The sequence below is a fragment of the Trematomus bernacchii genome, unplaced genomic scaffold, assembly GCF_902827165.1.
Source record: "Trematomus bernacchii unplaced genomic scaffold, fTreBer1.1, whole genome shotgun sequence".
NCBI lineage: Eukaryota > Metazoa > Chordata > Actinopteri > Perciformes > Nototheniidae > Trematomus > Trematomus bernacchii.
The window spans coordinates 4,968,028-5,040,116 of NW_022987869.1; the positions used below are offsets into that span (position 1 = coordinate 4,968,028).

At 41.2% G+C, this 72,089-nt stretch overlaps 3 protein-coding genes and 1 non-coding gene across 6 annotated transcripts; 2 read left to right on the forward strand and 2 right to left on the reverse strand.

Annotated features, from left to right (window-relative positions):
- Positions 1-2,878: 2,878 nt before the first annotated feature.
- nfe2l1a (nuclear factor, erythroid 2-like 1a) lies at positions 2,879-30,816 on the reverse strand. 2 transcript variants are annotated; one of them, XM_034113707.1, is made up of 10 exons: positions 30,746-30,773; positions 29,596-29,682; positions 28,677-29,256; positions 27,811-27,984; positions 9,425-9,589; positions 7,762-7,830; positions 7,526-7,672; positions 7,252-7,405; positions 6,363-7,025; positions 2,879-6,223 (listed from the first exon to the last, which is right to left on the reverse strand). In XM_034113707.1, the coding sequence occupies exons 3-10, from the start codon at positions 28,956-28,958 to the stop codon at positions 5,235-5,237; spliced, it is 2,643 nt and encodes an 880-aa protein (XP_033969598.1). In that variant the 5' UTR covers positions 28,959-29,256; positions 29,596-29,682; positions 30,746-30,773; the 3' UTR covers positions 2,879-5,234. The 2 variants fall into 2 exon arrangements, with proteins under 2 accessions (XP_033969598.1, XP_033969597.1); XM_034113706.1 differs by lacking the exon at positions 29,596-29,682 and having other exon boundaries at positions 30,746-30,816.
- A 3,084-nt stretch (positions 30,817-33,900) lies between these two features.
- On the reverse strand, positions 33,901-39,006 carry praf2 (PRA1 domain family, member 2). The gene is given in 4 exon segments (XM_034113557.1): positions 33,901-35,464; positions 35,653-35,842; positions 35,844-35,871; positions 38,823-39,006. Coding segments are annotated over 4 exon segments (537 nt in total). The 5' UTR covers positions 39,002-39,006; the 3' UTR covers positions 33,901-35,324.
- Positions 39,007-49,597: 10,591 nt separating this feature from the next.
- copz2 (COPI coat complex subunit zeta 2) lies at positions 49,598-63,549 on the forward strand. Of its 2 annotated transcripts, XM_034113714.1 has the most exons (10): positions 49,598-49,699; positions 54,332-54,400; positions 55,135-55,219; positions 55,932-56,023; positions 56,702-56,757; positions 57,561-57,638; positions 57,771-57,822; positions 58,870-58,908; positions 59,661-59,693; positions 62,629-63,549. In XM_034113714.1, the coding sequence occupies exons 1-10, from the start codon at positions 49,682-49,684 to the stop codon at positions 62,674-62,676; spliced, it is 570 nt and encodes a 189-aa protein (XP_033969605.1). In that variant the 5' UTR covers positions 49,598-49,681; the 3' UTR covers positions 62,677-63,549. The 2 variants fall into 2 exon arrangements, with proteins under 2 accessions (XP_033969605.1, XP_033969606.1); XM_034113715.1 differs by lacking the exon at positions 59,661-59,693.
- Positions 63,550-64,747: 1,198 nt separating this feature from the next.
- On the forward strand, positions 64,748-64,820 carry trnak-cuu. Its single transcript has one exon. It is a non-coding gene; the product is annotated as a tRNA-Lys (tRNA).
- Positions 64,821-72,089: the final 7,269 nt, after the last annotated feature.

Consider the following 72,089-nt stretch of genomic DNA (forward strand, 5'->3'; position numbering starts at 1 on the left):
CTAGTCTTCGTATTCTTGTTTTTGGCGTGAGAATAGTTTGGGCAGCGTGAGAGCGTGAGATTGAGAGTGAAAGCGTGTGTCACACGCCAGATGCGTGAGAGTTGGCAACCCTGGTTATAATATACTATCAGTTCCGGGTGCTTCCCTTTGGTCTCTCCCTCTCTCCAAGGGTGTTCACCAGGGTCGTGGCGGCAGCTCTCACACCCCTGCAGGCGCAGGGCGTGAAGGTCCTGCCGTATCTAGACATTACATTACATTACATTACATTGCATTTAGCTGACGCTCCGCGCTGCAGTGGAAACGCGCCATTACATCCAGTTCCTCCGGCTCTTGGGCAGACTGACGGCTGCCTCAGCTGTTGTGCCCTTAGGCCTGCTGTTGCTACGCCCCATGCAGATGTGGCTGAACGGCCTTCACCTGGATGCCAAGTGGCACAGGCACAGGAGAGTCAGGGTGTTTCAACGGTACCTCCACTCTCTGTCCCGCTGGAGGGATAGGACCTTTCTTCTGATGGGTGTGCCCATGGGCGTCATCCCATCCCGCAGGGAGACTGTCACTGTGGATGCATGTCTCTCAGGGTGGGGTGCAGTGTGGCAGGGCAGGACTGTCAGTGGTCTGCCCAGGAAGGTGCACGCCATATCAATGTGCTAGAGCTTCGGGCTGTGCTGCTGGCACTCATGCACTTTTTACCCCAACTGGCGGGCAAGCATGTGCTCGTTCGGTCAGACAACATGTCCGCTGTTTCCCAAATCAACCACCAGGGGGGCACCAGGTCTGCACAACTGCTCCGGGTTTCATAGAGCCTCTTGTCTTGGACGTTCCCCCGCCTGGCCAGTCTGCGGGCAGTCTTTCTGCCAGGGGTCCAGAATCAGGTCGCAGATTTCCTCTCTCGGCACAAGCCTCCACCAGGGGAGTGGAGGCTTCATCCAGTGGTGGTGGAGACAATTTGGAGCCTTTTCGGCAGGGCCGAGGTGGACCTCTTTGCCTCGGAAGAGTCGAGGCACTGCCCCCTCTGGTTCTCCTGGACAGAGGTGACCAGCCCGATGGGTCAGGCCGCTCTGGCGCACGACTGGCCAGACAGTCTCCTGTATGCCTTCCCGCCACTGCCTCTGATACTACAGACGCTTCAGAGGGTCCTTACTCAGGGGCACAGGCTCCTTCTGGTCGCCCCCCGCTGGCCGGGGAGAGTTTGGTTCCCACTGCTGCGCAGTCTCTGCTGCAGCCCACCGTGGCGTCTCCCCGACAGGAAGGACCTTCTGTCACAGCTCAGGGGTCAGATCTGGCATCCCAACCCTCACCGCCTTCAGCTCTGGGCTTGGCCTCTGCGCGGCCCAACCCGCTGTTGAGCGTTTTCACGGCATCTGTCAGGGAAACTATCCTGAATGCCAGAGCACCATCTACTCGAGCGCAGTATGAGTGCAAATGGAAGCTCTTCTCCCACTGGTGTTTGGGTAAGGCTGAGAATCCGGGGCATTGCTCTGTGGCCACCATTTTAGTGTTCCTGCAGTCCCTTCTGGATAGTGGACGTTCTCACTACACTTTGAAGGTTTATATGGCTGCTATCTCTGCCCGACTTGTTGGAGTCGACGGCGCCACGGCGGGACGCCACAGGTTGGTGTCCCTCTTCCTGAGAGGGGCTTTACGGCAGCGTCCCCCTAGCACCCCGAGGGCTCCGGCTTGGGACCTGCCCCTAGTGCTGGATGCCCTATCATCTCCTCCCTTTGAGCCCCTGGCCCAGGTAGGGCTTAAGTGGCTGTCCCTGCTTGCCATAACCTCAGGGAAGCGAGTTGGAGAGCTACATGCCCTCTCCGTGAGCGGGACATGCCTGAAGTGGAACTCCGATGGCTCGGGTGTTGCCCTCTGGCCGAATGTGGCGTTCCTGCCCAAGGTGCTTCCACTAGCCCACTCCAATTGGCCTATTCAGCTGGCACGCTTTAACATTCCACAGGAGACCGGCACGCCTGAGTTGCTGTGCCCTGTGCGTGCCCTAAGGGCGTATATTGATGCTACGGCCTGTATACGGCAATCAGAGCAGCTCTTCGTTTGCCATGGCGGCACTAGGAAGGGTCGTGCTCTCTCTAAGCAGCGGCTGTCCCACTGGGTTGTCGATGCCATCTCGCATGCCTATGGGGCCAGTGGCCACCCCCCGCCATCAGGGGTGAGATGCCACTTTACCAGGAGCATCTCATCATCTTGGGCTGCCCTGAGAGGGGTGCCCTTGGAGACCATCTGCGCAGCAGCGTTGTGGGCGTCTTCTGGCACATTCTCCAGGTTTTACCGGGTCAATGTCGCCACTCCCCACCCTTTGGGCGTGGTCCTGTGGCCGAGCTCCGCTGCTTCCAGCTAGGTAAGTAAGTGCTTGGATTCTTCATGACATTGTTGATATAAGTCATCCAGTGCTAAAGCACCGCCTCCCGTCAGTAGGGACAAAATAGAACGATAGTTACGTCTGTAACTACGGTTCTATGAGTCCCAGATGACCGCCAGAGTTTCCTGTCACTCAGAATTCTTGTGTGCTCACGAGAAGATTCTGGGAACAGATCCTCTGATGAAACCGGCTGATATAGCCGGTGTCACGTGGGTCACAGGTGACTTTGTTGTTATTAGTACTCGAGCTGCGCATGCGCGTGATGGACATATCCAGTGCTAAAGCACCGCCTCTGGCGGTCATCCGGGACTCATAGAACCGTAGTTACAGACGTAACTATCGATTTATTGCCAAAAAGCATTGTTACAACAAAGAAATAATCTACCAAACACAAATGTCCTTACTTTTTGTGTTAAGTATATATAAATGGTCCAGGGCATGTTAAGTTAATTGATGAGCACCCAATCACAAGAGAACTCGACTGACTCCAAAAAAGTAGGCTACACCATGTTTTTAGTTTTTTTTGCCTTTTTTAATATTGCAAAAGACAACAATCCAACATTCTTGAATACAATAAAATAAATGAAAAAAACAATTGTGTTCCATCAGTGCTAGTGATAGACATGCAGCTTATTATTGGTTTTTATACATTTTTAAAAAGACATCAGACAGGTTTAGTTGGTTTCCTTTCCATATCTGCAAGACACGGGTAAAACAGAATCCAGCAACGTTAAATATTGGACATTTGTTAGCTGCTACAAAGTTATGTTCTGCCAGCCATGCTTGTCCCTGAGGCATTATACGTTTGCTTTTCAATAACACAATCATTTATCACTTGCATGACTTTTATCCAAACTACTACTTTTGAACAGAAGACTCGCTACAACCTAGAATACTGTATGTTCAGGTATTCTTTTTCTTTTTTTTTGCATCAAGTGTTGACATGTTTATTTCCTTTCACAGATTGTTCCGTTAAGGAGTTTGTCAGCTGTGTGCACAACCACTAGATGGGGACATCCTATTTTACAAATAAGCCTCGAGTTTGGAGCAGGAAAATGTTGGAATCTAGAGGTACTATCATTTTTACAGCATCAATTAAAGGCACGTTATTTGTAATTTGATTATTTGACATTCATTTGGATCGACCGATCTTATCTATTAACAGCTTAACAAGTTGTACTGTTGTACCCCTGTCCTATATATCTACCAAGAGCTATCACAGTTTCTGATCCTGTGTTTTGAAATTAGGTAATGTGAGGTGGGCCTGCTCTTGAGCAACATTTGGAGCCCCCCCCCCCCCCCCCCTTAGTTGGAAGCAGGCAATAAGATTTCCACAGGTTCATAGTCAGATAGGTGTTGAATTACATACAAAAATAATGTGGTGTCAATAGATTTAACATTTGAATCATTATAATCTGTCATTAATAATCACACATTTACAATACTAGTATAGGGTAGATTAAAAAAAGACATAAAAATGATGTTTAAAAAAAAAGACATGACAAACTTGTAAAATACATCAGAGGGTTTTTCACTCTATAACAACATCTCAGTTTAGTTTTGATAATGAACTTTGACGATTTTCCGACACGAAGCTAAAGCACGGACCGCTTTGATCGCCCTCTGTATGATGTTTGCTCCACAGGGCATTATCTCTGCTGCGAGCTCCATCTGTTCCTACAGTGGTGAACGCGTCCGCTCCCTCACGTCTCCTGTGCAACTTTTTAAAACTGACTTGCGCTCGCTTCAGTAAAATCAGCCTTTCCTCAGTTTTCACCACACTTATAGCAAACGAGTGCTTCATCTAAAACATGTAGCTTGGGCCGATTGCATTGCATTGTAATGTTTGTGTTTTTCTTAACGTTTGAAGTTTTCCAGAATTTTCCTGAGCATTAATGTTGACAGCCCTAATACAAACGTGTTAAAGGCACAGGTAAATCCATCTAAACAATAGAAGCAAAACAGTGCGTCCCTTTGGGTCACGCCCCAGTCAGTTTCTTATATTCAGAACATCCTGGTGGATAGGATGACTGGTGTTTTTCAGGCCAGGTGCCATATTCACAACATTTGAGCTTGAATATATGAATTGTCTTGATATTCTCAGTCAGGCAAGTCCTAGTATTGGCACTCTTAAAACAAAGGCTAATTTCCAGAATTTGAGTCTTAACGTACGTCATTGCAAGAAATCCAGAAAAGGTGGCAGATTTCTTCTCAGTAGAATTTGAAATGCTTCTGCAGGTGATGGCACTTCAAGTCTTTAAGTTGTACCTTTTTGGCAGCAGGATGGCCTTTGGTTATGTTACCATCCTTACACTCGACATGTTCGATCCCCATGACTCTACAACCTGCTAAAGTGTCTTTGTGTGACATGTGGCCCCTATCAGCCCAAGATGGCATGACCACAACTTCCCTTCCTGTATACTAGTCCCCCCCTTCCTTGGTGGGCCAGGGTCATTGTTGTGTCATGGTTACTGGCTATATTAGCTGACAGCCGGGATCCTGCCTGGATATCAGCCTTGTTCAACTCAGTATCTTCCAGCAGGATTGTGCCTAGGTTTTGAGCTAGCGTTTTAAAGGACTGGTCCCAGATCATCTATTATCGCTTGTTTCCACTATGCAGAAGCCTAGACTCTCCTCAGAGTCGTTGACAATAGTTGAACTCCTATTCCAGTGTATAAAATGTTGGAGAATGGAGATCAACATATTTTCAAGTAAAGGTTTTCTTATCACCGTAAACATCACTCTGAAACAACCTCCTTCAAATAACTCTGACTTCCTCTTTCTACCAATCCACCATTGTTCCTGCTTTTTTTGTGGTTATATCACACTCCCGTTAATGTCCAGAATGTCTTGATTTTCCACCTCCTCACTTCTTCTTGTCCCTCTGTTTCTTGCTGGGTTTTGTCCGTGGTAGCGCTGCCCCTTGTTGGCGTGAAGCTATGGTGACACTACCGTTGGACTCGAACTGAAGCAGGTACTCCATAGAGTTCAACGGCATCCCCTCATCGTCCCTCAGCGTGGAAAAGACATCCTGGTACAACGTGCTCAGCCGGCGTTTCATTTCCTGCAGGTTCCTCATGGCTTCCTGTTTCTCTCGGAGCAGCCGTGAACGGTAGCGCCTCAAACCTGACACGTTGTCTTTTAGTTCCAGCAGCACATCCAGTCTCCTCTTCCTACAGTTCTGGGCAGCGATCTTGTTCTTCCCGCGGCGTCGGATGTCCCGGACAAGTATGAGCTGCTCCTCGCTGAGTTGGTAATTGGCCAGGAGGTCATTGAACTCCTCCACAGGCAGATTAACAATCAGTTCGTTGGAGAAGGGTAGCTTTCCGACTCGTGCTCGCCGTTCATCCCGGCTCCACATTCTGCTCTCGGTAATGTGTCTGGAAGAGGAGCGATGGTAAGGCTTGGCGTTGTCGTGTCGCGAGGAGGACTTGGTGTGCTTGGTGGGCATCTTTCCAAGGGACGGAGAAGAGTCGGAAGACAATGGCTGGTTGTACGTGTGATCATGGCCGATATTCTCCAGAAAAAAGCCATTGTAAAGCTTGTGATCCCCAAAGGTGGAAAGAAAGGGATTCTTAAAATCTTCAGGGTAACCTCCTCCTACTGCCCCCATCTCTTCCTCTTCTAGATCCTCCTGCTTTATGGTGACCTCCATTTCCATTTCTGAACCAACTGAATCTTCTTCACCCTCTTCGTCTTCCTCTTCAGAGAAGGGACTTTCCACAGCCGACACACAAGAGGAAGACGAGGTTGAGGAAGAGGAATAAGAGGAGGCTTCAGAAGCACATTGAGAAGCAGGGCTGTGGCTAAAGTCCAGAGAAAGACCAGAGTCTGTGCCTTCCTCCTCTTCTTCATCTAGGAGGAGAAAACAAGGAAAGATCAAGGTAAGTTCTACAGTTTTATTCAGCTTTATTTTGCTCTTATAAAAAGATACATACTTGCATATTCAGTCAGAAGTAGTTACTTTAGAAAAAGGTTTATTGACTTTATTTACCTTGCAGATGTATTGTTGATTGACCCTGATCTTCTGTAGCCGGTGTTACAGAGTTTGAGTCTTCATCCTTTCCGACCGTTTCCTGTTCAGCCATTCTACTGTCAAGGAAACCCTCCTCTTCCAGTCTGGTTGCCATCTCAGGACTGAATCCATCCTCCAGAGCCAGGTCCAGCAGTCTCATCTCATCCATGATGGCCGCATCCTCTAAGAAGTCACTGAGTGGGCTAAGGAGACCATCTTCATTGGCAATATTCTCCTCTTCGTCAACCAGAAAGACACTGGAGGGAGAGGTCAGCAGGTCTTCAGTCATACCATTTCCCTCAGAAGACGGGGTCAACCTGGAAAGTGGCAAGTCACGTGAATGAAAAGTGGCATCAAAGCTAGGCCGGCTCTCAGAGGAGGGGCATGGACCGCCTCCTATGGTATCGTCAAGACCTTGTGTTAGCAGATTCATGTTGAAGGTAGTTGTGCCATCTTCTGTATGTAGGCCCATACCGAAGTCTTCTGAAGGATCTTTAGCAAGCAGGTGTGTGTGGTTTGGAAGACCTTGTGAGGGATTCACGTTAGAGCTTGTCAAAGTTCCCCTTGTGTTGACGGCTGAACTATGGTCATCCAACTCCGCACTGGGAGTGAGGGCAAGCAAGGCTGGAGACCGCAACAAACCTACAGACAAAGAACGGGCATTTTTACTGAATGTTGAAGAATTGTAGGATATGCAACAAAGCCTTTTGTGGTTTTATGACTTTTTTGGACCTTATTTAAAAATGTTAAAGTCTAAGATGTCTACATTGTTATTTATATCATTAGAGGAACATGTAGTCAACGGGACTGTACAACATGTCGAGTTGTTGATACATTCCATAAATTCTTATAATAAAGGTCAACTTACCATGCTGCCGGGGAGTATCCATTAAAAGGACCTCCTGATCAGCCTCTGTAACTCTTCTGCCATGGTTGTTACAGTTTTGGTTTAGATCCTCACACCCAACACCTTGAAGGGTCCCAGTTGCTCTTGAATGCTGGGTCATGTCAGCCTCTGTGTTCTAGAGAGGAGACATTAACCAATATAGATCTTAAGTTTATTGTGTCTTGGCTTACTTATCTTCACATTTCTTCTTATACTATATTGCCAAATGTAATCTGCTTTTCATTCTCCCAGTCACCTCAGGCTCCATGATAGCCAAAAGGTCCTGCCAGTCGAGCTCCATTTCCAAGAGAGGGTTACCATGGTGGTTAATTTGGGACAACAAGGGCTCTCTGCCTGGTGACTGATGCTCCAGGTCTTCCCTTCTACCCTCAACATCATGTAACTAAGGGGAAACAAGTAAGAACAATGATGAGTACTGTTTAAGGTCATGGAGGACATACAATGGACTGAAGAGTAGAGAAGAGGCTGTACCTGTTGTTCTTCTGTCAAGGGAAACGTTTCTTCTAACAGCCTCAAACACTCTTGGATTGAGGAAGAAGTCTGAAAATAGAGGAGAATAAATACAGATTTAGATTTAAATAAAAAATAAACAAGGAAGATGAGTTGCATTTGACTTAATGGCCGCTTTGACCAGCTGGGAGACTCTAACAATGATTTTAGGCAGTAAGGCTCAAGGGGTGGCTATGACCGTAAATGGGTTGATCGGAGACTGGTTTTGACTCTCATTTTGCAACAACGATCATAAGAATTGGGAGTGCATGCAGCAGAATGCAAACGTTTGGGACACAAGTTATCCCCACTGAAGTCCATTATCAGTATGAATGCACCACAGGTTTCACGTTTCCACATCACATTTGTGTAAGTTGTGTAATATAAGCCGAGCAAAGAGAAAAGTTCCCTCCCCAGCTGATAAATCAGAAAACAAACTCTGCACTTATATCATTCTGCAGGGAAGTAACAATAGGTAAAACCTTTCTGACAGTATGTGTTCTGTTAAGATATATTAAATGCTGGCACCAATCCAGCATTAAAGGATGAAGCATCCAACTCAGATTCCAAGCATGACAAGCACTTATCACCTTACCTAACACCTAAGAGTATATATGTCAGGCACGCTCCACTGATACAGGATAATTAAGGTCACAACTTACTGCTTAGCTGAATTCAACTATACAGATTTTTTTCTGACTTTGCAGTGCTAATGGTGTTTAGTTGCTTAGAACTGTTGTTTTATGAGAAGATATGACTATTAAAGGAGACATATTGTGCTCATTTGCAGGTGCATACTTTCCACAATTCAATTCAAATGTTCTCTGTATAACTTATTCCCCCTCTGTCCGAAACACTCACTTTGAGCACCCGTCTCGTTTAGACTCTGCTCTAATTGGTTTGTGAGAAAAGTATGGTACACCCTTGCAAAGGTAGTTCTCAAGCCAAGGGTGTAGAGACTCTTTATATTGTAACAGCTGATTAAACATTATCTAACTTTGTCATAATCTGGTGACAACACTGCATGGCAGTTGTTCATTGAGGAGGAACATACAGTCATTATTTTCTCAAATTGTTTTTTTAATTTATGCCGCATTAGGGCAGGTGTACGAAGATGTGAACTTCTATCAGTAGCTTTATTTCTTTATTCTTCACAATCCACTGTTGTCATCTTCAGTGTGTATACCCCAGTGAACCAGCATTAATACCTTAAGGCAGTAGCTGTCAGAAAAGGTTCTATACAATTCATAGGTTCAACACTACAAGGACTGAAGGAACTTTGACGAAAACATTTCCAGCATTCCTTTCGAGAGCTTCAGGGGTGCTGGATGGATCTTTTAATTTAATTGCGATAAAAACAGCTTGCCATCTTCATCTATAGATTTACCATACACATATTGAATATTTTCTAATTCATCAAAGTATTTATTTTCATGATGCCCTTTGGGATTTTGTTAACAATAGAAAAGGTGCTATAGCCAAAAAAACAGCCTTCCTTTAACACTGAGGCCCAGTTTGTGGCATTCTATCCCAACAGGATGGTGTTTCCCCCAATTGTATTATCTTTAAAGGAGCAAACACCTGAAATACTGGAGCATTTTATTATTATGTGAAAGTTATAATGAATCAGATTAAGATTCCATACCTGGTCTACTTCATTTTGAGTTGGCTCTCTGTTAGCATGGCTGTAGAGACCTCCTGGTCTTCCTCTTCCTTCTGTCCTCCTCAGGTGTCCCTCATCATCATCATCCTCCTCCTCCTCCTCCTCCACAGCACCACTGTGATGAATGGGTACATGATGGGTTCCTTCCTGGTTGCAGGGATAAAAAGGTATTTATGAATATTATGTACATCATGTTAGGTAGATGTCCTAACCACGACACGGTCCATCATATATGACTTTAACACTAGAACCGACAGGGGTCGCTGTATACCTTAAACCGCCAACAGGTAAAATGTACCCATTATTAGAATGCATTGATTTTCAAGGTACAATGTTCTTTTATTTATCATACTAGAACACAGGGTTAACTGTGAGTTTTGATCGCACAGTGATGAAACTTATACCAATAGAGTGGCGAAGTCCCTCCCCTTCCGGTGGACCTCCATGGGACCTTATTTCGGAAAAATTATGTATTGAAGTCAATGGAGAGAGAAAGATTATCTTTCGATCCCGTTTGAATTGTGCCACGAATTACACATATGATGTTTGTCAATTTAAAAGATAATTTTGCAAGTCAAAAAAAAAAAATGTGTCGTAAAACTGTGAAGTAACACATTTGTTTATGTGAAACGCTCAATGAACTACATCTCTGGTCAACAACACACGTCACCAAGATGGCCGTCACTACTGTCTTGTCAACAAAACGATTGACTACCCTCACTATCACCACAATGAAACACGTCCTGAAGAATGTCATGCAAAGCTGCCTGCCTGCCTTCCTTTGATTCTCTCTGAACTGCCTGGTCGTTTTAATGTTTAATGTCAACCATTTGTGCAGATAGCATGAAGTAGAGAAGATCGCCGATGCTAACGTTAGCATTAGCATTTCTCCCCCGGGCTTAAATGGTGTATTATAGAATGATCACACCGGTGACAGTACTATTCAAAGGGTTCACGAAATATGACTACTACTCTTACTGTTTAACATTTTGGGTTACTTAATGTTACTTCATGTTAAGGCTAATAAAAATGACAAGGCTGTAATGCTAACTAACGTGCTAGCTACTAGCTAGGTAGCTAACTTGATCAAGCCACTCCTGGTCCTTTCATCAGACGGGAAGCAAAAGAACGAGCAAGACCCATTGCTGATATAATAACAACCTGGTACTAAGCACACAGGCATCTTGTTAAAGTTATCTTATCTTAGCCAGCGCCATATAGATAGATTATATCTATATTGCGCTGATCTTAGGTATCTGAATGGTGGAGGAAAACAATTGTGACATCACTTACGCGACTCTGGGATTTGTAGTCTTTCTAGTTACGTATTTTTCATAGTCTTATATTTCAACAGTTTTACGACAAACTGTGACTTTTTTGACATGGAAATTATTTTTTAAGATTGACAAACATCATATGTGTAATTCATGGCACAATTCAAACGGGATCGAAAGATAAGTTTTCTCTCCCCATTGACTTCAATGCATAATTTTTCCGAAATAAGGTCCCATTACCCGGAAGTAGGTGGGCGTGACTTCGCCACTCTATAGAATCTGTGGACTCTCAGCTTTTCATATTTATATACTTCATGCAGATTGCATGAAGTATAAAATATCGCTACCGTGAGTTATGTGCAAAGTGTCTCCCTATCTCTTTCTATCTATCTATCTATCTATAAGGAACCGCAGTAAACAACAGGCGTTGCTATAGCAACACGTCATGTTTATGTTTTCGCGCGAGAAACACTGCATTTTCTATAAGGTAAATATTACCCGCTGGTGCTAATGGGTATAAATGGCAATCTTTTGGGCCATTTTTTTTTATCTGACTTCATATTGACAATTTTTAACAACAGAGGGTGCTACATAACACATTTTCAGGAAAGTTCACGGACTGACATGAATATTTTATTGAAAAAAAGTTACATACAATCAAGAAACAGCTGCGGGTAAAATGTACCCGTTGGCGGTTCTAGTGTTAAATAAGCAATACATTATTTTTTAGGAAACTTATAACCATTGGAACCAAATTCACAAATGATCACCAGTCGGATCCTAAAGTGCCTACTGGTTGCCTGGCAACTGCATTCGCCAGTAACTAGTCCAGTACATAACCCAACTGTAAAATGTTTCCAAAACCATCAATCTTTCCAACTAGCTCCCATCAGCATTCTTCCAAAGCTGTCATCACTACATTGTTGGAATAAGATCTGCACCCAGCAGACACAAAGGACTGGTAGGACCTTGGCCTACATACAATAACGTATTTTAAAAGGTCACATTAGAGTGGCTGGAGTATTTTATATAAACAACTGATTTTAGACAAGCACTTGCTGGATATTTATAAAATAATATATATCGACAGCATGAGAGCTTCAAATGAAGTTGATATCTTTTACCAAAAATGGGGAAAATTGGTGAGGTACACAACGGAAAGCTGTACAATTCATTTTTGTATAAGAACTAATGATGCATCTTTTATCTGTTAACTACAGTTTACCCTAGTACCCCATTACCCCATTATTTTCTTAAACATTTTCTTCTTGTCTGACAAAAAAATATCTCCATGGAGAAAGGCCATGACCGTGAAAACAGAAAAAAGAGAATGTCGAAAAGCTGAACGTAGGTGGCGAAAAACAAATCTCCAGGTTCACTTTGAAATCTATAAAGAGAGACTTGGCCTTTATAATTTAGAATTGAAAAACGCACGACAGTCTTTCTTCTCTGACATCATTACCAAAAACAAAAACAACGCACGTGCCTTGTTTGCTACCGTCGACAGACTAACTAACACCCCAGTGTCAGTAGCCTCTGAATTTCTATCCACCAGGGCGTGCAATGATTTTGCCTCCTTCTTCACTGACAACATTCAGAAAATCAGACAAGCAGTCAGTGCCTCTGTATCAAGTACAGCAAATGTGTTGTCCCTATGTCCACCTAATATCAATTCAGACATCATGACACAATTCCATCAGATTAATGATAAAAACCTAAAGGACATTATTCAACTTCTGAAATCCTCCTCCTGCTGCCTTGATATTATTCCAACAGGATTTTTCAAAGATGTTTTTCCTTGCATGGCCTCAGATCTACTTCATATAGTAAACAAGTCTCTCCACTCAGGTGTTTTTCCACAGGCCCTGAAAACTGCAGTCATTAAACCGCTCTTAAAAAAGAATAATCTAGATGCTTCAGTAATGAACAATTACAGGCCCATATCAAACCTGCCATTTCTAGGTAAAATCATTGAAAAAGTTGTTTTTCAACAGTTGAGTAACTTCTTGCATTTAAATAACTGTTTCGATGTGTTCCAGTCAGGCTTTCGTCCAAACCACAGCACTGAGACTGCTCTTGTAAAGGTCTTCAATAACATCCACTTAAACACAGACAGTGGCAGAACTTCAGTGTTAGTATTATTAGATCTCAGTGCTGCGTTTGACACTGTTGACCACAACATATTACTAGACCGACTGGAAAACTGGGTGGGACTTTCGGAAACAGTTCTAAATTGGTTTGAATCCTACTTGAAGGACAGAAACAACTTTGTTTCTATAGGTAAATACACATCTGAGTTGACAAATATGACATGTGGGGTACCTCAAGGCTCCATCTTGGGGCCTCTTCTCTTTAACGTCTATATGCTACCACTGGCTCAGATAATGAAGAACAACAAAATAAGTTACCATAGCTATGCGGATGACACACAAATTTACGTAACAATTTCACCAGGAGACTATGCTCCAATTCAAACACTGAGTAAGTGCATTGAACAAATCAATGACTGGATGGGTCAGAACTTTCTCCAATTAAACAAAGATAAAACTGAGGTAATGGTTTTTGGAGCCAAGGCAGAACGTATAAAAGTTAGCGCTGAGCTTCAGTCTGCAATGTTCAAAACAACAGATAAAGCCAGAAATCTAGGTGTAGTCATGGACTCTGACCTGAGTTTCAACAGTCACATTAAAACAGTTACTACATCTGCCTACTATCACCTAAAGAACATATCTAGGATTAAACGACTAATGTCACAGCAGGATTTGGAAAAACTTGTCCATGCTTTTATCTTCAGTAGACTCGACTACTGCAATGGTGTCTTCACAGGTCTCACTAAAAAATCTATTAGAAAGCTTCGGCTGATTCAGAACGCCGCTGCTCGAGTCCTTACTAACACTAAGAAAGTGGATCACATCACTCCTGTTCTGAAGTCTTTACACTGGCTTCCTGTGTGTCAAAGAATAGATTTCAAAATACTGCTGCTGGTTTATAAAGCACTGAATGGTTTAGGTCCAAAATACATTTCTGACCTACTGCTAAATTATGAACCATCCAGAACTCTCAGGTCTTCAGGGACTGGTCAGCTTTCTGTCCCCAGAGTCAGAACTACACATGGAGAAGCAGCATTCAGTTATTATGCTCCAAATATCTGGAACAAACTCCCAGAAACCTGCAGGTCCGCTGCAACTCTTACTACTTTTAAATCCAGGCTGAAGACTTTTCTTTTTGTCGCCGCTTTTAATTGAACTATTCACATCTTAAACTGCACTGTAACTTTTATCCATGTATTTTTTCTTTTAATGTTTATTTTATTATCTTTTCTTTTTAATTACTGATTTTAAATGCCATTTTCTTAATGTCTTTCATTTTTGTAAAGCACTTTGAATTGCCTTGTGTTGAAAGGTGCTATATAAATAAACTTGCCTTGCCTTGCCTTGCCTTTTTCTTATTAAGAGGTTGTTATTTTACAGACGTAACTGTATTTCATTATTTTTTGCATACCTTGTAAAGATATATGTTCTTAAAATGCATATGCAAAAGAAGAAATGCAACTTTTAACATGTATTTGGAATATTATATATTAGTAAGTTAGGTTACAACATGGAAAAGGCATTTTTCACTCTTATTTGGACCTTGTTTCACAGTTATGGCCACAATAAGACTGGTACAGAGACTGAACAGAAACAAACAAGGGTCATCCTGAAGGCACCCCCATGCCAACCACTGGAGCAATATAATGCAGCTCCACTTTGTTCTATACTGCCAGCCGTATGTACAGAAAGTGACAGACAGCCAGGCTCAGAATAGCTGTAACATTCTCCTGTCCTGACTGGAGCTTACAGACAAACCCAGTGACCCTCAGCAGCTGATCAACAAGGACACGTCTGGAGCTCCAACAACAATTGGTCAGGCCGGTTCCCTCACTGGGGCTAATCGTCTCAACAAGCTACTCATTTATCTGCAGCAAAGAAATAGTTAACATTGTATTTAAACATCTACAGCACAATCCTAGAACGTCTGCTCAATATTTATATTTGAAACTCTGTCTTGCTAGCAGAACCATTGTTCTTCTATGGGTGCGGTGCCGTATAGAAGATTATATATATTCATAACAAGGAGTGGAGTCACATGGCTAATCTATTTAAACTTGCAGCAAGCAAAAGACAGGCTTGAGCAAAGACCATGCATACAAATACATTAATCCCAAAAAGAAAAGGGATGCTATTATAGCCTAAAGATAATTTCCATCTGCAAGTTAAGAAAGATCCGGCAGGGCTATCTAGAGAGAGTCCCACTCCATGGCGCTACACAGGCTGCTATGTAATGGTTAACACAAATTCCATGTTATTAAAGAAACCATGGGGCAGTGATGATATATTTTTGTAGGCAGATCCGGAAGTTAGCATCACAAGGTCTCCCTCAACAAAAAGCTAATGGGATTTCGGAATTTGTCCAAAAAAAAGATCTTTGACAAATACATTTCTGATACTCAAATGTTTTGTTCAGCTGAATAATTTCCACATATTAACGCCTCTTTAGATAATTTATTTTTACTTTAAACTGAATTCAAGCTCTTAAGAAGTAAAAATGTAAAGATCTAATGTTAGGCTTAAACAAACATTACTTCACGTCACCACCGCTAAGCTAAAGGCGGCTAAGGTTTGTAGTGATGAAGTTTAGTAATCTCATTTAGACATTTGTTAGCAACCGCCGTTTTTATGCCACAAAGAAGCTTCAGACATTCGGCAGTGGGGTATTTACTGTCTTATTTTAGACGTGAAATCTCTTGAAACATATTTATTTCAGGCATCTTACCAAAAACAGATCAAAGAACATTGGTTTGAGACAGGGGAACTGTCAGGTTTAAAATGCTACCTAATAGAGAACCGCAGTGACGCGTCCTAAAACCCGGAAGTAAACTTCTTCCGGTTCCTTCGACAAAAATGCAATGCAATTTCTCCATAGGATTTTGGAAAATAGCTTGAAATAAGGTCTGTGGTTGGCACACATTTAAGAGACGGATCACGTTTTGTTTAGTCGGATAATCTCCACATGTCTACCCTACTTTTATAATTTTCTAGACATAAATCTAATCGATAGATTTATGATCAATAGATTGCATTTTTGTCGAAGGAACCGGAAGAAGTTTGCTTCCGGGTTTTAGGACGCGTCACTGCGGTTCTCTATTAAATTATATCATATATATAAATCCATTATTGCAGAACATAAGATTTGTTGCAAAGACATGTTTATGATACTTACACGTTTTGTTCAGCAGGATAATCACCACACATCAAAACCACTTTATGATCGCTGAAGCATTAGTGCAATCACCAAGTAAGAAGCTAACGTTAGACTATAATAAACGACATCACTGTCACATCAACACCGCTAAGCTAAAGGCGGCTAATGTTTGTCGTGCTGAGGTTTGGTAGTCTAATTTAGCCACTTGTTGGTAACCGCTGTTTTGAAGACACATAGAAGTCTCAGACACCAGTGGGGTATTTACTGATACATTTTGTGTTATAGAACAAAACATGAAAAATCTCTAAATCTTGTATTCACCACAGACCTTTTTCAAGCGTCTAACCTAATATGAAAAATTGTTGATATAGTGACGACGAGGGAACCGGAAGTTGGTACATGCTAATTCCACGGTTTTAGGACTCATTCCTGCACCCACTCTACTCTAGTGTGTGTGTGTGTGTGTGTGTGTGTGTGTGTGTGTGTGTGTGTGTGTGTGTGTGTGTGTGTGTGTGTGTGTGTGTGTGTGTGTGTGTGTGTGTGTGTGTGTGTGTGTGTGTGTGTGTGTGTGTGTGTGTGTGTGTGTGTGTGTCAGTTACTGGACCCTACACTCTTCCATAAGTGGGTCTAAAACAGGGGTTTTCAAAGTGTGGGAAGGTGAGCCTCCCCTCAGAGTACATAAGAACAGCCGTGCCCCCCCTCCCAATTATTATTGCTATTATTATTATTATTGTTGTTGTTGCTATAATGCAGGGGTATTCAATTGCATTTCAAAGAGGTCCAGTAAGAGAAAATGTAATTAAATGCTCTGTTGTCGCTGTCTACCTTTCTCTTTTTTGAGCACGCCATTTGAAATTACTCACTACTGTTTCTCTCTTCTTGTCTCGTCTCTGTGTGTGTGTTTGAGTTTAAATCTATCGTGCTGACTCACGGACTGCACCGATTTGATTGGCTGAGTAGCGTCACCTCCTTAAAACATGAAACAATAACCTTTTAAAACATTTTTATCTTTATGTTTTAAAAAAAAAAAAAATGTCACTTTTTACATTTTCAACATTGTGGATAAATCCTTATATGCTCCCGGCAACACACTGAACGTCAACTTTGCCTCCTTATTACACTCACCCCTACTTTAGTGGGAACAATGAGTCTGCGTCTTTGATGCGCACAGGCGGATGATGCGGGATGCAATGTAAGGTAAGGCAAGGCAAGGCAAGTTTATTTATATAGCACCTTTCAACACAAGGCAATTCAAGGTGCTTTACAAAAATGAAAGACATTAAGAAAATGGCATTTAAAAACAGTCATTAAAAAGAAAAGATAATAAAAGAAACATTAAAAGAAAAAATACATTAATAAAAAGTACATGAATAAAAAAAGTATATGAATAGTTCACACAGAAGTTCCATTTTACTTATGCCTTTCTTTAAGGTTACACAACCGCTCAGTTTCAATTAAAAGCAGCGGCAAAAATAAAAGTCTTCAGCCTGGATTTAAAAGTAGTAAGAGTTGCTGCAGACCTGCAGGTTTCTGGGAGTTTGTTCCAGATATTTGGAGCATAATAACTGAACGCTGCTTCTCCATGTTTAGTTCTGACTCTGGGGACAGAAAGCTGACCAGTCCCTGAAGACCTGAGAGATCTGGATGGTTCATAATTTAGCAGTAGGTCAGAAATGTATTTTGGGCCTAAACCATTCAGTGCTTCATAAACAAGCAGCAGTATTTTGAAATATATTCTTTGACACACAGGAAGCCAGTGTAAAGACTTCAGAACAGGAGTGATGTGATCCACTTTCTTATGGCGCATTTCCATTGCAGCGCGTAGCTCGCTTTAAGCGTGCCGTGTCGTGCCGTCCCCTTTTTTGGTTGTGCTTCCACTAGGCCTCGTTCCGGCGCGGCACAGCGCGGGGCCACTTTTTCCCCTCTTTTCTGGCCCTAGAAAATTGTGGTTCTATCGGGGCCAACAAACAGGGCTGAGTCGGGCTGAGTATGCTAAACTAGAGAGAGGAGCGCTGGCAAGAGGGCTAGAACTACAACAAGATGGACATATTTGACCGTGATTTAATTGTAATACACGTTTCAAAATGATGCCGAAGTAACAACATACTGATACCGGTTAGTAAAAACCATGAATTAATGCTTTGTCAAGTCTGCAGACAGACGGCAGGCGAAAAACCTTTTAAAATTCGTGTTTTTCTAGATGGAGATTGGCTAAGCTAACGCAGTATATGCCCCGACCGTCCACACTCACAACAACGGCCTATACAGACATAAATACAGCAGCGACTGTATTCACCATGACACAGGCAGTCTGTGGTGTGTACTTGTTTAACTTTTGTCGAGTTTCTGAACATATATAAGGAGCTGTGAGCTCTGAGTGCTCACAGCTAACGGCTGTGTTGTGTTTCTGGATTTCTCATTGAAGATGACGTCACGGCTCCGCCTACACTGCGTTACTATAGTAACTACTCCAGTTCCTAAACTGTAATGGAAGCGCAGCATGAAGTGAGTCGGCCCTGTTAAGGCCCAACGCGGCCAAGCCGTACCGAGCCGTACCGAGCCGTACCGAGTGTGGCCGAGGCCGACCGTGTAGTGGAAATGCGCCATTAGTGTCAGTGAGGACTCGAGCAGCAGCGTTCTGAATCAGCTGCAGCTTTCTAATAGATTTTTTAGTGAGACCTGTAAAGACACCATTACAGTAGTCCAGTCTACTGAAGATAAAAGCATGGACAAGTTTTTCCAAATCCTGCTGTGACATTAGTCCTTTAATCCTAGATATGTTCTTTAGGTGATAGTAGGCTGATTTAGCAACTGTTTTAATGTGACTGTTGAAACTCAGGTCAGAGTCCATGACTACACCTAGATTTCTGGCTTTATCTGTTGTTTTGAACATTGCAGACTGAAGCTCAGCGCTAACTTTTATACGTTCTGCCTTGGCTCCAAAAACCATTACCTCAGTTTTGTCTTTGTTCAATTGGAGAAAGTTCTGACACATCCAGTCATTGATTTGTTCAATGCACTTACTCAATGTTTTAACTGGAGAATAGTCTCCTGGTGAAATGGTTATGTAAATGTGTGTGTCATCCGCATAACTATGGTAACTTATTTAGTTGTTTTTCATTATCTGAGCCAGTGGTAGCATGTAGACGTTAAAGAGAAGAGGCCCCAAGATGGAGCCTTGAGGAACCCCACATGTGATATTTGTCAACTCAGATGTGTATTTACCTATAGAAACAAAGTTGTTTCTGTCCTTTAACCCTTGTGCCCTCCTCGAATTTTCAACCTTTCGACCCCTTCGTGGCAAAAATGTACACGCCCATAATAACTGCTATTAAATCATCATACATCAACATTTCTTTCTACTTTTTTTTTCATGAATCACTTAAACAACTTATAACGTACTCAAAACTACCAAACATTCAATAATTTTCAGGATTTTAACCCTTTAAATGCCTGTTTAATTAACTGAATTATTTCATTATTTATGACAAAAAACACAAAAAATGAATTTTTTTCAATATAATAATTAGTAGAGGGATGGAACTTTGGTGGTTATTAGAGTCTTGGATGTGTCAAAGATTAGCAACAAAATTGATTCGACTGCATTATTATTTTTTACGTAGTGTCAGATACTACCTCTGGACCCCTTCGTGGCAAAAATGTACACGCCCATAATAACTGCTATTAAATCATCATACATCAATATTTCTTTCTACTTTTTGTTTCATGAATCACATATACAACTTCTAACGTACTCAAAACTACCAAACATTCAATCATTGTCAGGATTTTAACCCTTTAAACGCCTGTTTCATTATTTTAATTATTTCATTTTTTCTTACGAAAAAACACAAAACATAATTATTTTTCAATATAATAATTAGTAGAGGGACGGAACTTTGGTGGTTATTAGAGTCTTGGATGTGTCAAAGATTAGCAACAAAATTGATTTGACTGCATTATTATTTTTTACGTAGTGTCAGATACTACCTCTGGACCCCTTCGTGGCAAAAATGTACACGCCCATAATAACTTCTATTAAATCATCATATATCAATATTTCTTTCTACTTTTTTTTTCATGAATCACATAAACAACTTCTAACGTACTCAGAACTAGCAAACATTCAATCATTGTCAGGATTTTAATCCTTTAAATGCCTGTTTAATTATTTTAATTATTTCATTTCTCTCAAAAATGCCTCATTGACTTCCATTCAGACCACATTTGTTGATCTCACTGCCATTGCAGTATAAAACCATGCATTTTGTAATGTCAGCATTTCATTTAGAAGAAAAGTAGTGATATTTGATATTTCTACTCTATTCCAACAGATTAAACCATTTTCCCACTGTAGGCCGATGCATGAAATTCTTACATTTTTGCCAGTTATATTATGGAGCCGTGTGACTACCAGGGGGCCCCGAGAGTGGTGTATGTATGTATGTGTGTGCGTATGCGTGTGCGTGTGTTTGTGCGTGTGCGTGTGTGTGTGTGTGTGTGTGTCATTTCCAGCAGCAGACCAGCAGGTCCTGCAGCATGTGACCTGGTGCTCTCTCAGGTGATAGAACAACCATTTTTTAGGCCTGTGCACAACCAGCACACACCTCTCCTCCCTCTCCGTGTGTGTGTGTGTGAGAATCTGTAAGCATGCACAGATCATTTCATGGGAACAAAAGGCCATCTTTTGAGGGATGTGTTTGATGTGTCTTTGAAGAGCTGCTTGATTACTCAAAAACAAAAAACAACTGTTAGTGTGTTTATGCACCTGGCTGCGAAAGATAAACATGCAGTTTGACCAAGGGCTTATTTCATTAGTGAGCAGAGAAGGAGAAAGACCTGGAGCAAAGAGAAGGAACTCAAATGAAGAAGCTTTTCAGTGCAGAAGAGACTTCAGAAATAATCTTGTAGCCTTCTTCTGCCAGCTGCAGGACTCATCTGAAGAAGACACAAGGTTCGAGGGGGGGTCTGACACTGAATGCTTTCTGGAGTCCAGCATTTCTTTGAGTTCCTCTGACCCTTCATCTGAAAGTGGAGAGGACACTGAGGGTCCCGTCCACAGTGAGGGGACAGAGAAGAACGGAGGTCGTTCTCCCAGGAGCTGGGGAAAACCAGGGTGTCCTCACAGATTGTGAGAAGAAAGCCCCCTGTGATGGTGGATGGTGGGCCGGACCCTCAGTGTCCTCTCCACTTTCAGATGAAGGGTCAGAGGAACTCAAAGAAATGCTGGACTCCAGAAAGCATTCAGTGTCAGACCCCCCCTCGAACCTTGTGTCTTCTTCAGATGAGTCCTGCAGCTCGCTGGCAGAAGAAGGCTACAAGATTATTTCTGAAGTCTCCTCTGCACTGACATGCTTCTTCATTTGAGTTCCTTCTCTTTGCTCCAGGTCTTTCTCCTTCTCTGCTCACTAATGAAATAAGCCCTTGGTCAAACTGCATGTTTATCTTTCGCAGCCAGGTGCATAAACACACCAACAGTTGTTTTTTGTTTTTGAGTAATCAAGCAGCTCTTCAAAGACACATCAAACGCATCCCTCAAAAGATGGCCTTTTTTTACCCATGAAATGATCCGTGCATGCTTACAGATTCTCACACACACACACACACACACACACACACACACGGAGAGGGAGGAGAGGTGTGTGCTGGTTGTGCACAGGCCTAAAATATTGTTGTTCTATCACCTGAGAGAGCACCAGGTCACATGCTGCAGGACCTGCTGGTCTGCTGCTGGAAATGACACACACACACACACACACACACACACACACACACACACACACACACACAGCACCACACACAACACACACCACACACACACACACACACACACACACACACACACACACACACACACACACACACACACACACACACACACACACACACACACACACACACACACACACACACACACACACACACACACACACACACACCACACACACACACACACACACACACACACACACACACACACACACACACACACACACACACACACACACACACCACACACACACCACACACACACACACACACCACACACACACACACACCACTCTCTTGGCCCCCTGGTAGTCACACGGCTCCATAATATAACTGGCAAAAATGTAAGAATTTCATGCATCGGCCTACAGTGGGAAATGGTTTAATCTGTTGGAATAGAGTAGAAATATCAAATATCACTACTTTTCTTCTAAATGAAATGCTGACATTACAAAATGCATGGTTTTATACTGCAATGGCAGTGAGATCAACAAATGTGGTCTGAATGGAAGTCAATGAGGCATTTTTGAGATAAATGAAATAATTAAAATAATGAAACAGGCATTTAAAGGATTAAAATCCTGCCAATGATTGAATGTTTGGTAGTTTGGAGTACGTGAGAAGTTGTTTATGTGATTCATGAAAAAAAAAGTAGAAAAATATATTGATATATGATGATTTAATAGCAGTTGTTTGGGGCGTGTACATTTTTGCCACGAAGGTGTCCAGAGGTAGTATCTGACACTACGTGAAAATTAATAATGCAGTCAAATCAATTTTGTTGCTAATCTTTGACACATCCAAGACTCTAATAACCACCAAAGTTCCATCCCTCTACTAATTATTATATTGAAAAAGATTCATTTTTTGTGTTTTTTTTTAAGAGAAATTAAATTATTCAAATAATGAAACAGGCATTTAAAGGGTTAAAATCCTGAAAACTATTAAATGTTTGGTAGTTTTGAGCACGTTAGAAGTTGTTCAAGTGATTAATGGAAAAAAAAGTTTAATAAAATATTGATGTATGATGATTTAATAGCAGTTTTTATGAGCGTGTACATTTTTGCCACGAAGGGGTCCAGAGGGTGCAAAATGCATCACGAGAGTATACAAAACATGTAAGAGTAAACGACATTGGATTTCAAAAATGTGACTCAAAAGAAGACTTCTTGCAAAAATCCATGCCAAAAGCTGTAACACAGCTGAAATGATCACCAAATCAAAAAAAAAAGTCAGGAAAAATGTACAAAAATGCCCGAGGAGGGCACAAGGGTTAAGTAGGATTCAAACCAATTTAGAACTGTTGATGAAAGTCCCACCCGGTTTCTTTTTGTAGACAGGAATAAACGCAGATCATCCTCTGGCTGCAGCCTTGACCAGTACTTGCTCCGGTAAAATCAGCCCTGGAATCTCACCCAGCCCAGCCCACACAAATTGGTAGAGCATGCTAGTGAACTGTCAACGGGGGGAGGGGGGGGGGGGGGGGGGGGGGGGGGGGGGGGGGGGGCTCGCTGAACGGACCTCTGTCGCCTTTCAGCGCAACTTAAATGATGCCGTTTAGACATAAAAACTAAAGGGCGGTGCCGGCCAAAGGTGTGCAAGTGACACTTTACTCATCTTGTTATTTTTTTCTCATGCTGTGCCTCCCCTGAAGCTCTCTGACGGCCCCCCAGGGAGGCGTGCCTCGCACTTTGAAAACCGCTGGTCTAAAAGGACCCGTATTAGAATAGTATGTGTTTTTATGCCATTTTTGTCATTTTGGTTAAGAAAAATCACTTGTATAATATTTAGTATTATATTTTGGTTCACATTAGAAATATTTTATATTTAATTTTTCACAATTTATAATTTTAGAAAAAAAATTTACATTTTGAAAAAAAACGTTTTGAACATATTGTCCCAAAGATCTCCGCTATTCTGAGACCCTCACAGTATTCCAGTCCCTTTTCAAAACTCATCTCTTCTCCTCTTGTCTACTCATAGCCCCCCCCCATCAATCCATGCCGGTTGAACAAGGTTGATAGTCCTATACCCCCCACCCTAACCTTCCCTTATATTGTAAAGCGATTTTGAGTCCTTGAAAAGCCCTATACAAATATAATGTATTATTATTATTATCATTATTATTATTATACTGACAGGTATCAGATCTTGCTGTGTAAAATAATCTTCCTGAGAGGTGTCACTTGTGATGTAGTCTGTGAATGTATTCCTGACAGCCACAGGTGATAAGAATCAAAGGTTCCCATAGGATTCCATAGAAAATGCATGCGGGTAATTTTTGACCCACTTATGGAAGCTTGGGGTAGTAATACAAAAACCACAATTTCTTAAAATGTAAATTTAAAATGTGAATGGCAGGATATCCAAAACATGTTTTTTGAGGAATAGCTGGAATATGAAATGATACAAAAATGTAATTACAAAGATACTTCAAGAAAACCACCTCACCGGGTCCAAAAAGACCCACTTATGCATCTAAGGGTTAAGAGGAGGGATTGCAAAACTGGGGGGTTTTAAATGTGCGTTGGTTTGAAATGTGTGTCAGGCTGACCTGAACAGGCTTCAAAACAAGCCAGTTGGGCCCAGGCTAATAAAGTGCTGTGTGTGACTGTATGTGAGTTAGTGTGTATGAGTGCTACTTGATACATGAGTAGACTTCAAAAACACTGGGAGGTGGGGGGGGGGGGGGGGGCTATTTATATATTGTACACTGTGTGTTGTGCATGGTGTGTTCTGCAGATTATTTTCAGTTTCAACATGAAGGATGTGGCAGTCAGGTAGTGCATGTGTTACGGGCCAAAGCTTGACCAGGCATGTCTGAGGTGTTGCTCTTAATAAATGTTCCTGCAGGCCACAACAAGAAGTGAACGCTGCCACCCAGATCACATGACCATCAGCTGATTGCCCTGACTCTACCTGCTGTATGTGACCTGACTTAAGGAAATAGAAAATACACATATTCACTTATGTAATCAAGCATAAAAGTACAAGGTATTATTAAATGGAAATATTTATAGTAATATTATACATTTTATATTTTAAGTAAACTACTTTGAAATTGTACTACAGTACAGTACTTGAGTAAATGTATTTAATTACTTTCCAACACTGAAGGATGGATTGATCAGTCGAACAGATATGTTGCAACGTTAGCAACTTAGCATTAAATTAAAGTTGTGTTTCTGCCCATTTGACAAATGCAAGTTAAATATTCGCTCTCTTGTAGCTCCGTTTTGTATAAAAATGTCTGTCTTTTTAGCAGCTAAAAGCTCTTTGCTTTTTCACTGAATCCAGCTGACTGCTGCAACCAGAAACCCACAGGAGGCAAGCAGTGAGGGTGAACCTAAACGACATCTTTCACAATATTACACACATTATGCTGATTAATGCTTTTGTTATGGTACAAAAAGAGAGCACATGGTTTTTAACACTGTATGAATGTGTTCCAGTGGCGAGCCGTGACTTTTATACCTATGCCCTCTGACCCCCACCCCTTCCCTCGAAAAAGAAAAAGGAAGAGTTATTACGTCACAGCGTATACTTCAGCGGAATATCAAAACAACGGCCCGGGGTGCAAAACGCAGCAATGACAGCGACCCTCTACCACACAAAACAACACCTGTAAATAACCCAATTTGTGTTCTTTGAAATTGAAAAGGATATTGCATTGTGTTTGTTACTTTCGTTGCAGTTGTATGTCTTAAGTGTAATTTGGCTTGGCTTCCTATTTTGTGGACTTGCTTTTATTTTGAGGGCGAGTTTACGCTGTTGACAGGAAGTTGTTGTTGCTATGGAAACAAGAAAAGCTTCACAGCGGGCGGAACTTGTCATAAAGTCTGCGATAATAAAACCCACCCATTTAAAGGGAAGATATGATTGGTCAATTGTACTGTCATTTGACATTACTCTCTCGTTCAGTTACTATAGCTGGCCCTCTGTGAATTTACAGCAGGACCACCAATCAGCTCCTGTCTTCACAGTAACTCGCAGGGACGAGCTTCTTTCATTTAACCCTTCACATTCCAACAGAAACTGAATAGGCAGATTCGAAGGATTTATTTCTTTGGAAATGTTATTTTAAATACAATTAAATCAAGTTATTTCGGTAAAACTAATGAAGTGTGTGTGTGTGTGTGTGTGTGTGTGTGTGTGTGTGTGTGTGTGTGTGTGTGTGTGTGTGTGTGTGTGTGTGTGTGTGTGTGTGTGTGTGTGTGTGTGTGTGTGTGTGTGTGTGTGTGTGTGTGGCCAGCGTTCAGGTTTCAAAACAAGCCAGTTGGGCCCAGGCTATGTGAGTTAGTGTGTATGAGTGCTACTTGATACATGAGTAGACTTCAAAAACACTGGGAGGTGGGGGGGGGGCTATTTATATATTGTACACTGTGTGTTGTGCATGGTGTGTTCTGCAGATTATTTTCAGTTTCAACATGAAGGATGTGGCAGTCAGGTAGTGCATGTGTTACGGGCCAAAGCTTGACCAGGCATGTCTGAGGTGTTGCTCTTAATAAATGTTCCTGCAGGCCACAACAAGAAGTGAACGCTGCCACCCAGATCACATGACCATCAGCTGATTGCCCTGACTCTACCTGCTGTATGTGACCTGACTTAAGGAAATAGAAAATACACATATTCACTTATGTAATCAAGCATAAAAGTACAAAGTATTACGGCTTGCCACTGATGTGTTCACATTTTAAATGAGTCTTTCAATCAGCTGTGGAAAACTTTTTTCAAGCTGGTTGATTTTATTTCCTCCTCACATCAGGTCAGTGTGTGTGTGTGTGTGTGTGTGTGTGTGTGTGTGTGTGTGTGTGTGTGTGTGTGTGTGTGTGTGTGTGTGTGTGTGTGTGTGTGTGTGTGTGTGTGTGTGTGTGTGTGTCTACTGTACTTCATGTTCCTGCTGAGGTCATCCGTGGTGAGGTGACTCACGTAACTCTGACTCATTAGCTCACATTACAGTTGGTTTTCTGTTAAGAGCTAAAAATAAACTGCACTTTTTTCCATACCACTAAATTATAAAGTTAAAGTATAAATAAATATCTTCATATGTTTACTTCTGTGACACAAGTAGACTTCTAACAAACTCAGAGACTGTCTTCATTCCACAGGCTGCTGTTTGGCTGTGGAAACAAATGTATTTTGACTTGTAGAAACAACTATTTTACATATTATTATCAGTTCTAGTTGGAATCAGAGAGCATGTGAGCTCTTTTAAACTAATAGTAAAAACGTAGAATTGGAATTAAAACAGGTTAGTACAACTTCTTTCAAGCGTACACCGCCCTTTAGACCAGACTGGCTGGAAACACTTGTGAGCAGAATAGAAAACACCCTTGCTTCAAATTTCTCACAACAAAAGTGAAACTCCTCACGAGTGCTAAAAATAGTTTTGTCTCCCAACACCCAACAGTGTTATGGCGTGGACAAAGATCAACGCTGATCTGAACCTGTTGGAGCCACTTATTATATAGAGCTTTTGCATTTTTATCATTTGTATTATTAAGGAATGTTAAGCTATTTATGTAATTATGTTTTGATAATGGGCACATTTTTAGTGAATGAGTGTGAGACGTGTGTGGGCGTGGATGAAAGTCTTTAAATAGACAAGATAAATGTTTGTTCAAGGGCGAAAAAGGGGAAAGCCAACATTTTTCCAACCAGATAATTGTGCATTATTTTACACATTACTCCACACAGTAAAATACCTTAGCAGATAGCATTCTATTTGTTTGACACCTTCACCTAACCCCAAAAAGCTTCAGAAGATTAAAAGTCTAGGAAAGCAATTTCAGAACCAAACAGAAGCACGTCAACCCTTTTGCTTTGACTGGATTTGCCTCTTGTGACTTCATAACATGACCATTTCTGCATAAAAAATACATTTCCTCTCATGGGAAACTATTGAGCAATTAGCCTTGTTCCCACAGAACCCACAGCAACCTTCTAAATGTTGTTGGTTAGACTTCAGCCAAAAATAAATGTTATGCTAATCTTAGTTCTTAAGTGGTCTGGTTCTGAAAACACTCCAGAACAAGCTGAAGCACAAATCCTGACTGCTGTTAAAGAGAGAACCAGCTGTACCTCTTTATCCTCCTCCTCTTCATGCAGGACAACAGCTCTGGATTCCACAGGTAGGGCCGTTGGTTCTCTCTCCCCCCCAGCAGCTGCTCTCTCCAGGGACAGGTCTGGACATCCTATGGGGAGAGGATCCGTGTCCCTCTGGACCAGCCATGTTTCCACTTCTGAATGAGGAACCTGTGGAGAAAAGGTAAGAGGTTGGTTAAATCAAAAAATGTGCCTAGTCAAAGGAAAGCTAAAAAGTTATAACCCTAATTTCCATATTATTGTTATTCTAGCCCAGAAGAGTGGTGCAGTGATAACATATTTTGGTAACCCAACCCAAAAGTTAGCAACACAAGGGTTCGAACGACAAAAGGCAATGGGATTTTTCCATTGGATTTTGGAATATTGCAGAAATTAAGATCTATGGCAAACAAATGTTCTTGATACTTAAACATTTGTTAATAATTCTCCACACATTAACGCCACTTTTATAAAAGTTGAAGTGTAAATGCAATTTCCAGAGGTAAAAAGCTAACGTTAGTCTATAAAGGAACTATATCACGATCGCATGACTGCTCATCACCACAGCTAAGCTAAGTGTAGCTAATGTTTGCAGTGATGAAGTTTAGTTCACATTAAGCCATTTGTTAGCAACCGATGTTTTGGGACACGAAAAAGCTTCATACGTTCACCAGTGGGGTATTTACTGACCAATTTTATGTCGTAGAACAAAATGTAAGAATCCCTTCAATTTGTGTTAGCCACAGACCTTATTTCAAGTATCTAATCAAAAGAAATTAAAAAAAAACGTAGACTTTGAAACAAGGGAATCAAAAGTGGTACAATTCTAACTATTTCTGAGTTGCAGGACTAATTCCTCCCACCTGTAGTCTGTCCAGGGAGCGGACCAAGCCCAGCAGCCTCCGGGTCGTGAAGAAGCCGTCCAGGTCCACGCTCTTGGGGTGCAGTGCCTGGCCGTCCTCCATGCGGTTGCGGAGGTTGTGGAACTGCGTCTGGGTTAGCAGCGAGGTGGGGCCCAGGATCATGTCGTGCCAGGGGGGGGGCAGGTACGGCTCCAGCCCCACGTCCACCCGCACGCCACACAGGCTGAGCAGGATGGCCATCTGGATGAGGCCCTCCGTGAAGTACTTCTTCAGGTACAGCATGGTGCCGGACTCAGGGCTCAGCTCAGAGTCCAAAAAGAGGACTGTCTCTTCTGTCTTTGTGTCTTAAGTCTCTAGAAGGGAAAGAATCTAAAAAAAAAAACCTTGATTCTGAGATTCTTTCCCCGTAAATATTGGTTGGTAAGGAAATGTTATTATTGTAGTCCAGAACAAGACATTTTTTTGTTAGGTGTCCAATCAAAAATAAATAATTATTGGGATAAAAACATCTAGAAAGATCCGCAATTAAACTTTCCCAAGTTTATCTTAAACCTGTTGCTCTTCGTGGAAACTTCTCTGCCTGTGAATTCAAAAGAAAGAAAAGAATAGATCAATTATTACAAAAGTTGTGGCAAATATCATTTGTAAAGCTTTAAAAAAACTGTGATTTTTACCACAATAACATTAAAACTTCAGCTATTGCTTCAACTGCCTCAGCTGTTATAGAGGGACTACTTCTACTACAGTCCAGTATCATTGCACCCTGTTCTAGAGATAATAATAACGTAACAACACTTATCAGAGCTAATCTCCATTCAGAGTGCAGTCTGACCGGCTTTCACAGTGCATGTGATGAGATAAGGCAGACACACAGTAACTTCTAGAAGGAGTTTGGTAACCTCCCGCCTGTGTTACTCACTGCTGCCGCATGATGAAACTGCCAGTGTTCGCCTGGAAAGAGCCTCTCCCTGTCTCCTCCCTCCCTCTCTCCATGCTAACCTGTTTACTGAAGCAGCAGAGGAACACACCCAGGGATATAATAACTTTTATAGTTCAGTGTGATGCAGTACTCATATATCCCTTTAGGTATGGTTGGCTTGTTCAATTCATATAGACTTCATGTGTACTTTATTTTTGTTGGCTTACATTTTAGGGTTGTTTTCTTTTATTCTGTCAATAATTTATTGAAATGTCAGAAAGACAAAGACCAATTTACATCTTTGTGGACAATAACGTTTTACACTTAAGCCATATAACCTAGCAGGTTACCTATTGGCAGTACAACAGTTTCATAGGCTGTCAATGCATGTGGTTAATAGTGATGCTTGATCATGCTAATCAAATTATTGGTTGCTGATGTACTTCCTCCTAAAAGAATACTTACCATGCTAAAAATGGGCCATGTGTGTTGTTCTATTGTCAATAATTATTATAACCCTGTTATAGGTGCATTAATGTATGTAGCATGTTATGGTCGAGGTATAAAACTATTTTAATTATTTTAATATTGTGCAATCTGTAGCAATGCATCACGTTTTATAAACGGTGCTATGTGTGTCAAATCCTGATGTGTGGCAGAGTAAAAGTAACACATTAAAATACTTAAGTAAAGTAGCCTACACAGCAGCACAGTATCACAAATGTGTGTTTTATACTTGTTTCTGTGTAACTAGACGACCATACATTGCATCAATATTAAGCTCCTAAATGTCTTGTATGGTGAGCATGTTCTCTGTGGTAACACGTTACACAATGTTTTCATCCCTCGCGCCAACACAGTAATATCACGAGACGTTTGACAACAGAAATGTGACCGAAAACACTGCGGAGCACTGCCGACAGTCAACACATCACACACTACTTCAGGAACATTAAACGCACCATGACATCACTTCTAGCATGTTCTTTGATAGCCTACATTCAAAACAACGCACTTTCAAGTAGTAGGAGTAAAGTTGTTAAGAGTACTAATACAATATTACAGCGTATAACAGTTAATAATGTCATTACAGTATGTCAGCGTACAGTTGTTAACAATATGTTTGGAATATCATATAAATGTGTCTCACCAGTTCACAGTGTCTCTCTGTCCCGCCGTCAGTGTCTGCTCTGCTCACCGAGAGTGCGCGAGCGATTTAAAGGGGCACCGAGTGGTGACGTATGACATCTAGTCCCTCCCACCAACTGTGTGTGTGTGTGTGTGTGTGTGTGTGTGTGTGTGTGTGTGTGTGTGTGTGTGTTTAGTAGGCTACTTTGAGAAAGTAGGAAAACTTAATCCTGCTCCACCACATCACAATATAAAGATACTAAATGTTTAATTCATTTTAAAGTCTTACATTAAAAATCTTGCTATTTTTGAAAATGTTTTTCAGTCGATACCTGAATTAAATTCTGTAGTTAACCCAAACTGAAGAGATTTTAACGTAAAATACATCACGCAATGGTGAATGTCTGAAGCTTCTAGGTGTTTTCAAAACAGAGGTTGCTAACAAGTGGCTAAATGAGACTACTAAATGTAATCATGCTGAACATTAGCCGCCTTTAGCTTAGCGGTGCTGATGTGCAGCGATGCGACTGTGATGTAGCCTAGCTTGTTTATAACCTAACTTTAGCTTTTTACTTCTGGCGAATGCATTTACGCTCAACTATTATAAAAGTGGTTTTAATATGTGAAGATTATCCTGCTAAACAAAACGTGTAAGTATCATACATGTTTGTTTACAACAGATATTATTGTTTGCAATATTCCAAATTCCAAAAATCTTGCTTTTGGTCTAGGTGGCCCGTGCGTGCTAACATCCGGGCCGGCTTTCAATAATACGTCATCACTGCACCACTCTTTATAATAGATTTGTATATTTCTTGCTAGTCCCTGATAGTCTCTTGCTGTTGCACAGTGCTGCTCTTTCCCTGCCCCTGAAATCATGTTGCGCAATAATGTTATGATTTGTTTTCCACTGCATGAGGGAATTCAGTGGACTTGTTTTGGTGGCAAAATTGTATTTATGTCTTGTATGTGAATACTTTAAAAAAAAAATCACATTTCATCAGTTGTAATAAATACTAATCTTTACTTCATTCCCTTGTCTCTCCTGATTGAAATACACATTGAAGGCTATACACACGTTTCTTCCTTGCAGAGCAGCTTAACACAGTTCCTGTTTCAACTGAGCAAGGTTTCCCAACATATGGAAGCCCATTGCTGTCAGAGAAATACAAAAATAGACTTAATGTTAGGAGAGATTTAAAATAATAACATTATAAAAAGTAAGAATTATATCAATCAGAATTTTGACTTCCAAGTTAAATAAAGAGATAAATCATCATTCATATCAAAACATTTCACTTGTTTCAAAGCTTATATAACTCATTAAATGATTAAACGTACTCCGTCACACTTTTGACTGTATTGTTTTTACATGCTATCTAAAAATGGTTAAAAAAGTGAAAAATACAATGTCAACATATTATTATTTTGACAGAGCAAATGTGTACATGTGAGTCGGTGATGAGTGACTGACAGAGAGCTCCACCTGCTGTTAGTAACAGTCACTCACATATTTGGTGTTGAAGAAGCAGGTTGCTCCTTTAAATGATAATAGACACACTGCAATACAGCATTCATGTTTTATTTGGAAAGAAAACATGAAATAAATACCAGCTTTTGGCAAAACATGGTGTCGGTGAGTCATAATGCATGTATTCATCTGAATGCTAGGCAACACGGAACATTCAGAATCATCGCCCGTAAAATTGGTTAAATGTGCGCTGTCATAAACAAGAATATATCATTGCGTTGACAAGATAGACCAACAAGCATTTATTTCCGCTTAGATAAAAGTATTTTTATTGACTTGTTTCTAGTGATGCAGGGCCAAGACCACATTGGTCAGGTTTGTGGTCTACCATTTTGAAGTTTGGAGTACTGCGTCTCTTTCGGTCATCATCTTGTTTTATTGTAACCAGAAGTAACAAAAAAGGGTGGAGGTTAAAACAACCAAACTCTGAACAAGGCGATGTTACAAATAACTTTGAGTCAACACATACTGTGAAAGGGTTAAAGATGTAAGACCAGGGGCCTCATTCATAACGCCTTGCGTAGGATTGACGTGAGAAGGTTGCTTACGTAGTACAAAGCAAAAAAATAGGTACAGAAATGTTCCGACATTTTCCGATTCACAAAACATTGCGTACCGGCGAGGGAAGTGCGTACCGGCACTTCCTACGCCTGTTTCCCTTTATAAATCACAATCGACTCGAAATGCGGCGCAGCTTTTGCAGGCTTCACGTAACGCCCATATTTGCCTATAAATAGTCAAAGAAACGCCCATTCATTCATTCATTTTGACTGACTGCATGAAGAAGATCGCAGGAAATTACGACCGAACAGCTAAAAAAGACATCTCACACCGTGTCAGATTTTGGTTATTTTGGGGAGGTCGAGATAAATCATATTGTTTGGTGGATGCAGTTTGAACCAGAGTAGCAGCATGGAGGTCGGATCGTCACCAAAATAAATAAATAAGTGGTCCGAAAAAAGTTAATGACAAAAAAAATACACATAACCTTCCTCAGGCAGTGTGTTTGTCCCGGGGACAGGAGACACCCCCTTGATGAGAAACTCTAAGAAATGATCGGGGAATCCCTCCGGAGTGGAGTCATGACGACTGGATCTGAATTATTTTGTTGTATTTGGTGGTTTGTGTTCCAGCTGTCGATCAGCAACTATATATATATATCCATAATCCACCAGTTAAAGGAAATACAACTAATGTGTTGTGTTATATTAGCTGTACAATTTACCACATATGGTGTTCTTAGTTTCCATACCTCCTGTGTTTTACGAGCGACTTATCAAGTCTTGGCAAACGGCATAAAACACGATTAAACGTGATAGTATATAAAACCATGCTCGTATCTACAACCTATAGAAATGCAAAACGGCGTCAGTTTAGACGTAATTCTGTCCTCCTGCTATACGCATAATTTATGAGAAAACATTTCATAACATTAACACAACATATTCGAGGTGGTTTTAAATAACATATCCGTATTTATTTATTTCTCCAAGTTATGTTTTTGTGTGCACTGAGGAGTCTCAAACAGGCGTTTGTTTATCATTTTAAGATTGGCTTTAATCAATGTTTGAAAATGAATTCTTCATATGATAAATGAGAGGTAACATTTTATTTATTTCCACATATTTCTCTCCATTCTTCTTTCTGCCAACGGTGTCGCAGTTTCTCGTCCCTCCCGTTGTTGTGCTTAGTGCGTACGCATGGGTTAGAGTTTGCGTGGAGGACCGCACATTTTCCCGTCAAGTTAGTATTTTATAAATCGCAAACATTGCGTAGAAACTGGCGTACGCCATTTTTTGAGCGTATATCCCTTTATAAATGAGGCCCCAGAATATTTTAAACATCTAAACCGGACAACACTGTTAGCGATCTGTCACAAGGTAGCCCTGCCCAAATGCATACTCTGCTTTATCTTTTATTTTACTTTTACGCTCTTGATGTATTGAATAAGACTTGAAGGCAGAGATTGAGACCATAAACTCATCAGGAAAATGTTAACTGAGGCAATAAATTAAGTAAAAAGTAGGGCTCATTTCTTCATAGACTTCAATACAAGCGGACTTCATTTTACAAGTGGAGTCGCCCCCTGATGGATATCAGATAGAATGCAGGTTTAAGGCACTTTTCAGAATGGGAGGTTGCCGCTTAACGAACATGAACGACTGATGGAGAGCCATGTAACAGAATAGTCACGTGTTCAAACCCCAAAACAGTCATAAACATAATAATATCAATACTACAATGGCACATACGCATATGCAGGGCGCTGATGCTGACAAAACTTACAAATGTCAAAAATGCTTAATACTTAAAAGCAAAAGCTGGAATTGAGTAGACAAAAACATGTAATAGTGGTCATAAAGGCAATACAAAATATAATACGCTTGACAATTAAGAAAAAAGCAATTAATAAATACCAAGTCATGCTATTGGTGCTGTGATCTTAATGCTAATGTCAGAATGCTAACTTACTGATGATTACACTAGCAGATATTGTTCAGCATGTGAGCTAATGGTGCCGCTATAGGACAGGTCAGCTTAGTCTTATGGATAAAAACAGGCTTTGAAATGTGGTAAATGAAATTATTCATTTGTTTCTTTCACTTATATATGCTCCTGTTAGTCCTGTATCAAGTCTTTTTGCTCATCTTGGAGCTTTGTTCTTCATATAAAACCTCCTATTCTCTTATAACTTCACCTTATTTAAGCATTTATGTTTCAAGGGAACAAAAAACGATGTAAACTCTAAATAAAAAGGGGAAATCATTCGAAGTCAGGATCTATATGTCCATCTTATGTCATCATTGAATAACTGATCTATTGCTCTAAATCACTTTTGCACTGTGTTTACAGTAGGGACACACTGTGGATCCACATTAATAATTTCCTGTTTCTTTTTCTTAACACTAAACACTTTTGGAGATTACATTCATATATACTTGCAGGAATGTTCTCCTTCTCCTACATTGTTCTTCTTGTCCTATTTTACACTTACTTCATATCTATTTCTCTCTTCATTTACCTTAGATGTTACATCACACACACCCCCCTCACAGATCCCCTCCCCTCTCTAGGATCCAGCCTCCTGTTCCTGTCCCAGGGCCTCCAACAGGATTCCCATGGGTGTCCTCTTCAGGCCGATGCTCTCCAGCTTGTTCTCCAGCTTGTTCTTCAGGCTGCGCAGCCTCACCGACGCATGGACAAGAACCACTGAGAGGAGACACAGAGGGAGACATCAGGTGTTGTCTTGATACATTCAGTGAAATGCACTGTATTTTCACAGCAGTGTCCTTCAGTCACAAGGCCTCTAAAAAAATTACAGTTTTTACTTCCAAAAGCTTCTACTTTGCTGTGGAAATGGAAGTGTGTGTGTGTGTGTGTGTGTGTTTCCATCTTACTCAGTATAGGGAAGGCTATCCCAAACAGGAACACGGCCACTCCTCCCAGCACCGATATGAATAGATAACTGACCAAAAGAATGGCAAACACAGAGATTGATGGGTGGTTTCTACGGAAACGGCGAATGGGAGCCTGGTTCTCGGCAGCCCAGACAAAGCCCAGGAATAACACGGTGACCACCACCCCCCCCGACAAGCAACTGGAAGGGCCGCATGTACCTGAGAGAAAAGCAGAGGAGGAAGAAGTACTCAGATATTATGGTAAAAGTAGCAATGCGCGCGCGCGCGCGCACACACACACACACACACACACACACACACACACACACACACACACACACACACACACACACACACACACACACACACACACACACACACACACACACACACACACACACACACACACACACACACACACATCACACACACACACACACACACTACACACACACACACACACACACACACACACACACACACACACACACACACACACATCACACACACACACACACACACACACACACACACACACACACACACACCACACACACACACAACACACACACACACACACACACACACACACACACACACACACACACACACACACACACACACCACACACACACACACACACACACACACACACACACACACACACACACACACACACACACACACACACACACACACACACACACACACACACACACACACACACACACACACACACACACACCAGGATGTCAGGTGAAACGGTTAATCTGTTTTCGATATCCAGTGGTTAGGGTTAGCTTATTTTCTTGATTTTACATCACATTATATTATTACATTTCAGGAGGTGGAAGAAGTACTCAGACCTTGTACTAGATTAAAAGTAGAAGTACCAGACTGTAGGAATACTCTGTTACAGTAAAAGTCCTGCATTAAAAATGTTACTCAAGTAAAAGTAGAAAAAGTATTAGCATCTAAATATACTTAAAGTACCAAAAGTAAAAGTAGTCATTGTGCAGATTGGTCCATTTCAGAATAATATATATGATATGTTTTATAATGATTGATCATTAAAGTGTTCACAAAGCTGGTAAAGGTGCAGCTAGTTTGAATGACTTTGTATACTGCAGCAGGGATGCAAACTCATCAGGTATGAAAAAGGTGACAAGGATCCGAGCCCCCCGACCCCACGGAATATCGGCTTTAAAATGCGGAATAACAGAGGATTTTAGCAGTCAGAACAACTAAAGCAGTTAATAATAACAGAAACGCCAAAGAGTCACATCTAATAGAAATATATTTAAGCATTTATTTTAATTGTGTAGCAGTCAGTTTATAATTTTGGCAGGACTGTTGAGCATTTTGAAAATGTATTTTCATGCCTCTGTGCAAGGCTGTCTTTCTATCTTTATAGCCACTGGTGTAAAGTAACTAAGTTCATAAACTCAAGTACTATACTTGGGTACAATTTTGAGATACTTGTACTTTATTTAAGTATTTCAATGTTTTGCTACTTTGTTCTTCTTCTCCTCTACAGTTCAGAGGTAAATGGTGTACTTTTACTCCACTACATGTATTTAATACCTTTAGTTACTTCACAGATGTGGATGAATGATGTGAAATATAATCAAGTGTTAAATCAGACTTTAGTTCCACCTGGAGTAAATTCACAAGCTACCCTGCAGTATACAAAGTCATTCAAACTAGCTGCACCTTTACCAGCTTTGAGAACACTTTCATGATCAATCATTATAAAACATATCATATATATTATTCTGAAATGGACCAATCTGCACAATGACTACTTTTGCTGTCGCTACTTTAACTATATTTTAATGATAATACTTTTCTACTTTTACTTGAGGAACATTTTGAATGCAGGACTTTTACTGTAACAGAGTATTCCTACACTCTGGTACTTCTACTTTTACTCAAGTACAAGATCTGAGTACTTCTACTTTTACTCAAGAACAAGATCTGAGTACTTCTATTTGTACTCAAGAACAAGACCTGAGTGCTTCTACTTTTACTCAAGTACAAGATCTGAATGCATGTATGCTAGTTAGCTAGCTCAACGATTCATTAAATAATATTGGGACAGAAACACTTTTCAGTGCACATCACGCTCTGCCGCTCCGACAGGGAGCTCTGCTCTGAACACCCCGTTCTGTTCTAACCAGCGGTCCAGTCTATGCCACAGTGACTCCGGACCGCACAGTTAATATTAACGAACGCACCGTAGGCAATGTAGCTCCTGAAGCTAGACCCTCATCCCGGAGCAGCAGAGCCTTATTATACATCCATGAGCAGAGCTGACAGGCAGGAAGACTTGTGCTCGCGCTTCATTATAATATATAAAAAAAGAACACCATGCGTGTCATGATGGCACATAACAGCTCGCGGCCGCAGATTACTCCGGGTCCCAGACCCCCCCCATACCCCAAAAATATTTTTATTGCAGATCTACATGAATCACACAAACGACCTATTTTGGAATCAAAACGGCGAATTTCGCCGAAAGGTGACAAGTTTGCATCCCTGCTGCAGGGTAGCTTGTGAATTTACTCCAGGTGGAACTACAGTCTGATTTAAGAGTTGATTATATTTCACATCATTAATCCAAATCCAAGGTAGCTAAAGGTATTAAATACATGTAGTTGAGTAAAAGTACACACTTTATGTCTGAATACTTGAGCATATCTACTTAGTTACTATACCCCTGCACTGCTAACATGGTTGATTACGGTCTTTATCAGAATCAGGTTTATTGCCAAGTAGGTTTACACATTCGAGGAATTTGCCTTGGTGTAAATGGTGCATACATAAACACAGTCAAAGAAGATAAATTGTAAGAAAATCACAATAAAATAAAACAAGGATAAAAAACTATTTTAAGAAAACTATTATAACATTACAATATAGCAAAAATAGATGAAATATAGATATACCCGTAAAATAAAATAAAATATGTGCAGTATTTGTGTTACATGTGGAAAGCCATGAAGATATTGTTGATATTGTTGACATTTTAAAGATTATACAGCTTGGCCAATTCTGTGTTTTCATTTGGTCATGCCAATAAAACCTCTCTGAATTTGAGAGAAAGGAGTGAAAGACACATGAAGAGAGAGAGAGAGAGAGGGAGAGAGAGGTCAGCAGCAGCAGCGTACCCCACGGTGAGCAGCAGGATCAGCGCGGACAGGAAGTAGTTGCTCTGGTAGTACAGCAGGTTGTTGATGATGCGGTGGTTCCAGCGGTCCAGGTCGCGTACATCGGGCACGGCGAACCGGGCCGAGGTCAGGAGGAAATCATCCAGGCTGCGGAGGGGTGGCGGCTGCACGCCTGCCATCTTTCCTGCACGGTAATAAACGCTGAATCCCAGAGTGCAATGCGGGGGGAAAGGGGGCGGTGCAAGGGGTGTGATTAGCTCTGGCGAAGCGCGGGCAGGAGCATCGGGAGTGCGCTTTTCGGCCCCGCAGTAATGGAGGAGTATGGGCTTAGATATGTCTCATAATTATTTGTGTGAACATAAAAATAATTTGTCTGTAAATATGTGATTTGTAAATGTAAAACACCATCCACAAATGCATTTAAAAGATTTGCAAACTCACAAATAAATGTTCTTATATTCAAAGATCTTTTTTTTATTTGTAAAAATATTTTGCGTATAGAGTGGCGAAGTCCCTCCCCTTCCGGTTGAGCCCCATGGGACCTTATTTCGGAAAAGTTATGCATTGAAGTCAATGGAGAGAGAAAGATTATCTTTCGATCCCGTTTGAATTGTGCCACGAATTACACATATGATGTTTGTCAATTTAAAAGATAATTTTGCAAGTCAAAAAAAAAAAAATGTGTCGTAAAACTGTGAAGTAACACATTTGTTTGTGTGAAACGCTAAATGAACTACATCTCTGGTCAACCACACACGTCACCAAGATGGCCGTCACTACTGTCTTGTCAACAAACGATTGACTATCACCACAATGAAACACGTCCTGAAGAATGTCATGCAAAGCTGCCTGCCTGCCTTCCTTTGATTCTCTCTGAACTGCCTGGTCGTTTTAATGTTTAATGTCAACCATTTGTGCAGATAGCATGAAGTAGAAAAGATCACCGATGCTAACGTTAGCGTTAGCATTTCTCCCCCGGAATTAAATGGTGTATTATAGAATGATCACACCGGTGACAGTACTATTCAAAGGGTTCACGAAATATGACTACTACTCTTACTGTTTAACATTTTGGGTTACTTAATGTTACTTCATGTTAAGGCTAATAAAAATGACAAGGCTGTAATGCTAACTAACGTGCTAGCTACTAGCTAGGTAGCTAACTTGATCAAGCCACTCCTGGTCGTTTCATCAGACGGGAAGCAAAAGAACGAGCAAGACCCATTGCTGGTATAATAACAACCTGGTACTAAGCACACAGGCATCTTGTTAAAGTTATCTTATCTTAGCCAGCGCCATATAGATAGATTATATCTATATTGCGCTGATCTTAGGTATCTGAATGGTGGAGGTAAACAATTGTGACATCACTTACGCGACTCTGGGATTTGTAGTCTTTCTAGTTACGTATTTTTCATAGTCTTATATTTCAACAGTTTTACGACAAACTGTGACTTTTTTGACATGGAAATGATTTTTTAAGATTGACAAACATCATATGTGTAATTCATGACACAATTCAAACGGGATCGAAAGATAAGTTTTCTCTCCCCATTGACTTCAATGCATAATTTTTCCGAAATAAGGTCCCATACCCCGGAAGTAAGTGGGAGGGACTTCGCCACTCTATTTGCAGATCCGTACGGTGTCCGGCAGATGCAAACGCGGAACAACGGCCAAAAACGCATACATAAGCAGGAAATAGCTGCAAATAATGAAATGAAAAACAAACAAATCCTGAAAACAAATACAACAAAAAAACGCTGCATTTACAGAAATGATGCAAACTAAATACAACACACAAACCCCGAAAACAAACGCAACAAAAAAACGCTGCAAATACAAAAACACATACAAACCCCAAAACACATACAAACCCCAAAACACACAGTGCTCCAGGCCTCTAGGGGGCGCGCTACGTGGAACAGATTGGTGTCTGACCAGACATAGAGAGAACGAACGAGAGTGATGGCAATTGAAGCCGGAGGAAATAAAGTTGATTGAAGTGGACAAAGTCGATATATAAGAAGGTAAGTTTTGTTTTTATACAAAGAGCGTCATATTTACTCAGCTAGCGTTAGCGTCCCTACAGTAACTACTACACCAGCTGAGGAGAGGAGAGCTTCACCTGAAGAGAAGATAAAGTGAGGGAAGAATATTGTTAAAAGAGGTGACAAATGGAGTGCAGGTAAATAACACGGGCCATAGTGAGTACCGCGGAAACATTTGAAGAGAGAGAGAGAGACATTCTTAGCAGTTTGTTTATATGTATGTATTTGTGTATATATGTTGCAACTATACAGAGCTTTAACAATACTATATGTAACTATGGTCGGTGGAGAAGTGATAAAATGTGAAGATGGACAAAGTAATGACAGGAGAGGAGTTTGCATTAGACATGCTCAAGAACAAATATAGAGAAGACATTCAAGGAGAGAGAGACAAAACACAGATTCAACGGTAAACATGATGTATCTTTCTATTTATTTAGCTAACCACTATTTAGCCTATGTGTTTTCGATTGACTTGATTAAATGGATTTACTACATCAATGTATGTCTTTTCAGGCTGCCATGTTTTGTCCTTTCTGTGGCAAACATCTGATTGATTGATTGATTGAAAAGTTTATTAACAGCTTGTATATTGGGTACAGTACAGTACAGCTCAAAACATACAATTGTTAAGGGGATGCAGACCAGAGAAAGACTTTCGTCTTGTTTACATCAGGGTCCCCCATTTCCAATTCATCATATCATTTAAGACATATAAGACATATATGACATACAGATGGCTTATTTACAATTTACATACAGGTGGTTTTTTACATACAGATGGATTATTTACAATTTTCATTTTAGATTTCGTTCTAATACATCCTAACCGGACATTTAAGACATACCAAGTCTACAGATATACAGTTAGTAACAGAGTCTAAAATGCGAGTATATACATAGATGGGGGGGGGGAAGCTGTCCATTGTACGACAGGTTGAGATTTGTACCATTACCGGGGCCAGTTTTGCAATGCTTTCCCCCGAAGGTGCTCTTTAAGAGAGGTTTTGAAGGTAAGTATAGTTTTACTTTCCTTTACAGTTGTGGGAAGAGCGTTCCACCTTGATGTGGCATAATTGCGAAACGTGTATTCCCCCTTTTTTTGTGCCAAATCTGGGTTTTACATGATTTGTGGAGCTCCCTCTGGTGTTATGATCATGGTATTCCTTGACCTTTGGGAAGAATTTTGACATGTACATGGGTACCATAGAGGTGTAGTGGATCTTGTAGACCAGGCCCATTGCAAGTAGCTGTACTCTGTCGTCTACTCTAAGCCATCCTAGGTTGTCAAAGTGGGCAGAGGTGAGGTGGGTTCTAGATGAAAGGTCAAGCAGTAGTCTGACCAGTTTATTTTGCGATGTTTGAAGTTTTGTTTTTAGCGCCTTGGAGGTGCTATGGTACCATGACGTGCAAGCATAGTCATAGTACCCTTGAATGAGTGCTCCTGCCAGAGTTTTCAGGGTGTTTTTGTTTACCAGAGAGGAGATCCGGTATAGGAATCTAGTTCTTTGATTGACTTTTTTTATTACATTGGATGCCATTTTGTCACAGGAGAGGTTTGCCTCAAGAATAGATCCTAGGTATGTAATTTCCTTCTTACTTGTGACAATAATGTCACCCACTGCAACTGAGAAGTCGTCGGATTTGCTGAGATTATGTTTCGAACCGAAGAGAATGGACTCTGTTTTACCCAGGTGTAATGATAATTTATTATCGGCGAGCCAGGTGCAGATTCTGCCGAGCTCGGAGCTGAGGGTTTTTTCAACCTGCAATCTGCTCCTGTCAGAGACCAGCAGGGCTGAGTCGTCCGCGAACAGGAACAAGTTGCAGTCACATGCTGATGACATGTCATTTGCATAAATTAGGAACAGTAACGGACCTAATATGCTTCCTTGTGGAACACCACAGCTCACTGGGAGGGGGGGGGACAGAGTACCGTTTACCTCCACCATCTGTTCTCTCCCCTCCAGGTAGGATTGCATCCAGCTCACCGATAGTTTATCAAAACCAATTGCTTTTAGCTTGTCAATCAGAATGGGGTGATTGACAGTGTCGAAAGCCTTTTGTAGGTCCAGCATCACCATGCCGCAGTATTTACCCTCGTCCACCTCTTGTTTGATGTGGTCGGTCAAATAAAGAAGGCATGTGTCAGTGGAGTGGGATGTTCTAAAGCCAGATTGAAATTCATAGATTAGTTTCTTTTCTGCGAGGTACTTTTCGACCTGTTCATATACTATTTTTTCCATGACTTTCGAGATGGAGGTAAGTATAGAAACAGGGCGGTAGTTGCCTGGGTCCAATTTGCTGCCCTTTTTGTGCAGGGGGGTTACTCTTGCAATTTTGAAGTCTTTGGGTACTTTTCCCTGTTTTATGGAGAGGTTAATTATGTGAGCTATGACTGGTGAGATGGCGGTTGCTGTGTCTCTGAGGAATTTGGAGGGGATATTGTCGTGGCCAGTGGCCTTGTTAGGTTTGAGGGCGCTCAGTTTAATGAGTACCTCTGCTGTTGTTACCCTTGCTAGACTGAAATCATCTTTGCGTACCCCTAGGTTTTTGTAGTAGGTCATGATGTGATCTACTCCAAAAAGCCCTGAGTGGGAGGGTAATTTATTTACAAGAGTTGTGGCTATGTTTGTGAAAAAAATGTTCAAGTACTTGGCCACATCCAGTTTGTCTGTGATGAGCCTGTTATCTGTCTTTATGTTTACGTTTGAAAATCTCGTTTTGAGTTTTTTACTGCAGCCAAGCTGGTTATTGAGTAATTTCCAAAGTTCACGGGGTTTATTTTTGTTTTCCTCAGTTTTGTCATTGATGAAATTCTTTTTGGCAGTTTTGATCATGGAGCTTACGTCATTTCTTAGTCTGTTTCATCTGGGGACAGTTCAAGTGTTCTGTGGCTCCTGTGGCCAACATTTACAGTTTTTGGCAGAAGTTGAACAGAACAGTAAGTTCACTTTTTTTATTGTATCTGTTTCAAATGCAACAAATAAGGATTCAACACACTACTCTGGTTAGAATACTAATTGGCAGATGCATACACTAGTTATCAGCATGAAGGACACATTTTTTCATTGTCTGTTTATGTAAAATATGTAGAAGCCATCATTAAATTGTAGACCAATGCATGATTAAATACACAAAACAGCTTATATTATACATTAATAATTGTGTATTAGTTTTATCTTTATAGAGAAAATTATACATTTAGAATCAGATGTTGAGACAGTGAGCGGCTGGGAAAGTCACATCGCCATGGGGCACAAACAGTTGCTATGACATGTTTTCTTCGCATTCTCAGGCATTCCATAAGGAGGGTCAGGAACTCACGCTTGGGACCACCAGTGTCCACTCCATCCTCAGTTTGTCCCTCATCATCAGTGAACTTAACTGACGTCGAATGAGAGGGGTCGAATGAGGCACCTTTGAAGCCGCGGATTGCTCCATCCCATACATTGGCTCTATTAATATTAAACATGCTGCAAGATGTATTTGTTATTTTTGCAGAGTTCTGCAACAATGTCCTCCGCAGTTAGGTATTCTGTGCTGGGAAAGACAAAGTGATGTATTGTAATATTAAATGATGAAGCTAGTAATAAGATTTACAGTATAGAATAGAAAAATTAAGTGGTAATAGTAACAATTAATACCTTTCCTCTGCAGTTTGCTCCATTTTGTCTTCTGGCTCAGACTGGGTATCAATAATGATAGGTGCATACACATTTGTGTAGTTGCTGCAGTGAGAAGACAGTTGAATAATTACTTTCAAATACATAATATATGCATGACCTTACCCGGGGCAGATTGGACCTCTTCCTGGAATGGGATTGGTGCTCCATCCTATTTTTACCCAGGAAATAAGTGCAGTTGATCTAATGACAGTGTCATTAGCACACAAAGGTATTTATTGATTTCATGTTCACAAATTCAAACCTACATGGTATAATTACATTTTTTATTAGTCTTTCCTGATCAGACGCTGGTTGTGGGTGCCTGAGAGGTCTGATAAAGGTAAACAAAAAATATATTCAAACTACTGTACTGTTAAAACATTCTGCTTCTTGTGGCACAAAATAATATGTTGACAATGTTTTATTTTACCCAGGCAAACTGTTGTTGATTCTTGGAGTGCTCACTTTTTTGAACATTTGGAATGTCTCACACCTGCATACACACAAATGACTCACTGAAATAAGAATAAATTCACTTTAATTAAGAATAAATGCCACGATAAATCCAAACTGACCAAGGTACATTATATTGTTGACCATCCTTTAACTCTCACATTAGGATTTACATTGGGGCACAATAAACCAACTCCTCTCTGCACCTATAATATATCTATATGATGTCAAGAGTTACATTTAGGTGCACAATGCTGTCTCTTGACTTGCAAGCTCTTTTACCAAACAAGCTAACGCTAGCTGGGTAAATATGACGCTCTTTGTATAAAAACAAAACAAAACTTACCTTCTTATATATCGATTTTGTCCACTTCGATCAACTTTGTTTTCTCCGGCTTCAATTTCCATCACTCTCGTTCGTTCTCTCTATGTCTGGTCAGACATCAATCTGTTCCACGTAGCGCGCCCCCTAGAGTCCTGGAGCATTGTGTGTTTTGGGGTTTGTATGTGTTTTTGACTTTGCATATCGTTTTTGTATTTGCAGCGTTTTTCTGTTGCGTTTGTTTTTCGGGGTTTGTGTGTTGTATTTAGTTTGCATCATTTCTGTAAATGCAGCGTTTTTTTGTTGTATTTGTTTTCAGGATTTGTTTGTTTTTCATTTCATTATTTGCAGCTGTTTCCTGCTTATGTATGCGTTTTTGGCCGTTGTTCCGCGTTTGCACCTGCCAGCCACCGTAGTGTTTTACATTTGAACATTTATTTGTGAGTTTGCAAATCTTTTAAATGCATTTGTGGATGGTGTTTTACATTTACAAATCACATATTTACACACAAATTATTGTTATGTTCACACAAATAATTATGAGACATATCTAAGCCCATATAGGAATATCACAAAAATATTTGTACCGATATCTCTTAATGTAAACCCGTAGAGCATTCACTTGCTTTTAGACAGTACATGTATCTCTTATTATTTAGTTGGAATGCTGATACAGCATTCCAACTATCTGTTATGCTACGCACAAAATTCTTTATTATTCCGCCGGGTTATTTTGCACCTCTTCTTCTCCCACATTCCACATCGCAGAAACTCCATTCAAACATCAAAACGTTCAGCTCGGTCGGGAATCGATGGCTATTACTTTTCTTATTCATAACTTTCATAATTCCAGAGATACATCCCATAATTCATCACATTTTTAACATGGAAGTCAATGGAGAAACTCTTCAGACTTGAACAATCTTCATGCAACTTCAACTGCTAACTGCTCCTTCATACTTTCCCTCAGAAACCTCATTCCAACTTTAAAATGTTACACATCTTTCTGACATTATTCATGTAACACAACTTTTAAATCTGATTCGTACTTTTAGAGATATTAAACATTGTTCAGACCTTTGTAAAGAGGCCTTCTTCAGATTTTGGAGTGTGTGATGTCACAGCTAGAGTAGAGGAAAGATTTAATTTTGCCTTAATATTTTCTTTTAAACCTGCCATAATTCCCAAACCCTACATTCCTGAGACATCATTTTTCATGAGAAACGTAGGAAAACATCTCGTAGCTTGAAAAATAAAAAATAATTAAACAAAATAATTAAACAAAATGCCTCTTGAGGGCATGAAGTGACAAAAACATTCAACATGTCTCCATTAAACTCCATTGTAAGTTCAGCCTCATCTTTCCCCACCACAGCAGCCGCACACCTTTAGTTAATCTGCCAAAAATGCCACATTATTAACCCGAAAGTACACAAAAAGTGCTCAAGTTCCTTGACATGCTTCACGCTTTGAAATTTCACCGATATCTGTTACGGTTCTTCAACAAAACGTTCACATGTACGAGGTTTATCTCTCATTCAGAACAATGAAAATGCTCTCCTCTCACTGATTACTGCACATCACCATGGAAACCTTTGATCTCTGGACACGTCGTTAGCTCAAATATAAACACCTGTGTCATGGAACACGATGATGTCATAACTCCAACTGACATGCTCAGAGCAGCAGACTTCAGATAATGGTTAATGGTCCTGCCCTCAACAGCTCTACGTCAATTATGGGGTGTCATCATATGCCGCGTCCCTCGCCATAAAACACGATGTCGCTGTAACTCCAATGGACACGGTCCGATCGTCCCCCAAACTTCGCTTGTATATCACCGGTCCATGCCTCGACAGCTTAACGCCAAATCTGAGATCTCACCATAGGCTGTTGCCATGGAAACGCATCCCTCGCCATAAAACACAATGTCGCTGTATGCCTATGAAAAGGGTCAAAACAGCACCACACTTCAGATAATGGTTAACGGTCCAGCCCTCAACAGCTCTACGTCAATCATGGGGTTTCATCATATGCCGTTTCCATGGAAACGCATCCCTCGCCATAAAAGACGATGTCGCTATAACTCCTATGAAAATGTTCAAAAAGTGCTCAAATGTCACATGTGTGCTAACAGTCCAGCCGTGAAGACATCTACGGGACAGTTTTGAGATTTCTTCAAATGTCGTTGCCATGGCAACACAATGCTCGCCATGAAACACGGTTTTCTCATAACTTCAGTGAAAATGCTCCAAACGGCCCAAAACTTCACAGGTTTGGTAACGATGCAGCCATCAACGCATCTAAGCGTATTATGGGATGTCATCAAATGCCGTTGGCATGGCGACAGATCATTCGCCATTAAGTTAGTTCAAAAGTTTGCAGTTCAAATATTCTGTTGCTTTTCCAAGCCTTTTTACTTTCTTTTCTTCTCTCATCACACATTCAAGCCCCCAGTGTTCATGTATAATTTCAATCTAAATTCTTCACTTTCTTCTTACACATTACATTTCAGCATAGCAGTTTAGCGTCAGCTTTTCAGCATAAAGCATTCCCACTAGCAATTTCTTCAGGAATTGCATTCTCTAGTTTTTAATGTTATTTCATAGTCATATTTAATATACTACTGTGACTATTCAAAAATTACATCCTGTTTACTTATGTAAATGTTTTTATTTTGTATTTTAAAGCGGATTTAGCTATATGAACTGAATGTATTATTATTATTATCATTATTATTTCTTATTTTAGTACTATTATCTTCTAATCATATAATTTATAATTTATTATTGAATATTTATTTTGTCACCTGTTATCACAAGATAGCTAACCAATAACACATTTTCTTTCGGACCTACGTAAGCGTTTCCTTCCCTCTGATTGGCCTAGCCTGGTGTCCAGCCAATCACACTTCTCAAGCCTAAACATAAACCCAAACAACTCAGGTGTGACTTACTTCCAAGATTGGCTAGTTTAGGTTCATTCAATAAGTCAGTCAGTCAGTTGGTCAACATGAATAAATGAATATAAAACATAACAAATCTGTATAATAAATAAAACATAAAATGAATGTTTTTTTTCCATGTGTGTTTTCTGCAAACTGTAATTTCAGAGAAAAACTGAATATAATAATAATAATAATAATAATAAAGAATATGTTTTCAGAGACTGATCTCACTTCAAAATGACAGTACAACATCTGTAATTGTGAAACTTCCTGTTATAACAGACTAATATCACTGAGGATTGATATCAGACCATCTCATTTGTCACTCAGACAAGACATTCTGACTTGGAATTTCAAAATTAAAGCCCTATAAAATGACCTATTAGTGCAATATTTGTATTCAGATTGATAGCAGACCACCTGAACTTCCATGACAAGACCAACACCAACAACATGTTTGTCCATCTGTCATCACCCCTGACTTCCCTATGTTGTCTGTGACTCTCAGGCCCATGCCATTGGTTCCTACTTGAAGACCTACATTCTTTAAAGGTCCCATGACATGGCCATTTCTACTGATCATAATTCCATTGTTGAGGTCTACTAGAATAGATGTACATTGTTCAATGTTCCAAAATCACATTGGTTTCTCATACAGCATCTCTGTATAGTATGTGTATTCACTCTCTGTCCTAAACGGCTTGGATCCGCGGCTGAGAAAAGATAAGGCTGAGTGAGTGTGTGTGTGTGTGTGTGAGGAGCTCCGCGGATTGGTCCATTTGGACCTGGATGGTTACGTCACTATACTCAGGAAGAAAAAAATGGAAAAATGGAAAAATGGAAAAATCTCCAACGAGTCGTTCTGGGGCAGCACAGACAGGTTTCTTTTTTTTGCTAAAGAAAGAAATGCAGTTTCTAACAGTGTTACTTGAACAAAAATAGTGATAGATTTGTTGGGGACTTTGTTAGAGGCCAATTAATTAACACAATTGAGCATTTATGGCATGTTTCATCCACTTTTATTGTATTAAAGAAACGTCAATCAATGTAGTGTGGATTACAGGTGTATTATTAGTCAAAAAAAAAAATATATATATACGCTGAATACTTTGCTTAATGAGGTTTGCCACACATGAAATTTAGATTTAAGTATTGCTTTTTTCTGGAATTTGTTGAAAAATAGAATACACCATGTCACAACCTTATATTTTAGATTGATGATATTAACTGTGACCCATGGTACGGTACCACCTGGAGGAGCACAGGGACTTTTATTTTGAAAGGCCTCAGAGCGAGAAAAGGAAGACGGTCGGGAGCGCGCTTTGCTCCTGCGTAGCGGGACTGCGCCCGGGCGCTGATCTCGGTGTGACAGCTCAGCGCTGTCCACGTCAACACACCGAGCGAGAGAGCGAGCAGCGATGGACTCCACGTCTCCGGTAAGAGCTCTCCGCCGTGACACCGGGCCGGGGCACCGGCTCCTTCACTTTACTGTCCCGGTGCTGTTTATGCTCTGCAGTTTGTGCATTCTCCACTGCTTTTAATATAGCGCAGGGGGGGGGGGGACATCTGTTGCATTATGGCTGATTCGATTGGAGGGGGGGGGGGGGGGGGGGTCTGCAGACTGTTCTTAAATCAGGGACAGGTTGAGTTATTCCTTAATTAATGACCGTGAGTGTGACCTGATCCTATTGCTGTGAACGCGCAGGCCTGATCGCACTGTTTCTCGAGCAGCTGGGATAGACACACTTTTTCTTCTTCTATGCGTGTAATAATAGTAGAAACCGGGCTGGATACAGTGCGACAATTTATAGCGTGTTAACTTAACTCCATTATAATAGAGAGTGCGAGCCGCTGCTGATATCCACTTATCACCGAGAGACCAGTCAGAGCGCAACAGGAGGATCAACAGACTGGTGAGACCCGGTCCGAGACTAAGTCCGAGACTAAGTCCGAGACTTAGTCCGAGACCCAGTCCGAGACCCAGTCTGTCTACATCACTCATGGCGTAGTTAAATGTGTGCTTGTGGTGAGCATATGTGCACAGACCGGTTGACGTGTAGAACAGAGTGTGCCACGTCCACCTCTCTCTCTCTCTCTCTCTCTCTCTCTCTCTCTCTCTCTCTCTCTCTCTCTCTCTCTCTCTCTCTCTCTCTCTCTACATTTTCGATTTTGCTTTATGGTTGTATTGTCACGACGTTATGGTTCAAACATGTTGTGAATAATGAATTTGAAAGAAAACTAAATAAGAAAACAACGCTAAAACAATGAAAAGTGATTTACATTGGAGCATTTCTTGCTTTGTGACAGAATATTGTGAAATAGGCTCTATTTTGAGGGTCAGAATGTATGGGATTTTCTGGTTGAATTTTTTGATTTCTTTGTACTTTGGACGGCTTATGAAACATGAACATCGGTCTCAACTTCTCTTATTCCACATGGATGCAAATTGTCTTTATTTTTTCTAACCATTCTCTCTTGGCGACCTGTGCCAATAGCAGTTTAGCACAGTTCTCTGAGTCTTTATCTAATCAGGGTTTGTCTTTTTATAGTTGCTTTTATTTGGGTGAAATATTGGATTTCTGCTTTTCACTTAAGCTGAACAGCCAATCAGATTGAGAGATTTGCTGGCGAATCATCCTGGTAAATTGGGCTAAAAGTTGCTAACAAGGGCCAACAATGGCTGACTAGTACCAATGGCGCTTGACACATCGCAAGAACTGGGGTGGAAGGCGCTCATTGGACAGGCTGCTGGTCTATAGGCTTGGTTTGTCACGGACTAAACACTCACTATGCTCAATTCACACCAAGCCGGACCGGTGTGTAACGACGGCTTGTGTATCTGCAGTGCTACGATTTGTGTTTTCCCTTTTTAAATAAAGAATACAGATAACTAAGTGTTTTGTTTCAACACATTTCACACACTTAAGTTAAATCTGTTGACATAATACATTTAATTAATTTCAACGTTTCCGTTTTTTCTCTTTACCGCCACTTGCTGGTATGGAGAGTTATTTCCTCTAAGGCAGGCGCAGTCAGAACATACAACATACATGCCCTCCAGGTGTTGTCTTTTTGGTGTGTTTAAGTGCCTCTTTTTGGCCAAGACACAGACACATGAGGCAACACAACCATTGGCTATGTGGAAAGAAGTTCCTTGATGTCTGTTTGTAGGCCTTCAGAGCCTTACTTGGTCTGTTATGGCCGGCAGTGTCTGATGTCTAAACTAACCTTAAATTGATTTCACCTTGTAACAAACCTGAGTGTACATGATTATTTGCGTCAGCCGTGTAACATCCCTGAACTTACTTTCTGACCCAAGGCCTCTTCTACTTTTGCAAAGTTAAATTAGGGTTTTCACAATGAGCAAAGCCCAATTCCAGCATTATCCTGTATTTGCAAGAACAGATAAATAGTTGACTAAAGGTAAGTAAGTATGTGCTTTTCCTAAATAATAGTTTTGAATGTGCAAGTTTCAACTTTGAATGGAGTATTTTCATGTTGAGTACCAGTGTTCTGTGCAGGTTGAGTCACTCTCTGCAGAATCTGAGCCGTGCACTGCATTCCAGTTTGTAATGTTTCCAGTCGTAATGCGCCCTATTGCTCCTTTTAAAAAGTTAACAAAAACTTGGCCTTGGAAATGCATTTCCTTTAAAGGTCCCATGTCATGGCCATTTCTACTGATCATAATTCCATTGTTGAGGTCTACTAGAATAGATTTATATTGTGCAATTTTTCAAACTCACATTGGTTTCACATACAGCATCTCTGTATAGTTTGTGTATTCACTCTCTGTCCTAAACGGCTTGTTGGAGCTCCTGCCCCCCCCTCCCTATGAGCCCAGTGTGCTCTGATTGGTCAGCTCGCCCACTCTGTTCTGATGAGTCCACCACCGTTACAGCGGAACATCAATGATTATGTGTTACAATGGCGTTAGCAACCAGAAAATGACACCAGCAATAGGCGCGTTCATACCAAGTACTTTGCCGTATTTAGTGCCGGCACTCAGTGCCCCGGCACTTATTACCCCAGGGCATTTAGTACAGATCGCGTTCCCTGAGGGAAGATTACGCAAATGAGCCGCTGACGTCACTTCGTCTTCTTCTGCTTTCGGTTTACTGGCAGGCCGCAAACAACTTCACGGCGTATACTGCCACCCGAAGTCCCTGGCCGGAAGTCCCCGGAGTTGGAGACTGGCTTCAGTCGAATGCTAATGCTAATAATGCTAATGCCAGGATAATAAAATGGCGGCTCTACAAAAGAGTTGTACGGGGCGTGGTTTGCAATTCGCCCAGCCAATCAGAACTGGGGCACTTTTTTCCCCCAGGAAAGTACGATCTCTCAGCAGGCACTAAAAATGGGGGTAAAAGTTCCTGAGATTAAGTGCTCTTTTTGGTGTGAACGCGACATAAGGGGTACTAACGGAACTAAACGCGAAAAGTACGGTGAAAAGTACTCCGGTGTGAACGCGGCTATTGACAAACAGATGAGAATGCTGCGTGGGGTCTGGGTGCCGTGTTGGCGGCACCCCCAGCACCCCTACTTCCAGCGGCTATGTACCTCATCACTCCACCGCTCCCATGTTTTCTTTTGTGTTGCCATAAGTTAGTCTCTCTTCGTTGGTGCGCTTCGTTGGCTAATGCTAATGATATTAATGCTAATGCGAGCAAATAAAATGGCGGCTTCACAAAAACTTTTCTGCGTTTTACGGGCGTGGTTTGCAATTCGCCCAGCCAATCAGAAATTGGAACCTTTTCCTCCCCAGGAAAGTACCACCTCTCTAGCAGGGACTGAAAAGGGGTGAAAAGGTTCCCGAAAAAAAGTTCTAGTTCCAGATCTTTTTGGTGTGAACGCAAAATCCCAGGAACTATCGGAACTATTCCTGTGAAAAGTACTCCGTTGTGAAAGCGCTAATTGAGTCAAACAAGCTTCTTATTGAGCTCTGAAACTAATGCTGATGTTGGTATGTATTTCATTTATTACTTCTTCAGACAATAGACAGTCACCTCCAGTGACGTCGTTTTTTTCTTAGGTATTTAACATATACAATATGCTGAATTTATTTGTTAACCATCTAGCTGCGTATTTCAAGCAGTCATTTTAGTGATACGGTGTGTTTATCATCCTCCGTCATTTCATGTTAAGAGCGAATCTCTTGAGGACAGGGCAGGGCCGACAATCATTAGTGAGGAAGTTAAACCTTAGTCCTGTACAGTAGTGACATATATTAAACCTCAAAACTGCACGGTTGACGGACCCAACTGATCCAACTAGCATGCTGTTATACTAACCATTTGGAGTGACGATGGTCATTATTAAAACATTAGACAAGTTTGAAGAGTTTAAGTAGGACAGACGTTTTTAGTTGTTACCTAAAGTTTCTCTGTGGAGTTTTCTTATATATGTTCATGTGTCTCATCCTTGAGACCTGACAAACTTCTGGAGTGCATACTGTAAAACGTCTACCAAGCCAATATTTTGATGCATGGACGTATAAAGAGAACTGGATTGATACAACGGTGGAGGAGGGGCCCATTCTTTCCGTTGGTAACCATGGTAATGCCAGCTGAGAAAGTTGGATATTGGATGTCTTAAGTTCCTGGTCTAAGTTCTGTGATACACTCCGACTGTGAATCTATGCTAGTCAGTGCATAACAGAACTTTGTCCCGGCTCTGAAAACTCTTCACACTGAAGGACTGACGAATGGATGGACGGATGGACGGATGGATGGATGGATGGATGGATGGATGGATGGATGGATGGATGGATGGATGGATGGATGGATGGATGGATGGTCTATGGTCATCTCCCCTGCTGTGAATGAAATTCCACTACAAAGCTGAATGAACTAACATAATAAAAGCCTTGAGGTCTACAGACGAATGTTGAAATGGTTGGAATGGGCGGCTCATGTGTGCACAGGGTGTACAGGATAATAAAGTTTGATCCAACACACTTGTCAGGCATGACTGTAGCTGTGTTTTGATGAAGTAGACCTCTCCCGGAACCAGAAGTTTCCCTGAGGTGACTCAGCAAATGTTAAAGATGTCCTCTCTGTGTGTTGTTGCAGGAACCTTCTCTCTACACAGTGAAAGCTGTTTTCATTCTGGACAATGATGGCAACAGACTTTTGTCAAAGGTAAGAACCACAGCATGTTTAGGTCCATTAACTGCACATTCATCCTAATCTAACATTACAGTGGACCATCCGAAGCTTAAATGTGAATGTAAAAAATGTTCTAGTTCTAAAACCTCAAAGTCCACATTTTAGTCTAAGATTACTTTTAAATGCAACTTTCAATATTTAAGAAATATGCAATTGTTGCTCTCTTCCCAAGAGTTCGATAAGGGGATCTATTTCACTCTGATGTCTCACTCTTATAGTGTTTTAGGAGAGTGAACATTGAATGATGAGAGGAATATTAATAAGATTAATTTACAGAAAGTAAAGCTGCTATAGCGTTTCTCGGGATTCCCTCATGGCATACTCGGCCACTACCAACAGCTCAGAGAAATACATTTATAGACTATAGCTAATTATAAATTATGTATATTATCCAAAACAGGATGTGATTTGATGAAGATTTTAGGGATTCAAATTGTATTCAACTAATCCAGAGCGAAACTGCATCCGGCAGTGGCTCAGTCAGTAGACTGGGAGCTGTAGGGTCGCCGGTTCAAGTCCCCGACCACACCTAAAATATGGAGTGTGGACTGCTACTTGGAGAGGTCCCAGTTCACCTCCTGCCCTGCCGTGGTGCCCTTGAGCAAGGCACCGGACAAAAAATGTCACACTTAAACTAATAAAGCATCATTGTATCGTGTTCAGTAGATAAAAGCCTTAACCCAGCAGTGTTTATGTGTGTGTTTCAGTACTACGACCCTGAGCTCTACCCCTCCATGAAGGAACAGAAGATCTTTGAGAGCAACATTTTCAACAAGACTCACAAAGCAGACAGTACGTTGATGTGCCCTGCCTGTGTGTTCTACTGTACACTCACACACATCTCCAATGTCACCTGTTACACCTTCCACCTGCTGTTAGCCCAGCTTTTATCTCCACTATGCAGCCAAACCGTGCTGCAGTAGTACTAGGCCTAACATGTTAGTAAACCTTGAAAATCCAGTGACTTTTGGATTTGCTGCTAGCGTTTAAACCATTTATTGTCTGTTCAGGAAAAGATGACGGATACTCCTCAGCTGATACCTGAGTCTCTGCCCCTGGCCTTCTTATCATCATCCTCCTTTTGTTCTAGACTCCTCCTGCATTACTCCTTTTCTCCTCTTTTTTTCTCCCATGTCATGCTATATCTCCTTTCCCTCCCTCCCTTTGTCCCGCTCCTCCCTCCCCTAAGCATCAGTTGTCTCCCTCTCTCTTTTCTTGTTCTACAAATGATCCCACTTTCTTTTTCTTATTTTCCCTCACCTCCTTCCTTGCTTCCTCCCAAATGTGTATCTTTTTATTTTATTTTCTTACACATTTCCTACCTTTACTTCCTCCTGCCTTTCTTTATCCTGTCCCTTCTCTGTTGCCTCCTCTCGTGGTCATCTCCCTCTCTATTTCTTCTTCCCCCTTTCCTCCCTCTTGTAACATTCATCCCTCAACCTTTCCATATCTTTATTATGTGAAGAAGAGAGGTGAACCCATCCCTTTCTTCTTCTCTCTGCAGATGAGATAGCGTTCCTGGAGGGGATGACCATCGTCTATAAGAGCAGTATAGATCTCTTCTTCTACGTGGCGGGAAGTGCTCAGGAGAATGAGGTAGGTACAAAGTAGTTGATGAAATGAAAGTAATATGTGCATTTTCAAATAACGATAAATTAATGGTATTTTAAAGGATCTTTGTTACAGTGTGTGAAGGTATAAATTCAAAGCACTTTACAACACCCATTAGCATTAACCCGTTCACAGACACTGAACACTCAATATAGCTGGGAGGGCTTTTTTTTATTTCATGCAGTAACACTTGCTTCACCTGTTGAGAAATTCTTGCAGCAGTTTTGACTGAATAGGCTCTGACTAAGCCACTGAGCTACCTGTCCAACCCCAGACTGCAGACAGAGACTAACTGGGGAACAATCAGGAGCATTGAGCAGCTTCCCTTAGGAGGTGGTGGAGACCAAACATAGAGCTAAAATAAATGTGCCAGCATGTTGGCCGCTGCAACCTTTACAAAGTTTAAGTGTATTTTTATTTTAAGGGTTTTCAGCTGTCGCCTACTAAATGGCCAAAACATTCATTTTACGTACACATGACACAGACGAATGCTAGTGTTGCTCTGTCTATGCTGGATGTGTTAATATGCAATAATATGTGAACACACCATATCAATCAATGGGGGATTTTAAGCCTGTTATTGAATTTTGTTGTGAAATTTAAAAAAAAGTAAGTGTGTCTTCAGAATCTAGCTCAAGCATTATTTTCTTGTTCTCTCTCTAGCTGATGCTGATGTCCGTACTGAACTGCCTGTTTGAGTCCCTCAGTCAGATCCTCAGGTAAATCTCTTGTGGTGTCTGACAGATTTACGGCGCAGAATAATAATGACGTTTCTTTTACAGACTTACATTCTGTATATATTCCATACACATGCACTACAATGATCATAAAGCACTGTCATGCATGCAGCCTCTGAACATTGCCATCCCCCCACCATAGCCTCTCAGATAGGTCTCCATTTTGAAATCAAAATACAGAACTTTGTAAAAGTTTCACAATTAGGTATCACAATGATGACAAAATAACACCTGGTGCTCATTTGTAGATACATATTTAATATTTTACAAAGCACCTCTTAGGAAACAGGTGTTGTTCATGTTAAATTACACTCCAGCCATTGACCACACGATGAATGACCCTGATATAAAAGTTTGACATTTTTAACTAGAAAATGTGTTATCCACCTCCCGAAAAACGACATCCTAAAAAACAACGTAAAAATGTATTTGCTGTGAAGCACATGTGGAGTTGATAACTTTGCTAACGTTAGCTTACTGCTACAAATGAACAGAGCCAAACTGTTTTAAGCTATACTGTGTTTACATTGTTTCCTTCTTAAAGAAATCCCAATAAAACCACACACTTTCCTTTTTACTTTTATACAAAACAAATATTTGACTTTTGGACTCGGCTAGCTTTTCCCCCTGATAACAGTGATGCTGCTAAGCTAAGCGTCTTGCTCAAGCATCCAACGTGTTTTATAGAATATTAAACTGTTCCTTTATGTTAAGTTGAGGCCATGTGAAATACAGATAGTAATAGTAATAGTAACATAATCAAGATTGTTTGATTTGTTCTGCAGGAAAAACGTGGAGCGGAGGTGTTTACTGGACAACATGGAGGGAGTGTTACTGGTTGTGGATGAAATTATTGATGGAGGGTAAGACAGTGTGTGCAGCTGTTTGGACGTACTCAACAAACTAACTTAGGAATTAGCTTTGCTCAGTTAGTCCTTTATTCATTTGAATTGTTTTGTCTATAAAGTCACGCTTGTTTTTTATCCCGTCGCCAGGGTGATCCTGGAGAGTGATCCGCAGCAGGTCCTACAGAAGGTCAACTACAGGGTAAGAAGACTGTCAGTCACTCTACGTTGTAACAAGTGTTCATTGATTTCATGTGAACAGAAACCATATAAAGAAGCTGTTAGCGTGTCCTGTTCAACCTCACGCGCCAATCTTACTCTTCTGATTGGTCAGCTAATGTCAAAGCCAGCCTATGGCTTCGAACTTGTTATTTACATCACAGATAGGGATTCAAAGGTTTATTGTCATATCGTATACCCAACTACGGTGTAGTATGTAATGAATGAAAAACTTGGGTCACAGGTTCCTCAACAATGCAATAACGACATAAAACACCTTTAAATAAACAACAACAATTAAAATAGTGCAAGCTCATAGCAAGGAGCCAATAGGGTGGTGCAGTGATGATGCATTTGTATAGGCCGATCCTTGATTTAGCATCGCAATGGCTCCCTCAAAAGAGCAATAGGATCTTTCTTTACGATGTTGGAATATTGAAGAAAATAACATCTTTGGTGCACAAGCATTTATGGTATTTACACTTTTTGTACAACAGGATCATATACACATACTAACAAAAAATGTATAATAGTTTAAGCGTAAATACAATCTCCAGAAGTAAATAACAAACGTATTGCTGCAAACCAACGACATCAGTCGCACAACTTCGCGTCACCACCGCTAAGCTAAAGGCGGCTAACGCGTGGCGTGATGACATGTTGCAGACATGTATATGTGAGTGGAGTATGAACTTACATATTTGATGTTGTATAACATTAAAATTGCTCAAGCTTGGATCTAACCAAAAACATTTTCAACAAGCCATTGACTTTAAGACGAGGGAACCCAGAAGTTCTTAAATTCTAACTTATTTCCAGGTTTTAGGACTGAATCCTGCACCACACTATTGCGTTGCTATACATTCACATATGGGTTGTAATTGGCTGTGGATGTCTCTACAGTATATGATGTTATATCTGATCTAGTCCTGTTTGTGCTGCTCTACTTCTGAGTTGTGAGTGTGTATCAAGCAGTTTGCATCATTTTTGCATTTTCCTTTTTCCATAATAATGTCATTTTGTTGTACAGGCGGATGACAACCCATTATCGGAGCACAGCGTGGCCCAGGTAACACACTCCTACACCTTAATGACACTAAATGTGTACACAATTGCATATGACAAACACACATTTAGTAAGTGCACTAAAAAACACACAGAAACACACATATTGTATATTAATGAACACATTTCCCAGCAACAAGGGGTGCTATAATGTTTTGTCATTTTACTGTTTAACGTATTCCTGCTCGGAAGTTAGGAAAAAAGGAACAAAAAGGGCACAAATGACAAACTCCACATTTATCATAAATGCAAATGCTAAAAACATGTCTGACTTGATATGACCAAGTTCTATGCACATGAAACATCAGCCACTCATACACACACATAATGCTCACTGTGCACATTGCATGTGGACCTTATGCTTATTATTAGCTTGTTATTAGCTTCTTTGTCATACCGTTATCATTAAGTGTGCTTGTGTAATGTGACAACAATAGCTCACTGCTTTCTGGAAAATTAACTCTCCCGGCTGCATGCCAACGCTTTTTCTAACCACGCATGTTAAGCTAGCAGCTAGAATGGTGATGGATACTAAATGGATTAAGCACTGTAGCTCCCTAAATGCTTCACAGATGTAAAAGTGATCACTCCTCTGCTATTAATATTAGATTGAATAACATTCCATCACCACAACAGTGTTTTTCTGATATGCTTCCCTTTTTCTGCTTTCTGCTGGTGTGCAGAAATAAGCATGTGTGTGTGTGTGTGTGTGTGCTCATGCTCTAAGCTGTTCTGTATCTGTTGCTTTCCTGACAGCACATAACAGAGAAGCTGGCTCTGACCACTAACGTAAGTCTCTACTAACTTCACACCAGCCTTCACTGCACACCGCACGTTGCTCTGTTCTGCCTAACACTTATGATACTATCACTACTGAACAGTAGCACTCTGTTAGAAGTGTCTAAAGGTCAGATCAATTGAATTTAGAATGACTAGCATGTGTAGGAGAACACAAAACAATAGGTTACGCAATATTTACAATAGGTTCATTGCTCTAGCAGTTTGGAGGTAAGGACTCCAAGGTTGAGAAACTCTGCTATAGAGTGGTGCAGGAATGAGTCCTAAACCTGGAAATAAGTTAGGATTTTAGCATTTCCGGGTTCCCTCGTCTCGAAGTCCATGGTTTTTTTTAACGTGTTTTTGGTAAGAGTCCTAAAATAAGGTCTGTGGTTAACACAAGCGTAAGAGATTGTTATGTTTTGTTCTATGGCATTAAATCATCAGTAAATACCCCTAAGTGAGACCACTAAACGCCATCAGTCCGAACATTAGCCGCCTTAGCTTAGCGGTGGTAATATGAAGTGTTGCAACCGTTATGTGGTTTGTTTTTAGCCTAACCGTAGCTTTTTACTTTTGGCAATTGATTCAACTATATAAAAGTGGTGTTAATATGTGGATATTATGAACAAAACGTGTTAAACGTGTGTTTGCCATAGATTCCCATTTACTTTGGTCGAGGGAGCCCTTGTGATGCTAACTTCAGGGTCAGCCTACAAAAAGACTTCATCACCGCACCACTCTACAGACTAAAGTAAAACATGACATGCCAAAAGGCTCCAGAAGCTTACAGCAGGGGTTTGAAATGGAGGAGTTTTTATACTGAGCGAGCACACACATGCAAATATGACACATAAATGTTTTAGTTAATTACTGATGACATGTATAAGCTTGGGGGAGAACCACATTGAGATGATGATGACTAACTCATGCGTTGGATATGTCCATTTAATTAAACAATAGCTCAAAAATGATCATAAGTGTTAAAGGTACCCATGCTTCCGAAAATAATTATGATTATATAATACTAAAATGTACACCTGCTATTCAGGATTAGCATCAGTTTGGCAGAAGTTTGTTTTTAGACTTATGTGACTGCATTTCCCAGCATCCCACACTGCAGTGAATGGCTTCTGAGTTCCATGTGCCCCCTGCTGTTTAAATGAAGAACTACATGCTCAGTCCTTAAATAAGGTCTTGATTAAGAAGTACAAATAACTACAGTTGATCATGTACATCTTTTGACAAAAAAAAGATTGGTAACAAACTCGAGAGGCTTATTTTAGACATTCTTTTGATTTTAGTGACTTCTGTTTCTCAGTGACCATTCACCCTTGTTATTTCCCTGTATTAAAGGTAGGGTAGGTAATTCACTTCAGAAACACTTTTTGTTATATTCCATGGAATGCTCTTAATTACATTTCATTTAGCTGACGCTTTTATCCAAAGCGACTTACAATTACCAATTACAGGGACATTCTCCCTGGAGTAACTAAGGACTAAGTGCCTTACCCAAGGGCACACTAGTGGTGGTGTTCCTGGCGGGATTTGAATTCACAACCTTCCAATTTTCAGCCCACCTCACTATCCATAGACCACCACTATCATCCCGATAGCAATGAATATATTAAATGCTTTGACAATAAATATATACAAATATTTCATCTGTGGAAGCCGTGGCGCTGTAAAAAGCAAGTCCAATCATCTGAGCCGGCCCGGGTCAGATGACTGGATGGCCTACCTGCCTGTAAGCCTTCCATCTCGTGCACAAATTTATCTCGTGTCCTCATTGGTCATGTGCGCGTTCGTGTGTGTTGGAGGAGGGGCTCTGTAAGGAAGTTGTGTACTTTCAAATTCTAGAATACCTTTAAGTATATGAATTATTCCGTCAGAAAATCACTGAATAATTTATAGGAATTGTATTTGATCATACTGAGATCGACTGAATCAGCCGTTTGAAAAAGTTTAAAAATAGATTTGACTTATCTGATTGTATATAAAGAGGGGTCTTTTAAATGGCCAAATGACTCCTACCTTAAAATGTGTCTGCTTAATAATCATTGTTATGATCGTAAACACGAGGCTGGACAAAACAAAACATTTCTCAAAAATAATGTAAAACGTGTAAATGAACCTTCCTGTCCCTGTGTGAACAGAGTGTGACCTCTAGTGTTTGAACAGTGCTACTGCAACACTGTACAACTTGTATACACTCACTCCAAACATGTGTTTTATCATCAAAATAATTATCATTGGCATACCGTTTGCTTTCCATCTCTAAATGACAAACCCTGGTTATGCATTGTAGAAATGTAATACAAATATTTTTGATCTGAAAATAATTATCACTGCCAGCCAAACATGTTTTTTAATGGTTCTCTCACACAAAAATCAGGCTTTCCTTAGTTAACTGCATCATTTACAAGACTTCTCATAATGTACTGTATTATATTCCGAGGTGGAAGAAGCATTCAGTAAAAATCCAAAAACCAATCTACTACCAAAATAGAAAGTAACGGACATAGGTTACTATATAAAAAGTCTTATTTGACCTATTTATGGGCATAATGGCCCATTTCCGTATCATATTAGATTACTGGATTATAACAAGTGATGCATTCATGTGTTTGTCACAGCTGGTAAATCTGATCCTATTTTAGTGATTTGTATACATCACCTGGGTATTTGAACCTATACTTATGTCAATGCTCATGTATGAGTTGATCTACTGTATATTTGTGTGTCTGAATCTGTAAAGTAACTCAAGCTCTCAGATAAATGTAGTGAAGTATAGAGTAATACATATCAATACATTCAAACACTGATTACATTTCATATTTAATGTGGTTTAGGTTTTAATTTGTACTGTATTTTCTTTTTTGCTGTATTACATCTTGCTAAATTATATGTGTCTTATCTTCTTTTGTTCTTTCTTTCTGTGTACCAGGTTCTGCAGTCGGCCAAGGAGCAGATCAAATGGTCCATACTGAAATGACCCGTTCTAATTCTTATGTAAGTCTAGGAGTGAAGAGAAGGTGGCTACAAGCCTTTTAGCCAAGAGGCTGCTTCTAAAGCACTAACCAGCCAGTAGTAGACATTTTGTGTTTTGGCCTTTTGTTACATTGTGTTTGACATGTATTAATTTATTTGGTTTGAGAGAGTTATGTTAGTTCATACTCTTGTAGATTTGTCATTTGACGGGCCAAAGGACATCAGGGAAAGAAAGGAGAAGACTTGGTTCCAGCTGTGCTTCTGTAAAGTTTGGTTAGTGATCAATAACTTTTATTTTGAAATCAACTTTTATTTGGAAAAAAAAGAAAAATACAGCTTTTTCCCAAAATGTTACAATCTATTTAGGGAAATAAACATTCATTTTCATCTTAAATCAGAATAGATACTGGAAAAAAGTTAAATATCACATCACAAGATAAAGGTATTTTCATTTGAAACATGTCATTTACAAAAATATAAGTTCAAATCTTTTGTGCACTGAAATGCTGAGTTTAGTAAAGTTAGATTCATAGAGCCTTTTAAAGGAATGTAATGACGCCTTGTTATGACACTAAAGAAATGTTAGCACCATGTGGCCACATGTTACTGCGGCACTGTCCGGCAATCCTTCATTTTTTATAAAGTTGAATGATTATGAAGCTAAATAAGGATCCAAACATATCATTTTAATAGTCAAAGGGACATTGAAGGTTAAGAAAAAATGCAGATAATTTTATGGACAGAGTTATAAAGAATATAATGTGTATTTTCTGAAAGCTAGCTATTAAATATTTTCTTAGTTAAAAAAGCCAAAGACATTTTGTTTACATTTGGATGTTGTGAGACTGACGATTAATAAAACATTTGTCCTCATTCACAGTGTCCTCTTATTCCTGATTTGATTTCTTAATTATTTATTTTTTATTATTTTATTTTAATTTAACCAGATAAAAAAGCATTGAGATAAAATCTCATTTACAATGCAAAAAAATAAAAATCTTTTAGCTTTAATCCCAATGAAAAACAGTCATAATGTCACTAGTTTATAATGAATGTGCTCTCTGTCCAATCAGGATACAAATCTAGGACCCTTATGAATATTAACAAGCTTGTGGGTGTGGTCAGGGAGGTTATTGGTGGAAACGTAGAGCCGTCAGCAGACAGGTGCCTGCTCTCCCCCAGCCAATCGTTCGTTCTGCTTTTTTTTCTGATGGATGTGATTGGCTGCCTGCAACTGATCCAGAAACAGTCCCAGACTAAAAGTAATTTTTAACTGAGTAAAAAAAACACACAGCAGAGTAAAAGCATTAGAGCAAATAGTTTATTTATATTGGTAATCGTTGAAATAATTCTAATAAATACATGTTTAATAAAAACTATTATTATTTATAAACTTTGTTGACTGACTCGAAATAATTAGCTCAAAAGAAAAGTCTGTTACTGGTTAAAAAAAAAAAGGTTTCAATACATTTTCTGGTTCTAAATAAGTAATACTTATGAACAAAACTGAAAGAAATACACAAGTTAAAAAAGGTTTCTCATACTAGAAACAATCCTATTTTTATATTATGTAAAGCTAAGAAATGGATGCATTCACAAAAAGCCACTCTACTATCAGTATCACTTATTTAGTGATAATTAGAATAAATATAACACTGGATAAGAGTTGGGGGTTAGATCTTCTTGACAACAAAAAGACCACAAAAAGCTTTCATTAGACATTTCAAAAATGTTTCTGTTTATGATCTGTTGTTTCTCACGTTCACTTTTATTATGGAGAGCAATAATTCAGAGAGAGTTTCTCTGTCAGATCATTCGTCGAAATGGCCATTCAGTCACATAATCAGGCTCCTGACAGATTATCACTGCTCATCATTATTTAGGTTATTAAATCATAATTCATAATCACAATATCGATATACACTGACGAAAATAATGAAGAAGTAGCTGTAGGCCACGGATATGGATCTTATAGAATCAGCGACTGATCCTATAAGATCCATACCTTATACACAGCCATATCTGTCTCTGTTATGACTTTATTTATATATCGCCACTAGGTGGCGATCAACAACGCCCGGCTAGCTCAGTCGGTAGAGCATGAGACTCTTAATCTCAGGGTCGTGGGTTCGAGCCCCACGTTGGGCGACCATCTTTTGTTGCGACAATATTGAGTATAATGCCTCCAAATGCTGCTGGATAGGGAAGACACAAGATAACTACGTCCTTAAATGTGTGACATTGCAAAGATATTAAAGTATACGAATGTCAGAGTCTCCTATTTATTTCTTATAGATGTTCATTTACGTTTATTGCGTTTATACTTTTATTTGTTTCTTTTGTCTTTTACTTCATTCAGTTTGCTCCAGAGATAGGGAGATCCTTGCCTTCTTCTAATTGAGGATTTATCACAGTAGTCTGATCGATTCTACTCTATACTTTTACAGTCCTGCTTTAGAGTGCAGTTAACAGCACTCTCCACTAATTAACACATACAGAGTTATTCATGAAGAAAGATCTTTCAAGTTATCACAAGTTATTAAAAACACATATGAGAGACACATCTTATACTAAAACATGCATCTGTGAGGAGAATGTAACATTACTGACAATAGTTATTGCATCTAACAATTAGTAAATGCATATTTTCCCCAAAAGTTTGTGTTAATATGTATATCAGTTATGAATGCATATGAGTATTTGCTGAATCTTCTGAGAACCAGCAGGCAGACACATGTCAAACTTGATTTGATTTCTGCAGACTTGGGAAAGGCAGCCATTTGTCGCCATCTGGGGGTTTATGTCTGTCATGGAATGCAGTCCAATTCAGCATGAACACCATACCTGTTCAATTATTTATATGTACTGAAGTCGGACAAATATAATTCTTTCTCCATATGGTTTCATGAATTGGGGATCATCTACATTCCCAAATATAGATATAAGGCCAGTTGTAATGGAGACTACTTGTAAGTGGTTTTCCAACAGACCCTACCTTTCTATCTTCTTCCCTGCTCTTCAGTTTCCTCATTTTTTGTAACGCAACACAAAACAGATCACTGACACAATGCACACATCTCAAATGGCTGTAATGCTTAACAAATAGAGTACACAGCACACCATGACATCATAGTAAACCCTATGAGTAAAGCGTGGTGCTGCAGAGTTCGGGCTGTTTGACACTGTTTGTCCACGCAGATTTGCCATAGTTGTATTTATTGCACTGAAAAGTCTATGAAGAACAACAAGTGTTTTGCCTTCTCAATCATTTAACTCTGCTGAACCTTGAAGCATATGTGTCTGTAGGTAATCAGCTTTATTTATTTTTAAATACTTTGTTAGAATAGTTATTTAAAACATTTGGATATGGATGGTGGTAAATTGAAATAATGGCAATGCTAATCACATTAGCTTGTCTATGGCGTTTGCAATGTTAGGTTAGCATCCAGGCTAATGCTTGGTCAGCTGTGGTCTGTAGTGCATGGAAATCTTACATTTGTGTTTTAATGTTGTTCAAATTATTCAATGTTTGTTAATGTGAAAACAAGATAAACTCATTACACCTTGTAAATGTGTGTTTCTTTATTTCAGTTTTAGAAAAATGACTTTAAATATACATCCTAAACTTACCCACTGTCTCGTTTTCATTGAAGAAACTGTTAGTTATCTGCCAAACTAGATATCACATGTTCATTCCAGTTAGGACAGAAGATCGAACATTTCTTATTTTTAAGACCTATGTTTTATAATACTAAGACCTGTGTTTTGAATTGTGAATACCATGTGTCCTTTAATGAAGACATATGTCTTCTAAAGTGAATATTGTGGTGACACGTTATGGGACATAATTCACCGTTGGGAATATTGTGTTGCAACACGGACCCGTTAGTGAGGGTACCGGGGTTGGCGTCATTCATGCTAGCTTGAGTAGCAACAAGCAGATGTACTTACCGTGTCTTCTTTCTAATGGATAATAAAGTGTGGAGTTCCATACTGAACACACCGCCTCTGACTCCCTTTCATCAGCTCTACACTGGTGACCCTGACGTTTTCGTGAAAGTTTCCGAAGACTTAATGAACATGGCTGATCGCGATGTTTTTGTTAAGCTGCCGGAGTTTTGGGAGCATGCTGCTGCGGCGTGGTTCGCACACGTGGAGGCACACTTTGCCTGCCAAGTCCGTGACGGGGACTTGAAATATTTCCACGTGGTAGCAGCGCTGGGAAGCTCCACGTCGTCCAGGTTGGTTGGATTTATCGCAGACCCCCCACGCCATGGCAAATATGAGGCGATTAAGGCCCTTCTCCTTAAGACATTTAGCTTATCTGCTAAGGAGAGGGCCCGCCAGATTCTTGACATTCAAGACCTAGGAGACAGCAAGCCATCTCAGCTCATGGAGAAAATGCTGAATCTGCTGGGGGGGGGGAGATCCCCGGATTTTGTTTATGGAGACGCTCCTTCCTTGGCTGAAGAGGCCGACCGTTTTTTCCTGGCTACCCAGCAGTCCGGTGCAGAGGCGCTAGCTGTGACGCTCAGTGCCCCCTCACCAGTTAAGAAGGCATGGGGGAGGCTGGACGCGACGGTGCCAAACCGGCGTGGGGACACAGGAGTGTTTTTACCACGCGCGGTTCGGGGCCAGGGCGAAGAAGTGTATCGCTCCCTGCAGTTACAAACCTCCGGGAAACGGGGGAGCCGGCGCTCAGTAGTGGCCCTGAGCGTTGGCGGCACGAGCAGGCTTCTCTTCGTCAGCGACAGAGTCTCGGGAAGCTTGTTTCTGTGTGACACGGGCGCTCAACGGAGTGTGGTTCCTGCGTCGAGGGAAGATGTCGCTCGTGGGGGACACGGACCGCGGTTGACGACGGCTAATGGCGGCCCCATTCGCACGTACGGCGTGAGGCCTATGTGTTTGTGTATTGGAGGACAGCGGTTCAACTGGGATTTCGTGACGGCAGACATTTCTTTTCCCCTCCTCGGGGCAGATTTTTTATGTGCTCACAGACTCTTAGTGGACGTTAAAAATCAACGCTTGGTTGATGCCTTGACGTTTTCCTCCCTCGTGTGTACGCTTGGCAAGGCGGCGTACAACGGGCTGTCGGGCTCGCTGTCGGGGGCGGACACTTTTCTCAGGCTGTTGGCTGAATTTCCAGACCTGACGCTGCCCACCTTCTCTGCGCTCACCACCAAGCATGGGGTGGAGCACCACGTCACCAGGGCCAGGGCCCGGCAGTTGAACCCTTCTAAGCTTGCAGTAGCGAGGGCGGAGTTTTCGACCATGGAACGCCTGGGTATCGTCCGCCGGTCTGACAGTCCTTGGGCCTCTCCTCTGCACGTCGTTCCCAAGCCGAACGGCGGTTGGTGCCCGTGCGGGGATTACCGCCATCTCAACGACGCCACGACACCTGACCGCTACCCGGTGCGGCACATTCAGGACTTTTCAGCGCACCTGGCCGGTACGCTGGTGTTTTCTAAAGTGGACCTGGTGCGTGGATACCACCAGGTGCCCATGCATCCCCTGGACGTTCCCAAGACGGCAGTGATAACACCGTTTGGACTTTTCGAGTTCCTGCGGATGCCTTTTGGGCTCAAGAATGCCGCTCAAACTTTCCAGCGCCTGATGGATTCGGTGCTGCGGGACTTGCCGTTTGTGTTCGTCTACCTGGACAACATACTCGTCGCCAGCGCTTCGGTGGAAGAGCACCTGTCCCACCTCCGAGCCCTTTTCACGAGGCTCAGCCAACACGGGTTGATAATCAATCCTGCAAAGTGCCAGTTCGGGGTGTTTGACATTGACTTCCTCGGACACCGCGTCACCAAAGGCGGTGCAGCACCCCTGCCGGCGAAGGTTGAGGCTGTTGCGGCGTTTCCTCGCCCGCTCACAGCCCGGTCGCTCCGTGAGTTCCTGGGGATGGTGACTTTCTACCACCGTTTCATCACCCGGGCCACCCACATTATGCGGCCGCTGTATGAGGCTTTGAAGGGTAAGGCCCCCATCCAGGCGATTGACTGGACGGCGGAAGCTGAGGTTGCTTTTACGGAGGTCAAGACCGCGTTGGCTCAGGCGGCCCTGTTGGCGCACCCGTCATCCACAGCTCCCATCTCCATTACCACAGACGCATCGGACTATGCCGTTGGTGCGGTGTACGAGCAGTGGGTGGAGGGCGCTTGGCAGCCACTCGCCTTTTTCAGCCGTCAGTTGACGCCCAGAGAACGCAGGTACAGCGCTTTTGACCGAGAGCTCCTTGGACTCTGGCTGGCCGTGCGGCACTTCCGTTTATTGCTGGAAGGCCGTGGGTTTACGGCATTCGTTGACCACAAGCCGCTCACTTTCGCCATGTCTAAAGTGGCAGAGCCTTGGTCTGCTCGTCAACAGAGGCAGCTTTCCTACATCTCGGAGTTCACCACAGACATTAAGCACGTGGCTGGCAAGTCGAACCTGGTTGCGGATTGCCTCTCCAGAGTCGTCATCGGGGCCGTCCAGTTGGGCCTGGACTATACCCGCATGGCGGCGGACCATATATAACATTATCGGTTCTCATCTGGAACTACACTACAGTATGCCTTTTTAGTCATGTATTCTGTACCAGCTGTGTTTATTTATTTATTTTATTTACATTATCTTTGCTTTTTATGCCTGTTTTTAAATGCCTTTTTAATAATGTATTTATGCTGTATTTGTTCTTAAATGTCTTTTGCTTTTAATGTGTAAAGCACTTTGAATCGCCACGTGCTGAAAAGTGCTAAATAAATAAAATTGCCTTGCCTTGCCTTGCCTTGCAACGTGGTGTGTCGGTTTGGCCCCCCTTCAGACATTTCCTCAGACCGGGGTTCCCAGTTCACGTCCGAGCTCTGGAACGCTGTGGCGAGAGGTTTGGGGGTTAAGCTTCACAGGACAACCGCTTATCACCCTCAGGCTAACGGACTTTGTGAACGTTTCCATCGCTCCATGAAGGCGGCACTCAGAGCCGGCCTGACGGACGGCAATTGGGTCGACAAGTTGCCTTGGGTGATGCTAGGCCTGAGGACCGCGCCTAAAGAAGATCTGCAGTGCTCCACGGCTGAGATGGTCTACGGTCAGCCGCTGAGGGTTCCAGGGGATTTCCTCCCCAACGCATCGGCTCCCTGGTCGGCGACGGCCCAGCGGGCTTTCCTGCAGGACGCCGCTGAGGTTTTTGCTCCGATTCCCACTGCCCAGCACGGTACTCAGGTGTCCCGGGTTCCTGTGGAGCTCAGCTCGGCGGAGCACGTTTTCGTCCGACACGATGCGCACAGAGGGCCCCTGCGGCCCCCGTACGATGGACCTTTGCGGGTTTTGGAACACGGGGACAAACACTTTGTGGTCGACCTGGGTGGTAAGGCCGAGCACGTCTCGGTGGACTGGGTGAAGGTGGCCCACTTGGATTTGGACCAGCCGGTGGTGCTGGCACGACCTCCGCGACGGGGGCGCCCCCCGGCCTTGATCCCTGTCACCGAATTGAGACCCATTGTTCCGGTCTCGCCTCTTCCGGAGGCCGCCTATGCAGAGGTCGTTTTCCCGGCTCCCGTGCTCAGGAGTCGTGGGGAACCTGTCGTTCCTCCCCGCCACGGTGACTTTATTTATGGGACATAATTCATCGTTGGGAATATTGTGTTGCAACACGGACCCGTTAGTGAGGGTACCGGGGTTGGTGTCATTCATGCTAGCTTGAGTAGCAACAAGCAGATGTACTTACCTTTTCTTCTTTCTAATGGATAATAAAGTGTGGAGTTCCATACTGAACACACCGCCTCTGACTCCCTTTCATCGGCTCTACAATATACAGTAAGTGTTCTATAGTACAGACTTGTGTGCTCTATAGTTCTGTAGTATGACCCATGTCTCCTGTAATAAAGACATATGTGTTCTATTACAATCATCGATGTGCTTTACAGTGAAGACCCAAAAACACTGTTTCCCATTGACTTACATTAGGAAACAGATGTCTGTAATTCAGCGTATATATATTTTTAAGCAAAATCAACTACCCAGTAGAAACACATGAATGATGTGTTCTAGTGAAGACCTACGTGTTCTATATCAAAGACCAGGAGACTGGCATGTGTGAACATTCTCCAGCACCTGTACCTACAGTATGGGTGTTCTTAAAGCGTTCTTCTATTCACAGACATATACATAGTTAAGATGTGCGATTGTTTGTGTGTTGCATTACAACAGCTGAGAATATAGAAAATGATTTGATAAAAAGAGTTGCATTTTTTTCTTTCTATATCTAATTGCACCTGTACTTCTTCTCACATCTTGCTCTTTGCCTGCCTTTCCCAGAGACCGAATGTCAATCAAATGACCTCACACATTGTGCTATCCTCTTCTCACTAAAAGCATGAAGTTATCGGGTCTGTTTTCTCTCCCTCCTCATGTGTCCTGCTCCGCTGCCTGCCTGCTTTATATAATGCACAGCAGAGCCACACATGCTGGGATTGGCTGGGGGGAATTAGCATACAGAAGCTGATTGGCCAGGACTTTGACAGTGACAAATTGGCCTCATGGTGATTGGATAATGAAGTTGTGATGTCACTGGATATGGGCTGGGCGAGTGAAAGGGAGAGTGAGGATGAGAAAGAGCCAGAGAGAGAGAAAAGTAGGAGGGATTCAAATGATAGAGAGACCCAGCAGTTACAGGAGAGAGAGAGAGAAAGAGAGAGAGAGAGAGAGAGAGAGAGAGAGAGAGAGAGAGAGAGAGAGAGAGAGAGAGAGAGAGAGAGGAGCGCTAGATCGGCTCTGAGAGAATGAGGAGAGCGAGATCGTACTCTTGCCTCTCGATCGGCGCCTCTCTTCGTCTTCTAGCCTCATCTCCTCCATCCTCCCATCCCAAACACTCCCGCCCCACAAACCGGAAGTAGGGAGAGAGATTGACATTAAAAACTCTGGACTACAATGATTTCATTGTGAATGTCAAGACATTAGAAAACAAATACATCAACATGAGCCAACATTGATCCAGGAATACTTTGAAATTGTAAAACAGTGTGAAAGTTTCCTGATTCCTAGAACCAGGCGTTTTTCACCCAAATATGTAAAACAAACATTTAAAAACAGACCCTTACAACTACAAATAATCCGTGTCAACAGTAACTCTGGGTAGTAGTATTTAAAAAGCCAGGCCACTAGCTTTTATTTAAAAAAAACAAACTTAGTAAATGTTAAATTGGCTATATTCCAGCTCTGATCGCCTCACACTGTTTATTTAATGTGTGCACTAAAAGGGAGGGAAGATATTTGCTCATTTCATGTATTTAAAAAAAGGTCTTTGATTCAATTTGTCATTCTTAAGCGTTTGTAGCTACAGCCAGGTCACTTTATTAAATCTCAATTTGGCCTTTTTCTGTATGACTTAATGTTCTGACTCGAGGGCCTATCAATATTACACAACATTTGATTTCC

Coding starts and splice junctions, on each gene's coding strand:
- nfe2l1a (XM_034113706.1), bottom strand. CDS start 28,958: ATGCTGTACCTGAAGAAGTACTTCACGGAGGGCCTCATCCAGATGGCC. Junction 7,831..9,424: donor CTCAAAATGAAGTAGACCAG/GTATGGAATCTT, acceptor CTCTATTTTCAG/ACTTCTTCCTCAATCCAAGA. Junction 7,673..7,761: donor CCTTGACAGAAGAACAACAG/GTACAGCCTCTT, acceptor GTTTCCCCTTAG/TTACATGATGTTGAGGGTAG.
- copz2 (XM_034113714.1), top strand. Junction 55,220..55,931: donor CAAGACTCACAAAGCAGACA/GTACGTTGATGT, acceptor TTCTCTCTGCAG/ATGAGATAGCGTTCCTGGAG. Junction 58,909..59,660: donor CGGAGCACAGCGTGGCCCAG/GTAACACACTCC, acceptor CTTTCCTGACAG/CACATAACAGAGAAGCTGGC.